At 55.8% G+C, this 54639-nt stretch overlaps 1 protein-coding gene across 3 annotated transcripts; it reads left to right on the top strand.

Annotated features, from left to right (window-relative positions):
- Positions 1-3518: 3518 nt before the first annotated feature.
- On the top strand, positions 3519-46202 carry TOM1 (target of myb1 membrane trafficking protein). Of its 3 annotated transcripts, none has more exons than XM_044229310.1 (16): positions 3519-3665; positions 23936-24020; positions 26972-27050; positions 27932-28081; positions 28380-28514; positions 28611-28757; positions 31372-31488; positions 33549-33682; positions 35303-35336; positions 35657-35750; positions 36619-36739; positions 40000-40075; positions 42652-42690; positions 44123-44182; positions 45163-45202; positions 45294-46202. In XM_044229310.1, exons 1-16 carry the CDS (start codon positions 3614-3616, stop codon positions 45449-45451), a joined length of 1521 nt encoding a protein of 506 aa, XP_044085245.1. In that variant the 5' UTR covers positions 3519-3613; the 3' UTR covers positions 45452-46202. The 3 variants fall into 3 exon arrangements, with proteins under 3 accessions (XP_044085245.1, XP_044085243.1, XP_044085246.1); XM_044229308.1 differs by having other exon boundaries at positions 42652-42705; XM_044229311.1 differs by lacking the exon at positions 42652-42690 and having other exon boundaries at positions 3520-3665.
- The last annotated feature ends 8437 nt before the right edge of the window (positions 46203-54639 follow it).

Raw genomic sequence — 54639 nt, 5'->3', positions numbered from 1 at the left:
TCTCTCTTGCAAGCTAAAAACCAGTGCCTCTGTTAAGAGAAGCTCTAATCACTGATAAATGAAATTGTGTGTACACCATATGTTGGCCTAACACAAGAAAGTAGCAGTTGTGTATTAAGGGTCACATGTGAACTGTGTGCTTAGATGTGATATATTTCATGCTGTTTCAGCCCTCTCCTGACTTAATGAGTGATGTTGGATAAGTCACTTAGTCCTTAATGGTGTCTGAAGTCCCACCAGTAAAATAGTGTTAAGGTCACTCCCACCCCCAAGCCTGTGGCCGGCCAGCCTGACATAAGTGTCTAGTAACTCTGTGAACATTTAATATATGGATATCTGACCTCTCCAGGTAAAAATTTCAATGCAAACCCAAGGTGTTACTAGTCACGAATAGTGGAATATTCAATCCATGGGAAGGCTGACCTATGGAGAGGCTACAAGAAAGAGACCAAGACTGCTGAGTGACTAGGAAAGAGTGATTTGCATGTTTTCTCTCCCTTAATCCTCCCACGAGCCTTATGAGGGTTACCACCCTTTACAAATGAGAGAGGTGCAGAAAAGTGCACTTCCTCAGGTCACACCGCTAGTAAATGGCAAAGCCAGAAGCAGCACACTGGCACTGCTGACCCAGGGCCTAGGCTCTCTTCTGCCCCAGACCACTTTCACAGTTGATTCATGTACAGAATCCATCAGAATCCTCTTTCATCCACAGTCCTGAGCAAATGCAATGGTAGGAAGACTAAGCAAGACATTTCCATTGTTCAAATGTCTGCCTGTCCTGGCTGGCTTTCTTTCACTAGACAGGCCTCACTTTCCTTATGCTATTGTCTGTCAACTTTGGAGGCAGAGGATCTTGACTTTTGGACTTGAAAGGGGGTGCCTGGTTGGCTCAGTGGGTTAAAGCCTCTGCCTTTGGCTCAGGTCATGATCTCAGGGTCCTGGGATCGAGCCCTGTATCTCGGGCTCCCTGCTCAGCAGGAGTCTGCCCTACCCCCCAACCCTGCTCATGCTCTGTGTCAAATAAATAAAATATACTTTTTAAAAATGGGCTTTATTGCCCAACATGGAGCTTGAATTCAGGACCTTGAGAACAAGAGTCGCATGCTCTACCAACTGAGCCAGCTAGGTGCCCCTTAGCAATCACTTTTTTTTTAAAAAAGATTTTATTTATTTATTTGACAGAGACACGGTGAGAGAGGGAACACAAGCAGAGGGAGTGGGAGAGGGAGAAGCAGGCTTCCCGCCAAGCTGGGAGCCCGATTCGGGGCTCGATCCCAGGATTCTGGGATCAGGCCCCAAGCCGAAGGCAGACGCTTAATGACTGAGCCACCCAGGCGCCCCAGCAATCACTTTTAAAACATAGTGGGTTTTTTTGTTTTGTTTTTTTTTTTTAAAGATTTTATTTATTTATTTGACAGAGAGAGATCACAAGTAGGCAGAGAGGCAGGCAGAGAGAGAGGAGGAAGCAGGCTCCCTGCTGAGCAGAGAGCCCGATGTGAGACTCGATCCCAGGATCCTGAGATCATGACCTGAGCCGAAGGCAGCGGCTTAACCCACTGAGCCACCCAGGCGCCCTAAAACATAGTTTTAATCAGTTTTGTACTCCACTTAATGTTTGCCATTTACATTCCTATCTGTTGTGTTGACAAATCCCCATATTTCTAACTTAAGAGCTATATAGTATTCTGTTTTCATGGAGGTAATAGGATTCCGCTGCCTGTTTGGGAGTATGTGGATTGTTTCTGCTTTTTCACCATGAAGGATACAACTTGTGGCTGTTTTATTCTAGTCAATAAAGCCAAGATCTGTCCATAATCATTTGAAACCAGAGTGGTGCAAGGAGGCAGGCACCTCATTCAGGTAAATCACCACCAACATGAGCATGTTAAAGGTTGCTAATGGAAGAATCCAAAAGAAGTTTATGCTAAAATAATCTTACAACTGAGCAATATGTTTAATGAAGAAATACATGGAAGGTCCCTGACGTGGAAGTCATCTTAATGCACATTCCCCCCTTTATAATCCAAATACCATGATTTGGTAGATTGATTTAAGCACCTGGGTGGCTCAGTCAGTGAAGCATCTGACTTCGGCTTGGGTTATGATGTCAGGGTCCTAGGATCTAGCCCTGCCCAGCAGGGAGTTCTGCTTGTCCCTCTCCCTCTGCTCCCCCCACTCATGTTCTGTCTCTCAGATAAATAAAATCTTTAAAAATAAATTTCCATGTATTAGTCACCGTGCTAGACAACAGTGGTGAGCAAAGTAGACAGTATCCCAGCCCTCACGGGGTAGCCAGACTAGTGGGGAGAAGGGCATTTATGAATAGGTCTCATCAGCCTTATTAAAACACTTCCCAGCGCAGGGGTACATGACTTCCATAAAGTTCTTATATTGCACAGTAAAGCTACCAGCCCCTGTGGCTGCTCAAACAAGTTAACATAAGGAAGTGATTAAGTTGTAATTTAGGTTCTCCATCATCCTAAATTTGTACAATCTACTAGCCTTTCCAATTAAAAAGTCACAATTACCTGATCAATTAAATACTCCGCAGGAGCCCAGACTACCAAAGCAGCGGTTATTGTATCTTTTGGACAACATATGACCAAAAGAAAAAAAAAACATAATAGGTGAGATCTGATCTAATATCTGGTACATAGGAAGGTTGAAGAAGATCTTAGAATCCTAAAACTAGGAAAGGCCTTTGAGATTCTTGAAATTTTTAACTTGGGGTCTACTGCTGTACTTCGGGGACCCCAGAAAGTCCCCGAAGTTTAATTGTATCTCTTGTCCTTTTTTCTTCAGAAAGGTTGGTGGTTTTCTTCAAGTTCTCAAAGGAGCCTCTGACCTAAAAAATAAGAAAAGTTATACAGTCCTTGATCTAATTCCAGCATCTGGAGAAAATGGAAGCTCGCGGACCGAATCACCCAGTAAATGGTAGCGATGGGACCCAGGCCCCATTTGGAGCTACATCTAGGTGCTTTCTGCCACTCTGGACTCTAGCCCATTCCTCGCTGCAGATCACTGGGTTGGTTCTGTGTCAAGGGCTAGCAATCCCCTGGTGCTCACCTCCAATTTTAGATAAGTGAATATGGGGGGCAAGCAACTTGCACTTGCCGCAGGGAGGCGTGGACATCAGATAGGAAGAGCTGTATCAGAGCAGGGAGACAACAGGCCAGACGATGCTGTCAGCCCCATTGTAGTCTGGTGAGGTCACTGGAAGGAGAACTGGTCTCAGCTTGCTACGTAACCTTATCCGAGTCATTTCCCTGCTCTGATACCCTGCTGAACAGAAGCGCTCGAGTGGTAGGTCACGCCCTTAAAAAAAACACCGGGGCGTGGCATCTCTAAGCCACGCCCCCAGATCCGCCCCAGGCCTACGCGGTGCGTGGAGACCACAAACGCCGAATGAGTGGCAGTGAGGTCATCGCCCTCCGCCTCCGGGCGCCCTACCCTCCACGTTAGGGGTGGGGCCTGTGGCCAGGCTCGACTCCCTCACGCCCCGCCTCCACGAACGCCTCCTCGCGGACCCTCCGGCACGTCACGTGACAGATCGGCGGCGCTGGCGGTTGCTGTCAGCTGATTCCCCGGGTTGGTGGCTGTGGCAGCCGCGGCGATGGACTTTCTCCTGGGGAACCCGTTCAGCTCTCCGGTGGGACAGCGCATCGGTGAGTCACCGGAGGCCCGTCTAGCCCCGCCGCAGGGCCCCGCACCCGGCCTCGGTCCCTCGGGGCGCCTCCAGGTCTCAAGCCACCGTCCCGAGGGAGGTTGGAGGGGAACGAGGCTAGCGTGTCTCTCCCCGACCTGGCCCCGCCCATCCTCCCGCCTACCTTGATTGACAAAAGCCGTAGTCCATTAAGAAGCCTCGACTTGTGATGGATGCCCATTCCAACCAATACCTAAAGAGGGAGGGCGGGTCCGGGCGGCCGCGGCTCAGCCAATGAGTGGCTGCTGGGGTCGTGAATCCAGGGAGAAAGTTTTGGGGGTGGAAGGGGCTGCTTGGTTTTACCGTTTGGGGGCTCTTGGCCTGTGTCCCTCGTCGCCTTCCCAGCCCGGGTCGTGGCGCCTGGGCTCTTGCCCACTCCCTCCTGGCTCGCCGGGCTCTCGGGACACGGATACCGGAGAAGGGCTCTAAGTCCGTTCTCTCAGGACCAGGAGACCAGGGCTTGGCGTCTGGACTGGCGACTTGCGGGGACCCGGCCAGGCCACCCTGCTGCGCCCGGGGCCCGGCCAGACGCTGGCGAACCTGCCAGACCAGCAGCAGGTCGGCCGCACGGTCGCAGACTCCCCGAGCTGAAAGCGACCTCAAGAACCACCTGATTCCGCCTCTCTCTTTCTCTGTGGCCGGGTGGGCCAAGCAGCCTGGCCCGAGGCACAGGCTCACTTAGCGCCCAGATCCTGACTCGCCTGCCCTCTGCGGACGGGAGACTTACTAGCTCTGTGACGTTGCTTCTTTGCTTCCTCACCTGTAATTAAGGGTATATTAATGGTCCCTGCTTTTGTGGGGTTGTTGTGAAGGTTCAACGTGTTAATAATTGTGAGGTACTTAGAACCCTGCCTGGCACAAGGCCTTGCTATATAAAATAAAGTGGTAGTACTCATCCTCTGTTACTGAGGTACCAAGTGAGGGTGGGGAATCTGGAAATAGCTGAGCGGTGGATGTCACAGGTCCTCCTTGCTGTGCACCAACAGGGGGAAGAACTACAGGCCCTGGCCCAAACAGCTGACACTTCCCCAAGGGCAGGCTGAACAGGCTGCTCGAATTAGGAAACTGTGGCTAGTACTGTGAAATTCTTCCTTCATCCTCTTGATGGCCGTTAGTGTTCAGTCCAGACTAGGAAAATTGGAACTTTTAGACATTCTTTCCATTCTTACTATCTTGGAAGCCAAACCCACTTCACTGTCAACCCAGCTCTGCCACTTAATTGGCACCACGGCTGTCTGTGGCTCTTCTGAGGTTTTGTAATCAAATTTATCCAAGAGAGGGGTGGAAGTCCAGGATTTCTTTACAGGCCAGAAAGCTCCTGGACCAGAGAGGGGAAGCTGCCCTCTGAGGAACACCCTGCCGCTCCCGGCCACACACACCCAGCAATGAGTCATTGTTTTGGAGCTGAAAAGAGAACGCGGCTCTCCCCTCATCTTTATTTCTCCAAAAACAGATACCACTGCTTTCATCACATGCCAACTTTGAGACTTCTTACTTTAAAAAAAAAAAAAAAAGAAAAGAAATCTGATCTTCAAAGTCAGCCACATTGTCCGAACCTTTCTAGAGAAGCTCACCTGGGCTCTGGGCCTGAGCTTGTCAAAGAAAAGAGTTTCTCTTCTTATCCTAAGGGTTGCCTGCCTGACACAAGAAACAGTGTGCCCAGAGAAAATACTACTGTTATGGTAGCTTAGAGCCCAAACCAAATTTTACTACTGGAAGGGTTCTTACCCTGGGGGTCTTCTAACTCAGGGTTCTCCTCAGAATACCCTGGAAGATTTGTTAAAGACAGAGTTTCTGACTCTGTAGGTCTGGAGTGAGCCTTACAATATGCATTACTAACAAATTTCCAGGAGATGCTAATGCCACTGGATTGGAAACCACATGTTGGAAAGCTCCATTCTAGCCCATCCCCTTTATTTTCCACAGGAGGAGACTGTGACTCGCCCAGGCCCCCAGTGAATTGGTAGTAAAGCTGTGATGAATCTCCTAGAACCCATGAGATTTGAACCAAAGCTGAAGAGGCTCTAAAGTAGAATTAAATGAAGAATTGCTGCCATTTGAGTAAATGCCTTTGGTATTCCATATGTTTCTTTTAGAGAAAGAGAGGGAAGGACTGCTGATGGACGGTGATGGTTGGTGACCTAGTAGTTCTGTAAACCGGAGGAGGAAAAGAACCTCCAGACTGCCACCTCCATCCCCTTATTGTGAGTAGGGCCTTGTAGAGGTGACATCCCCGAGCACAGCGAGTGCCGGTGATGCTTATCAGGGGTGAGTGTCACTCAACTCACAAAGCCCTCATCCTCCTATGCACCCAAGCACCTTGGTGTTTGTCGCTCCCTCTGCCCAGGGGCCTGCTCCAGTGTGCCTCCTTCAATGCTCAGGCATTGTCACCTCCTCCTTTCCTGACCGCTTCAGATCCAGCCATTGCTTTCGTGCCCTTGCATCTCCCCCGCTCCTTGGGCTTCCTCACTCTCTGCCTTTGGGCTCTGAGGCTCCACTGCTGCCTCTCCGGGTGGTGGTGAGAATGAAGCAGGCCACTCCCTCTCCCCCCAAGAGTGCCTGGCACATTGTGAGTGTGCGGGAAACATTAGATCTTGCTGTTCCTCATCGTTGTGTTTATCATTTTCACCATCGCACGCTGACAGAGCAGTGGCCCATGCTGTAGTACTTGTGTGTCGGTGTGTCCCCAGCTAGACTAAATTTCCTGAGAGCAGGGACTGGACCTCACTGGTCAGGACCTATGCCACCTGGCATGGCCCCTGGCCCCATAGTAGGAGGGAAGAAAGGAAGGAGAAAAAGAATAACATCTTGGGAGCAAATACCATGCACCAGGGACCATGTCTGGTTATTAACATGGTTATTAACAATTGGTCAAGCAACTGCCTTCTGTTCGGGTCATGATCCTGGGGTCCTGGGTTCGAGTCCCACATCGGGCTCCCCCTGTTCTGTGGGGAGCCTGCTTCTTCTCCCTCTGCCAGCCACTCCGCCTGCTTGGGGTCGCGCTCTCTCTCTCTCTCTCTCTCTTTGGATCAAATAAATAAATAAAATCTTTAAAAAAAAAAAAAACATTCACAGTGATACTGTAGGTTTTGCTATTTTTTCCATTTCACAAAAGTGAGCGTGAGGGAACATAGCATTTCACAGTTGCTTGGGGTCGGGATCCAGAGCCCCCATCCTCTCCTACCCCTTGCCAGGCTGTATCTGGCTGATCAGTGCATATTCAGAATTTATATTAGTCCAGCCCTCCAAGTGCCACAGTTACTGCTCTACCCACAGATTAGCTTTGCTGATTAGGATGTACGTGAGTCTGTGTGCATTGCTGGGTCACTCGGCCTTATCATTTGGTAGGAGAGCTTCCGGAGCAGCAGCCTGTGGCTGAGAGGATTCCCAGATCATTAGTGTGAAGTGGTGTTGACACAGCTCTCTCCTTGCAAGGATTTCAAAACCCTTTCCGGTATCCCCGAAGGACAGATCCTATGGATTGTTTTATAGACAGATGTCAGAAGGCAACCCAAGAAGCCCATTGCCCATTTCTGAACGTCAGCTCCTCCCTGGCACTTTGAGTCAGAGACCCAGCTGACTCAGAAAGCATGCCACATGCACCAGACGCTGTCAACATTGGTTGTCCCCGAGGACCAGCCCCCAGTGCTTGGGCTGGACGTGGTGGTTGCTGCACATGCCAGGGAGCTCCGAGCCTAAGCCGAGCCCCGGGATGGACGGGAGAGGGGAAAAAGGCAGGCAGAACTGCCCTTGGATCCACAAAGGCCAAGCCAGGGGAGCTACAGGGAGGAATCTTAGAGGGGGGACCCCAGGTGTTAGTAGAGAGAGCACCTGCGGCCTTCTGGAGGGCAATTTTGGGAGAGATGGCCTAGAAGCCAGACTCGCTGCTCAAGCAGTATCGAGGGAACCAGCAAACTGGGAGGCAGAAGACCTGGGCCCAGCTCCAGTTCCACTCCTAACTGTGGCATGTCCCCTCACCATTGCCCATAGCCTGTCTGCAACGTGCACCACCGTTCTCCCTCTACTTCAGAGCACCAAGGAGGAACAGCCAAGGGGACGGATGAGGGCAGGGAAGGGCAGGCACTGGAGGGAAGAAGGGAACTAACGACCTGGAAAGGAGTGGTAGAACGGCTCCGTAGACTTGGAGGGCAGAGAACGAAGTCAGCGGAGTGGAACTGGGGGTCTGCACATGCAGCCCTCGCCCCTTGCATTGCTGCTCTTCCCTCCCCACTGCCGGAGGGTGAAGGTAGAGGCTGGAGGGAGGGAGGCTGTCAGGAGGATTCCCACAGTGGCTGCCAGGAGCAACTAGCCCATTATTCACAAACTTTCTGGAAGGGGCTGGAAAGTAAATGTCTACAGTTCTGTGGGCCTGTGGAGTCTGTTGTGACCACTGAGCTCTGCCATTGTAACAGAAAAGCAGCATAGCCCATGTGCAGGCGAATAGGCATGGCTGTGTTCCAGTCAGATTGTGGGCACTAAAATGTGAATTTCATATCGTTTTCATATGTCATGAAGTAATACTCTTTGGATTTGTTTTCAGCCATTTAAAAATGTGAAAACCATTGTTAACTTGTGGGCCATACAAAAGTAGACTTAACTGGCCCGTGCGTTCATGGTTCGCTGACCTGGATCAGACCAGCTGGCCAGATGTAGAATGATGGAAGGCATATTCCCCAGAGTAGGGTCCCGGAGAACCCCACGTCATGGATGCCTAAGGTTGTTCCTGTCCTGGGCCTCTCAATTCTGAATCCCTCCTACTTCCCACAGTGTGCCCAGCTGGTGGGGGGGCTCAGGTCTTAAAGCTCTGAGTCCCTGATCTCTAAGTGCTGGAGCCAACTTAGTCCACGTCTCTGTCCGGACGACAATAGGGAACAATGTCTAGAAAGGGCCTTGGGTCAACTGGCTGTGTGGTGCGCGTGGTTAGGCATCCAAGATGAGCCCTTGAGTGCCACCGAATGGTCTGAGTCCTGGCTCAGCCTCCACCAGCTTTGTTACCTGGGGCGAGTTACAGAACCTCCATGGCCTTCAGTGTCACATCTGTAAAATAAGAATGTTTTACACAATATTCCTCGGGATTGCCATTTGGCCGTGTTGGGCGGCACGCAGCCCCATGCCTGCCAGACTGTAAGAGTCCGTAGCTGTTAGCTGCTGTGATTTCTTTACTGGCGTTACCATCATTGCTGGGGCATAGTGTAAATTCGTGGCAGAGCCAAGGTATCAACCCAAGGCTGTGGCTCTAGTGCAGCTCCTCTGTTGGCCGTGCTGTCCCTGGGCAATGAGCAGTCACTGGCTGATGGCAGCCACCTTCCTAGGTCGGGTTTCAGGCTGTGGGGTGGATCCCATTCTTCCTTGGGAATTAAGGCCTCTGCCTGACCCTGGGGATAGAACTGGTGAATAGGTTTTATTCCCTCACTGAGCTCAAAGAAGTAAGAGTCAAGTGCCGGATTTCCGCCCTTCTGGTTTTAGAAAAAAAACCCAAACAAACAAAACCTTCAGTGTCTTCTAATTAGCATGGGGCCACCCCCCCTTCCCTCTCAGGAGAAACGGGGATGCAGGACAAGTTAACTCTTTACCGCCTTACCAAGGTGGTCTGTGTCTAGGCCAGCACTCCGCAGGCTTCTGTCCCTCATGCACCACCTTTGTGATTTGTCTGCCCTGTGTCACCTTCCATTTTATTTTCATAGCGTTTTCCTTTTATTGGCTCGCCACTTTTAAGATTTTTTTTTTTTTTATTTGATAGGGGGAGAGATCACAAGTAGGCAGAGCAGCAGGCGGAGGTGGGGGGGGGTCGGGGAAGCAGGCTCCCCGCTGAGCAGAGAGAGCCCGATGTGGGGCTCGATCCCAGGACCCTGAGACCACGACCTGAGCCAAAGGCAGAGGCTTCAACGCACTGAGCCACGCAGGCGCCCCAGGCTCGCCACTTTTAATATGACCTCATCTTGTGTAATTCTATCCGTGAAATCATAAGGAATTCATATTTATTTTTCTCTTCCACATTAAAGTAACTGTGCACCTCTAAAAATGTCCACGTTTTCCCCTGAGCCCACTTAATGTATACTGTGTGGCACTATTGGTCACTCTGATGACAGCAGTCTGAACAAAGTCAGAACTTGGATCCTGCCTCAGAAGATCTGGTGTCAGTACCAGCTCTGCCTTTTCCCCGCCCTTTCTGTGCGTCCCCCAGGCAAATCACAAAAGCTTTGAGAGACTCCTGCCTCCGCAAACATGGGGAAGCACACTGAAAAGCACTAGGGAGAGCCAAACTGCCTTGTAAGATCCATGGCGAGGAGCTGGGCTTTGCTCCTGATGGAGGAGGTGGAGGAGGTGGAGGAGGGAAGGGAAGGGAAGAGCCAGGGACGAGGGTGAGAGGAGGAGAGAACAAAATCCTCCAGACTACATGAGGCTCAGACCCACAGAATCTAAGAAGTGACAGAGGTGGCCCCTGCTCAATGGCAACTTGTTTGCATTGATGTGGTATAAACTCTGGGGTGGTTAACTCTATATGTCAACTTGGCTGGGCCATGGTATCAACAGATACTTGGTCAAACATTATTCTAGATGTTTCTGTGAAGGTATTTTTCGAATGAGGTCAGTAGACTTTGAGTAAAGCAGATTCTTCTCCATAGTGTGGGTGGGCCTCGTCTAACAAAGTGACGGTTTTAATAGAAGAAAGGCTGGCCTCCCCAGATGAGAGAATTCCACCAGCAGACAGCCTTTGGACTCGAGCTGCCTTTGTTCCCTGGGTGTTCAGCCTGCTGGCCTGCCCTGCAGACTTTGAACTTGCCAAGCCTCCACACTCAACTGGAGCCAATCCAGTAAAATAAATTTCTCTCAGTAGGTAAAAAGAGATGAGAGGAAGGACTGAGGGAGGGGAGAGGGTGTCGTCAGTAATGTCTTTTACACTCACAGAAGAAGGGAAAAGAATGTCACAGGCACCTTGGCCAGCCATGTCAAACTTCCACTTTCACGGCCTTGCTCCTTCTTACGGGACAGTTTTACCAAACCATCTTCCTCGTAACTGAAGCTGTTCTTCAGTTAGCTGCTATAGTTAGCTACGTGAACTTCAAAATTGCGGGTTGCAGAAGTAATGCCCTCAGTAAGGTATTTTAGAGTTCCTCTTGTGGCCTGTGGTTACAGAATGGCAGGAGAGAGGGAGCCAGCGTTTTGAGGAAGGATGGCTCAGCAGCTTAGGAAACTGGTAGAACTTTCCATACTGGGTCTGGAGAGACTTGTTCATTTGGGGTGTAGGCCTCGAGACAGTTTGCTGGCCGAGAAGAAATGGCTTCTCTATATATGTGATTTAAAAATCTCATTTGTTTGGGGCGCCTGGGTGGCTTAGTCTGTTAAGCATTCATCTCTTGATCTCAGCGCAGGTCTTGCTCTCAGGGTCATGAGTTCAAGCCCCATGTTGGGCTCCATGCTGGATGTGGAAGCTTTAAAAAAAAAAAAAAATCTATTTTGTGGAGTGCTTGAAATTTTCAAACTTTTTTTATTGGTATTTTGGTAGTCGATAACATTTGTTTTCATGATCAGTGTGCGTGAGGCAAGATACTCAGCACTTGAAATGCATTCTCTTATTTCCTCCTCACACGGCCCTGGAAGGCGACTGTTTACTTTATCCCCATTCTGCAGGGGACAAACTGAGGTACAGAGAGTTTAAGGAATTCAGTCAGGATGGGGGTGCCTGGCTGGCTCAGTCGGTAGTACAGGCAACACTTGATCTTGGGGTCATGAGTTCAAGCCCACGTCAGGGGTAGAGTTTACTAATTAGTAAATAAATGAATAAATACTCTTTTAAAGAAAGGGGAATTCATTCAGGGTCCCACAGCCAGTGAGTCACAACTTAAAGTGGGATTCGTCTTTGTCCAGATCCCACTCTTTTTTCGCCTCATTGCTTCCCCTTAGAATTAAAAGGAGGGTGCTGGGTTTCCTTTTGAGTGAAAATGTCTGGATCCATCTAGAATGATTTTGTTTGTAATGGCTCTTTCTGTAGTTCCCCCACCCCACCCCCATTAGCATATTGGTTTCGTCCTCATGCTTGTCACTTGTCCCTGTGTGGCAGGAGGCTCAGGTGAAAGGGCCAGCCGCCCTGCCCCTCTTACCGGGGGAGCAGAACCTTGCCCGGAAGCTGGCTAGACCTGCGTCAGCTGGCCACTTCTAGCTGCGGGGGAGACTAGAAAAGCTGTAGCCGGTGGAGAGTGAGTACCTTCCACAAGGACAAATCCTGTAGGAGTCAGCTCCACAAGGTGGAATTAATAAATATCTAACAAAGTCATAGGACGTGTTAATACAAATACAGTATCCAGTGTGGGCAGCTGAGTGACTTCGCTTGCTGCATTTCCAAAAGGACTGCTGAGCTGGCCTGCACCCCAGTGGGATCGGTCAGAACGGCAGGGCTCTAGAGATCTCATCTAGGATGGCACAGACACAGGAACTGAAGACGTTAGTGTAGAGGACAGATTAAGGGGGGACATGGTACTTTTTAAAAATATTCAAAGGAGAGGCGCTTGGCTGGCTCAGTGGGTTAAGCCTCCGGCTGTTGATTTTGGCTCAGGTCATGATCTCAGGGTCATGAGATCGAGCCCTGTGTTGGGATCCTCAGAGTTCGCTGGAGAGTCTCCCTCTCCTTCCCTCTGCCCCTCCCCCTGCTCAGGCACCGAGCTCACTCTCTAAAACAAATTCTTTTTTTTTTTTAAGATTTTATTTATATATTTGACAGAGAGAGCGCACAAACAGGCAGAGAAGCATGCAGAGGGAGAGGGAGAAGCAGCCAGCCTGACACGGGACCCGATCCCAGGATTCTGGGATCATGACTTGAGCCGAAGGCAGTCGCCTAACCAACTGAGCCACCCAGGCCCCCACAGATCTTTCCAAAAAGTAGTCAAAAGGGCACCTGGGTGGCTCAGTGGGTTAAAGCCTCTGCCTTCAGCTCAGGTCATGATCTCAGGGTCCTGGGATGGAGCCCCGCATCGGGCTCTCTGCTCAGCAGGAAGCCTGCTTCCCCCTCTCTCTCTCTGCCTGCCTCTCTGCCTACTTGTGATCTCTGTCTGTCAAATAAATAAATAAATAAAATCTTTAAAAAAAAAAAAAAGTAGTCAAAGGACTGCCAATTGGGAGAAAGATTAGATTCTACACAATAGCTTCTAAGGGATCAATGGAGGCGGAAGCAGGGAGTATTACATTTAAATTAAAGTGTGACAAAGGTTTATTATCCCGGTGTGTGTGACCTCATCCTTCATTCAGTTAGTTATTCAGAAACATGAACCACAGGTTTATCAGGGGCCGGGTCCCGTCTGATGTACGGAATTCCTGAGTGGTGATAATCCCCACCCTTGAGCTCACATGCCTAATGGGAGAGACAGAAACAAAGAAATCAATTCTGCAGTTCTTTCAACAGCCCCACCAAGCAGAATTGAACAGTTGGGGCCTGTGAAAATGCTGTTGGCCCCAGGAGGGAAGGAGCCCGCCCTCCAGTGGGTCCGGGCAGGCCCCACATGGTGAGCTGACCTTGAGCTGGACTTAGAAGCATGATTGAAGGTGGGGAGACAGACAGGAGCACATTCCTGGAAGGTGGGCCCGCTCACAGCACAGAGCCCCGAAGGAGCAGGACCTCAGGGTGTGGACAGAAGGCCTGGGTTGGGTCTCCACCCTGAGTCCTGCCTGCCAAGCCCTGGGGCGGCCCAGCTTAGCTCAGGTCCCACAGCCGAGTTTGGTTTGAAGTTGCAGGGTTGGGGTGTTCACAACAGTGTCTTTAAACATCCAAGGTGTTTGTCCTGAGTTTATCACCACCTGGGCTCAAGCTACAGACACCACGTTCCCTTTCTAGCCTCCCAGAAGAGAGGAAAGAAGGAGAAGGGGGAGAAAAGGCTTTCTCCTCCCTGAGTTGTGCCTCTGTGTTCCCGAAGGGATGCATCTCCCCACCACAGTCTAGAAGACAGCCCTCTTCCCCCCAGGGACCAGAACAGGGTGGCTCGCCCACTTCTGGAGCAGGTGCTGCAAAGGGGAACAGTACTGGCGTCCAGAGCGCGGAAGGGAGGACGGCTGCTGGGTAGACTGCACAGTCTCTGCCACCGTGGGTCTTGGCACAGGTCCGTGCCTGCTTTGGGGATGGGCCATCCTGGGCCGCTGGCTTACTTCCCTCTGTCTCAGCAGCCTCGCCTTTCTCCTCCGGCTGCCTCACTCCCCCTGGGATTTTCTCCCTCCCTCGGGTCACTTGTCTCCAGTGCCTGAGACTGGCCTGCAAGCCCCTCTTTCTCCTCTTCTTCCCGACATCCTCCGTGACTTGTCATCAATTCACTCATTCAGCAAGTGCCTTTGCTCTCCCGAGAACCTCCTTTCCCCCCTGCCCAGCCCGGCACCTTGTGCTCTATGCTCAGCTCAGACCTTCCTTATTCCCTCTACGGGTGTTCAGCGTGTCTCCTGGCTCTCCAGCACCCCAAGCTGGCCTCCGTCATGTCACTAAGCTCTGAAAGCGTTTGTCCAGCTGTCATCCGTGACCACTGTAGGACCAGGGTTGTGTTCATCTTTGCCTCTCTAGCACCTGCCACAGAGGGACAGATAATATGGCTCCAAGAATGTCATGGGAGGGCAAAAAGGTGGATGTGAGGGAGATGGGCTGGAGGAAGGTGAAGAGAAAGCAAGTCAAAGGGAGGGGGAGTGGGCTAAGGGGCGCTAGGCAGGGGATGGAGGCAGATGCGGATGGGTCGGGAGTAGGGAAGCGAACAGAGGGCGGGTATTACTGACCACAAATTACAAACATCAGATCTTTCACTCATAAATATTTCAGTATATCTCTATAAGGTAAGGAATAGGATTCTTATTTAAAAACAAACAAACAGGGGCACCTGGGTGGCTCAGTGGGTTAAGCCTCTGCCTTTGGCTGGGGTCATGATCTCAGGGTCCTGGGATGGAGCCCCGCATCGGGCTCCCTGCTCCGTGGGGAGCCTGCTTCCCCCCTCACCCCCTGCCTGCTGCTCTGCCTGCCTGATCTCTCTCTGTCAAATAAATAAACAAAATCTTAAAAAAAATAAAAATTAAAAATTAAATATAGGAACAAACAAGCCGTAGTCACAGTACCAGTATATAAAAGTATATATATGTGTGTGTGTGTGTGTTTTAACAGTAAAGCCTGGAAGGAAGTCCGCAGAGGGATCGCTGGCTCCTTCGGGAGGCGTGAGCGGGTGGTGTTTCCAGTAGAAAGATGGTCGGACACGCGAGCCGACCCGCCACGTCATTGTTTTTTCACAGGCAGCTGACTCCGACTGCGTCTCTCCCCACCAGGTCTGGAGCCTGCCCCAGGCTGGGTCATAGCCTAGGGTGAGGGCAGGTCTGCGGTTGTCATTGGCCTTTAAGGCCATCCCCCACTGCTTACAAGCCACATTTCATTGAACCTAAGACACCACGGAGAATGAAAAGAAAAAAAACTGCCCCAACTGAGCTGTCAGGCCATCATTTGTAAGAGCCACGCCATATGAGAGGGGTTCAAAGTGGAAAGGGGGAAGGGAGCTTACAGACGCAGAAATACAGTGTGTGATATCTGGGCAGGTGGGGCAGGGAGGGAGGGGGCAGAGACTCAGAGCCAAACCCCGCAGCAAGGCGGTCTGAGGGCCCTTAGCCTTCCACAAACACTGAAGGGAGCCGCTAGTCTTGGCCCAGCAGAGGTAAGGCCTTGAAGGGCCCGAGCAGAGTGAGAGGCGCAGGGGTTCAGAGCCACATGCTCCTCCCCTTCCGGGCAGGGGACCTCAGCTGCCCTCTCCGTGATAGGGACTGTGGGGAGGTGACCCGAGAGGAGGCCTCCTGAGCAGCTTACACAAGCTGACGTTCAGTGAATGCCAGTCATTTTGTCACTATTACTCCTGCTGTTACTGTCACCCTATGGGATGACGGTCCAGGTCACAGTGACACAGTCCACCCCGTTGGCAGATACACTGAGGAGCTGGCACTGGGGTTTGGGCCTTAAAAGATGAGCCGGGATTAGCCGGCTCATCTCCTTTCTGTCGGCATGTGAGATGTCACACCTTGTCTTAGCTCAGCGCGCCCTGTCTTTTCTGTCACATCCCTTGCACCTTTGCGATGGCGATTGTGACCTCCCACTGGACCGTGAATGTGCTGAGGGCAGGAGCTGCTTGGTTTTGCTCAGCAGAATCTCCCGGGTGCCTGGATGACAGCAAGCACTGAGTATGTTCTAGAGGCACAGAAGGTAGTGGTGAAGAGTATGGATTCGGTAACCAGACCTCGCTGAGTCTGAATCTCTGCTCTGCAGTGTATAAGCTGTGTGACCATGGGCAAATCATTGACCTCTCTGTGCTCCTTAGTTTACTCATCCTCTTAAGGGCATGGTGAGGGGTTTGTGCCAAGTGCTGAGTCCCATACATGGTGTCCGTTACTGGTGGTGATGGTTGTCATCGTCACCCGTGACACAGGTGCCTGACCAAATGGAAGAAAGGCATGCCGGGCACAAGCCCAGAGGCACGCAAGAACAAGGCCCCAAAGGGAGGAGAAGACAGCCAGCTGTGGCAGAGGTCAGTTCCACATGTCCCTCTCTGCCCTGAACAGTTCAGGTTTTTGACCCCCAGGCAGTTGAGGGCGTGAGGGAATCCTGGACAGTTTTTAGATGGGAGAAAGTACTAGCTGGGTTTATATTTGAAGAAAAGAGTGTGGCGGTGAAGTCCAGGCCTGGGGGAGGTGACAGGTCCTGACTGAAAGCTTTCACAGTGATGACAGAACTGGGGACGACTCAGAGATGCCTTGAGCAGCTGGAATTCCCAGACTTGGTGACGGTGATTGTTGGAACATGCAGGGTGGTGGGGAGAAGACTCTAGGCTGCTCCCCTCAAGGCTGACGTGGGAGCAAAGGTCAGCAGGCTTTGAGTGCATGGCACAAAGCCGCCGCAGACGCGGACTTCTCCAAAGCAGTTGAAGAAGCCACGGAGGCCACTGTCTTCAGCTGTTTGGAGCCCTGCCGGGAGTGAGCAGGCTGGGACCAGGGGCCCATAGCTGGCGTGTCCCTGGGGCCACTCTTGCCTGCTCTCAGCCCAGCTCATAGCCACGGTGCTTAGCAGTACTTGGGGTTGCTCTTTGCCTGACGTTGTGCATGCATTGTGTGGCTGAAAAGTCGCAGCACCTATAAGGCAGGCCGTGGGTCTCCGAGGGGAGAAAACAGAGACTACACTGGCTCCAGACGGCAGCTCCGCAGCCTGAACCCCGGCAGGGGTTTGCAGGGCCTGGTGTCCTCAGGAGCTGGGGACAGGAGCCCCACAGCTGCCCGGGACGTGGACGGTCACCACCCACCGCCCTGAGGGCGGGAAGCCGGTTACCATTCTCCTGGAACTGGTCACCACTGCCAGTATTTTTCTTCCTTCTTTCCAAAATAGCGAGCTGGGTTACTTTTGTGGTTGAAAACAAAAACAAAACGGATATCCCCAGATTCCTGTGGGTTTAAATTTCTGCTTTTGATGGAGTATGCCGACCCCGTGGAAATGTTCATTAAGGAAGTCTGAAAAGTCTCCCACACCTGCAGGGAGTTGGCTGCTCTGGACACACTGTTCTTCTGCTGAGATGGCCCGGGTGGGTCTTGTGTCCCCTCTGCCACTTCCTCCTCTTCCTTTCCCTGTTTAGGGTGACAGACAGCACACCCCCACCGCCCCACCCCCTAGCAGACTGTTCTGGGCACAGCTCTGCCCACTGCTGGCAGTCGGGCCTAGAGAATTGTCAGCCCCATCAGGCCTGGCTCAGACCTGGTGCTCTGGGTCCGCCCACCCCTGCCTGACTCCCTGCCTCGGCCTTCCTCTGCCTCCTACATACCCCAGCTGCCCCTCACCAGCATGCCTATGGTTCCAGAATGACCCGAATCCCTTCTAAAACCATGCTGATCCTCCCCCCAGGAGAAGAGAGGTGCCCCTCATTTTCAGAGGTCGCCAGGAGGGTCTAGTTGAGGAAAGAGGCCTGCTGGTAAAGCCAGGGATCCAGGAGGAGGGGGCAGGAGGATGCCTGCCCTCCTGGTGTGGCAGAGCTCCCTTCCCCCGAGGACCACCGTGGGACCTCGCTGCATCTTTGTTCCCTCGTCAGCTAGATGAGGGCCGTGATGCACACCACGTGGCGTTGGGAGGATTCACCTATGTTCGTATGTCAGCAGCCAGCCGGGCATTTAAAGCACGGTTGCCAAGGAAGGGCGTGTGGGCCGGTCCTGGGGTTCAGGAGCCTTCGGAGGACTGGGGGCATGGGAGGAACAGGATCACTTCCAGGTTTCAGAAAGGTCAGTCCTGGGTAGCAGGGGGCATGGAGGGGAAGGAGCAAGGCAGGAGGGGCGGAGGCAGTGGCCTCTGGGGAAGAGGCCAAGGAGACCGGTGGCTGGCCAGGCAGAGACAGATGGCAAGGCGAGAAGGGATCAGGTAGGATAGAGTCAGGAGCCGGAGTGGGCAGAGCATTGTGGCCGGAGGCCAGGGATGACCGTCCTCTGGCCCACATGACTAGGGGTCGCGGAGCTGTGGTTTCTGAAGGAGCAGCACATTCCACATACTTGATAAGCCACTCTCCCCCAGACTCTCCAGAATGGAGCTTGGCTCCCTCTGCCCAGAGAGGCACTTGTCCCGCTCTCTTCAGTTCTTCCCACATGGCTCAGTAAGTGTGTGAGTCCCCAAGGGTGGGGAGTGAGACACAAAGAAGCCACACTCAGGACATCATAGTGGCATGGAGGCGCCCACCTTTCGGCCCTTTTAAAGGAATCCTTCTTCATCCCCTCCCCCAGCCATAGTCTAGGGAGAAGAATACCCCGCCCTGCCACTGGGTCCCTCCCTGGGTGCCCCAGCGGCCTGGCTTGTGCCCTGAGCGCCCCCCCCACCCAGCACCCATCTGTCTGCAGGACCTAAGGTGGAACCGAGGTCAGGCCAGTTTCAAAACTGACATCACAGAAGCCACAGCTTTAAGGAGCTGACTGCCAGCCCAGCCCCGGCGTGGTCCTGCGGGATAGGCCTACCTGCCTGGTCACGGGGCCTGGGCTCAGAGGACGCCTCGGCCCCTCGGGTCACCATAGGGAGGGGACCGCATGTGTCTGGTCCACCATTGCCTCCATCCCCGGTGCCTAGAGCCGGCCTGATGCAGGAGGAGCTGTACAGCAAGTGAGGGGTCCCTTCGCCCCCCTCCCCAGAACCTCAGCTCTCGGTGTGAACAGAGCCAGAGGGCCTCCCGTGCAGGACAGCAAGCCGCACGTGCCTGCTCCCTCGGGTGCTGTTGGTAGTTGGGTGACGGCACCGTGCCGGCGGGGCACTGCCTGCAGGGCCAGGTGTGGGAGCCAGAGGAGAGGGCTGTGACGGAGGGGGACTTGGAGAGCACCCAGCGTCAGGACACCCAGGGTCTTACTCCCTGAATCTTAAAACATTCACCTGGGATCCTGGTGGGGCTTCTCCCTCTGCCTCTGCCTCTGCCTCTGCTCCCCCTGCTTGTACGTACTCACTCTCTCTCTCTCTGTGTCAAATAAAAAATCTTTTTTTTTTTTTAAAGATTTTATTTATTTGAGAGAGAGAGACAGTGAGAGAGAGAATGAGCGAGGAGAAGGTCAGAGAGCGAAGCAGACTCCCCATGGAGCTGGGAGCCTGATGTGGGACTCGATCCCGGGACTCCAGGATCACGCCCTGAGCCGGAGGCAGTCGTTTAACCAACTGCGCCACCCAGGCGTCCCTCAAATAAAAAATCTTAACACACACACACACACACCCCACCCCACCCCCCGCCCTGTCTTGTTCCAGAGTTCTAACTAGGGTACAGTTGTGCCAGTCAGGGGTGATTTCTGTGATAGAATATTGGCCCCAAAAAGCAGGGGACCAGACTGACTGTGCTGTGGTGGAGCTTATTTAATGGGGCGCCTGGGGGGCTCAGTCAGTCAAGCCTCCCGACTCCTGATCTCAGCTCAGGTCTGATCTCGGGGTCGTGAGTTCAGGCCCATGTTGCGCTCCACACTGGGTGTGAAACCTACTTCAAAAAAAACAGGGCTGCCTGAGGATGGATTCTAGAAGAGCTCCGAGGGGAGTGACCCTGGTCTTGAGAGCTCAAGAATGTTGGAGCTGACTGGCCCGGACATCTTTATTTTTTTTTTTTAATATAAAAGAATTTTTTAAAAAATTCGTATTAATATACAATGTATTATTTGCCCCAGGGGTACAGGTCTGTGAATCGTCAAGCTTACACATTTCACAGCACTCACCATAGCACATCCCCTCCCCAATGTCCACCATCCGGCCACCCTCTCCCTGCCTACCCAGCCCCCAGCAACCCTCAGTTTGTTTCGTGAGATTAAGAGTCTCCTACGGTTTGTCTCCCTCCCCATCCCACCTTGTTTCATTTTTTCCCTCCCTGCCTCCCCCAACCACCCCCCTCCCCGGCCCTGCCATAAAAGAATTTTAAATGCTCTTGTGTAACTCCTTTCTTTGTCACTTATCTTAGAAGCAGAAAAAGCTCCTGAGGTATAAAGAAAAGCTTAGAGAGTTTTCTGATTACCACCATAATTTAGAACAGAAGCTTCCAAAATGGGCTGATTTCATCATAGAAAAGACAAAAAGACCCATTAGGGGACAGAAAGGAAATGTTGAACCGAGAAAGAAAAAAAGAAAAATGAAGGTTTATAACTACACATAACATTCGTTTTAGGTGTACCACATAGCAGTTAAATATTTGTGTCTATTGTGAAATGATCACCACAGTAGGTCTACTTAACATCCATTGTCATATATAATTATGAAATTTTTTTGCTATGATGAAAACTTTTAAAATTTATTCTCTTAGAAACTTTCAAATATGCAGTACAGTATTTTTTTATTGACATATAATGTATTATTAGTCCCAGGGTACAGGTCTGTCAATCGCCAGGTTTACACACTTCATAGCACTCACCATAGCACACACCTTCCCCAGTATCCATAACCCAACCACCACCCCCCGCCCCCACCCCCACTGCAACCCTCAGTTTGTTTTGTGAGATTAAGAGTCTCTTACGGTTTGTCTTCCTCCCGATCCCATCTTGTTTCCTTTATTCCTTTCCTAACCCCCAAACCCCCAACGTTGCCTCTCAACTTCCTCATATCAGGGAGATCGTATGATAATCGTCTTTTTCTGATTGACTTATTTTGCTAAGCATAATACTCTCTAGTCCCATGCACATTGTCACAAATGGCAAGATTTCATTTCTTTTGATGGCTGCGTAGTATTCCATTGTATATATATACCAATTCTTCTTTATCCATTCATCTGTTGATTGACAGCTAAGTTCTTTACACAGTTTGGCTATCGTGGGCATTGCTGCTGTAAACATTCAGGTGCACGTGCCCCTTCAGATCACTATGTTTGTATCTTTAGGGTAAATACCCAGTAGTGTTTGCTGGGTCGTAGGGTAGCTCAATTTTCAACTTTTTAAGGAAACTCCATGCTGTTTTCCAGAGTGGCTATACCAGCTTGCATTCCCACCAACAGTGTAGGAGGGTTCCCCTTTCTCCGCATCCTCGCCAGCATCTGTCATTTCCTGTGAAAGGTGGTATCTCATTGTGGTTTTGATTGATATTTCCCTGATGCTGAGTGATGTGGAACATTTTTTCATGTGTCTGTTGGCCATCTGGATGTCTTCTTTGCAGGAATGTCTGTTCATGTCCTCTGCCCATTTCTTGATTGGGTTGTTTGTTCTTTGGGTGTTGAGTTTGGTAAGTTCTTTTTTTTTTTTTTTTAAGATTTTATTTATTTATTTGACAGACAGAGGTCACAAGTAGGCAAGAGAGGCAGGCAGGGAGAGAGAGGAGGAAGCAGGCTCTCCACAGAGCAGAGAGCTCAATGCAGGGCTTGATCCCAGGATCCTGGGATCATGACCTGAGCCAAAAGCAGAGGCTTTAACCCACTGGGCCACCCAGGCGCCTCTGGTAAGTTCTTTTTAGATTTTAGATACTAGCCCTTTATCTGATACGTGGTTTGCAAATATCTTCTCCCATTCTGTCAGTTGTCTTTTGGTTTTGTTAACTGTTTCCTTTGCTGTGCAAAAGCTTTTGATCTTGATGAAGCCCCAGTAGTTCATTTTTGCCCTTGCTTCCCTTGTCTTTGGCAGTGTTTCTAGGAAGAAGTTGCTGTGGCTGAGGTCGAAGAGGTTGCTGCCTGTGTTCTCCTCAGATTTTGATGGATTCCTTTCTCACATTGAGGTCCTTCATCCATTTTGAGTCTCTTTTCATGTGTGGTGTAAGGAAATGGCCCAGTTTCATTCTTCTGCATGTGGCTTGTCCAATTTTTCCAACACCATTTGTTGAAGAGACTGTCATTTTTCCATTGGACATTCTTTCCTGCTTTGTCGAAGATTAGTTGACCATAGAGTTGAGGGTCTATTTCTGGGTTCTCTATTCTGTTCCATTGATCTATGTGTCTGTTTTTGTGCCAGTACCATACTCTCTTGATGATGACAGCTTTGTAATAGAGCTTGAAGTCTGGAATTGTGATGCCACCAACTTTGGCTGTCTTTTTCAATATTCCTTTGGCTATTCGAGGTCTTTTCTGGTTCCATATAAATTTTAGGATTATTTGTTCCATTTCTTTGAAAAAGATGGATAAGATTTTGATAGGGATTGCATTAAATGTGTAGATTGCTTTAGGTAGCATAGACATTTTCACAATATTTGTTCTTCCAACCCATAAGCATGGAACATTTTTCCATTTCTTTGTGTCTTCCTCAGTTTCTTTCATGAGTACTTTGTCGTTTTCTGAGTACAGATTCTTTGCCTCTTTGGTTAGGTGTATTCCTAGGTATCTTATTGTTTTGGTGCAATTGTAAATGGGATTGACTCCTTAATTTCTCTTTCTTCTGTATTACTGTTGGTGTACAGAAATGCAACTGATGTCTGTGCGTTGATTTTATATCCTGACACTTTACTGAATTCCTGTACAAGTTCTAGCAGATTTGGAGTGGAGTCTTTTGTGGCCCGGACATCTTACCCTCAGCTTTGGCCCAGTCTGAAGTAGGCAGAGGTCGTGGCTGCACAGCAGCGTGAGAGCACTAAGTGCCGCCGGATTGTACACTTTAAAATGGCCAATTTTATCGGATGCGACCTTCACCTGAATGTAAAAAGAGCCGCCGCACTTACTGCACACCTGTTTTGTGGCAAGAGCCACACAGACATCTCACTGGCATTATTGCACTCCCTGGGGGCAGCTCTGTGGAGCAGTGGGTGTCTACACTGGGCCCTTCGCTTCATAGGTAATGTCTTGGGAGGCTCGAGAGTAAACTGGTCCTGTTGGGCCCCTAGGAGGTGGGCCTGGGGCAGGGGAGGCCGATGGATTTAGTCTCCATTATGTGCCACTTTGGAACCTTTTACATTTTGAACCATGTGAGTGGTTGCCAAAAGTTGATAGAGAATCAAGAAGGAACGTTTGATTTACAAAAATGGAACAAAACACCATCTCCACATGTCTGGTCATGTCAGAAACCGGCACCCTAAGGCTGGACCTGCTGGACTCCTGGCCCCACTTATTGGATGGGTGAACTGAACCGAACTGAGGCCGCCTCAGTGGTCAGTGGCTCTCCCGGCCCCATGAGAATTAAGTGACAGGTACTGTATGAGTCCATGTAATGAGGTATCTGGGGAGTCAGAATTGCAGACAGTGTAGTGGAGCGATGCCTGTGTGGCTTAGTCATTAAGCGTCTCCTTCGGCTCAGGTCGTGATCCCAGGGTGCTGGGATTGAGCCCCACATCGGGCTCTCCGCTCAGCGAGGATCCTGCTTCTCCCTCTCCCTCTTCCCCTCCCTGGTGCTCGTGCTCACTCGCTCTCTCTAATAAATAAATAAAATCTTAAAAAAAAAAAAAAAAAAAGACGGTGGTGCGGTGGTACCAGGGCTGCGGGAGGGGAGAATGGGGCATTAGAGCTGCAGATTTAGAAGATGAAATTGGCAGCGGGGATGATATTCTGACACTTGAGTGTATTCAATGCCACTGAACTATACACTAAAAGTTGGTTAAGATGGCAAATACCTGGTGCATTTTCACATAATTTAAAAAGTAAAAATAACACAGAGATAAAGTACAGCCGGAAAACACATTAAATGACAAAACGGGACAGGGTAGGTAGCCGTTTGCATCCTCGCGGCCCTTCTTGGGTGCCCAGAAACCATCCGTCATCCTCCTCCTCCCTGGCTCTTCCCGCCCTGGCCCTGCACACAGCTAAGTTCGTCTGTCTGGGTGTCCACACACCGTGACTTATGGTTTCTTCTCCACAGAGAAGGCGACAGATGGCTCCCTGCAGAGTGAGGACTGGGCCCTCAACATGGAGATCTGCGACATCATCAACGAGACGGAGGAAGGGTGAGGCCCGCACACGGGAGGCCAGGGTGGGGCACGGGCTCGGCCGGCCGCAGCCCAGCCTGCCCTCCGCCTTGGAGCAGTCCCATCCACCCCTGCTGTGGCACACAAGTAGACCCCGCTGGTGGCCCTTGGTCCCAGGAGGGCGACAGATGTCATCTGAGTCCCACCCTAGGCAGCAGTGTGGCGTCCTAGGCATTTGGAAACCAAGATCCGCCCCCAACCCGCCCCCAACCCTATCATGAGTTAGATGAGAGAGAGAGAGATGCCCCCGGGGGCTTCCAGCCCACGCGTGTGTCTCAGTGGCAGCTGACCAACTGGACCTCTTAGAATGTCACCTGAGCCACATCCTCCTGGGACAAGGCCAGCTGGCAGCCTGGGCACTGGGACATGGCCCCAAGCACCTTTCTGCATTCTGTGGCCTGGAAAGGGCAGGGGAAATCCCAGCTTTCTCTGTGAGCAAGAACAGACTTTCATTTCCTTAAGCTTTGGGTCAGGGCACACTGAGAAGGCAGTGACAGTAAAGCAGAATTGAGAGCCCGTCGGCGTTAGCCTTTGCTGAACATATCCGGTACGCAGGTCACCCGGGGCATATGCCATGGAGGAGGCTTCGTGGCCCTGGGCACTTGGTCTCTGATTAGCTGTCACTGACCAGCTGTGTGACCTTGGGCAAATCGCTGTACCTCCCTAGGTCTTTACTGTCAGAGGTAAAGCTCTTTCAGATTCTTCCAGCAATAAGCCCAGGGTCCTAGGGGGAGCAGAGAAGGAAAGCAGGGTCACTGTGCTTCTTAGGAAAACCCAGGAAGGGCAGGATGTGGTGTGAAGACCACAGTGATCAGGAAGGACTGCCTGACAAGGCCTTTGTTCAGGAAAATCAGAATCAACGCCCGGAGTAGACCTCTCACTTACATCTGCATTTCTCATGGGATCCATTCGGCCTGCGAGGTCCCTCTCAGCCCGGCAGTGCTCTGTGGGGAGAGAGGTTGGCTGGAGGCAGGCAGCTTCCAGCGTCCACTGTGGAGCTCGGTGGGCTTGCCAAGCTGCTGGTGGGGGACACTAGGACCACTCCTGGCCTCCTGCAAGTAAGCTGGAGAGTGGTGGGCAGACGATGGTGGCAGGACCACCACAATGAAAGTAGGAGGGCAGAAATGCCCACAGATCCACAGAGAAGGCCTCAGGGCTTCATGGGCATCCTCAGGGAAGCAAGTCCCTGTTCTCTTGTAAATGTTGGAAGAACTGGGGGGCTCGTGCATGTCTGGGTTCAAGTGCCTGCTGTTGACTTGAGCAGTTCCTGTGTTCCAGGCACTGCATGAGGCACTAGGGACCCAGCAGTGAGCAAAGTAGATGTGACCCTCGGCCCCCCCAAGCTTGTCATCTAAACTTGAGTCTCTGGTCTACCCTCCCCCCATTGGGCTGTGGCCTCCTTGTCGTCTGCTTTGTGATTCTAGCCGGCTACTAAACACAAGGGGCCCACAGCAATGGCACCTAAGCCGGGACCTCTGATTCCGGAAGCCGTGCCTTTTCTCTGGGCCACTCTGTGAGGAGCGGTGACAAGTCCCTTTAGAGAACTGAAGTGGCCACAGGTGAGAAGTCCTGAGGGTGAGGAGGGGCCGCAGGGCATCGGGTTGAAAACTGCCCTTATACACTTCCTTACAGGAGCCCACCGTGTCAGGGACCATGGTCCATGTCCCCTTGGTCACAGCCTTGATAGGCCTCCGTGGCACCTCCCCACCTTGCCTGCAGCCTTCACTCATGCAGGGGGACTCATGTCAGGGTTCCTGCCTTCCCTGACCTGCCCTTGACGGACTCACCACTGAACAGGCAGATGCCTGACAGACAGCAGGACAGGCCCCCAAGGGCCACTCAGCGGCCTAGGAAATGTTGCTCATGTCCTGTAGCGAGCTGGGCTCTGGGGAGGCAGAGTGTCAAAAGGGGACCCCATTCCCACCCCGCCCCCGCCAGAGGCGGCCTCTTTAGCCTGGCAGCCCCGGGTGGGTGCCGTGTGATAGTGCACACGGAGATGGGGGATTAGGAAAGAGTCGAGGTCAAGGCGGATTTTAGCTGTGCCTTCACCAGGTGGACGTGGAAGTTGGGGGCCACAAGGCTTTTAGGCCAGAGCAGTCAGGGCAACGTGGATTTCACCTGTATAGGGCCCAAGGGCGGGTTGCAGGGGTGAGGCGGTATGGGCAACAGATGGGACAAGGGGAGCAGGCAGCCGCCAAGGGTTTCCGGGCTCCCCCTGCACTTAGGTGTATCCACCCTCCAAGCCTCTCCCTCTCCCTCCCCACAAGGCCTCCATTCTGTCCCTCCCTCCCTCTGCTTGAACCATTTCCCTCCCCTGCCCTCCTGCAGCTGGCTCCATCTCAGCTGTGATGCCACCTCCTCAGAGAGGACTCCTCTGAGCCCCCCTCCCCAACACCCACCCACGCAGACTGCAGGCTCTTCTTCTCTCCCACGTTGGCATGGGTCTCCCTGGAGCGCGTGGCCCAGCACGGTGCCGGCATGTGTGACTGCTTAGTCGAGGAGAAGGGTGTGTGGAGAGAGGAAGTGGCCAGGATGGGGCACTGGGACTCTGTGCCAGCAGCTGACTGGTTCTTAGACCTCAGTGTATACGGGGGCCCCTGGAGGCCTCCCTGAGAGCTTGGTCCAGGCAGGAGTCAGGGGTGGGAGCCCAGGGTTTTGCATTTTTTACATATCCTCACACCTTCCGGCCAGGGGATTCGGTGCTGTGGGTCCAGGGTCGACACACAGAATCTCTGCCAAGTATTTATGATCTACGGAGGACTTTGGTGGGACAGGCAGTTTCTGTTGTGATTAGAACCCCTGTGTTCAACAGGAAGCAGGACCCAGGGAAGACAGATAAATAAAAACCATCCCCGTGTCCCAGTGCCTTCTGATCTTAGGTGGGCAGCCCCGTGAGTTTGATACATCCTTCCTTTTGTCCCTCTGCCCAGTCCCAAAGATGCCTTCCGAGCAGTGAAGAAGAGAATTGTAGGGAATAAGAACTTCCACGAGGTGATGCTGGCTCTCACGGTGAGTGCCCCGTCCGTCCGTCTGTCTGTCTGTGGTAGAACCACACGTCCCCCAGGCCCAAGAGGACTCCAGCCACCCTGCGGCTCCTCTCCCAAGGGCTGGGAAGGAAAGGTCTGTGGGCAGAGCGAGCACTGTACTGTCTATAGTGCCAGCGGATGCGGAGTGGCGAGAGGGGCAGTTTGGAAAAGTTCCCTCCAGCCTGTGGGCACGGGGAGCAGACGCACTGGGGCCCACATCCCTCTAGAACCAGACATGGAGAGCTTGCACCAGACCTGCCAGGTGACACAGAAGTTTAGTGAAGCCAGACGTTGGCAGGCAGAAAGTCTGGCAGGTCACCGGGTGCTGCTGACTGGCACTTGGGACCTTGAAAAATGAACATAAAGCAAATGCCAGTGGCTGAGGACAAACCAGGTGGGAGTGGGCATCCTGGCTGTTGGAGGGGTTGGGCTGGGCTGGAAACGAGAGCAGGGCTTACAACAGCCAGGAATCCAGCTCCCCGGAAGAACAAGGCCCCTCCTGCCGGTGAGAGGGAGCAGGAACAGGGAGGGAAGCCTGGTTCCTTTCTTTCTGGGGCTGCAGGGTCACCGTAGGATTACAAAGTTTGCTTTGGTTTCCACTTGGAGAGCTACCTTCCCTCTGGGCCGTGGTCCTCTTGGAAATAGCATCAGGGCAGGCTAGGCACTGAGGCCACTCCGCAGGGGGCCACTAGCCAGCACCCCAGCCCCCGAATCAGGGCACTGTTCCCTTGTCTCCGTGTTCCAGGGTCTCCCTTAAGGGAGCCCCGCCCGAACTCAGCCTATGGAGGCAGAGTGCAAGGGTGGGGGTCCTGGACAACCCCCTGGTGCTTGGATGAGTGCTCACGGGCATCTCCCGGCCTCCAGGTCTTAGAAACCTGTGTCAAGAACTGCGGGCATCGCTTCCACCTGCTGGTGGCCAGCCAGGACTTCGTGGAGGGCGTGCTGGTGAAGACCATCCTGCCCAAGAACAACCCGCCCACTATCGTGCACGACAAGGTTCTCAACCTCATCCAGGTGAGTGCGGCCAGGCACACTGGGCCAAGCTCCAGGCCCTGCCCAGGGAGAAAGGTGCCCCTGCCATTGCTGCTCTGTGTCCCCTTGCTTCTGTGTGCTTGTCCTGCGGGGTGTCTTGGTCATCCGCTGACTGGAGGTTCTGAGTGTGGGGAGGCCTGGCTTGGTGGGGGCTGTCCGGGCACCGAAGTCCAAGGACCAGCAAGTCAGCGAGGGAATTTCTGCTCTGCAGGCGGGTGGGCAGGCCCGCAGGGGAGATGGTGAGCAGAGGTTACTGGCCGTGTCCCTTGTCCCCTCTCAGTCCTGGGCTGACGCGTTCCGCAGCTCGCCCGACTTGACAGGTGTGGTGGCCGTCTACGAGGACCTGCGAAGGAAGGGTCTGGAGTTCCCGATGACCGACTTGGACATGCTGTCACCCATCCACACGCCTCAGAGGGTGAGGAGACACAGCTGGTGGGAGCGGTGGGAAGGGGAGTCGGGGAAGCTCCCTCCTCCCTTACTGGCCTCACTGATCCCCTTTTCTACCTTCTAGACCGTGTTCAGCTCAGAGGCACCATCAGGGCAGAACTCTGTGGCCACAGACGCCAGCCACGGAGGGGACCCCACCCAGCACACCACCCTTCTGCCCATCCAAGCCGTACTCCCCAGCGACACCCCCATCACTCCAACCCCTGAGCAGGTAAACAAGCCTGCGTCAGAGCCACGTGGGTCAAGGAGGGTCCCTCTCAGTCTGAAAATTACTGTCCGCAGGGCAGTCCCATGAGGTAGATATCATTCTTCCTGTTTCACAGAGGAGGCTTAGATAAGCTCACTTGCCCAGAGCCACACACGGCTCATCAGAGATGTTGGTGGGACACAAGCTCGGGTGTGCCTGACTCCCAGCAGGCTCCGTCCTGCACCTTGGCCAACCGTTCTCCAAACTGGTCCACGGAGCCCTTCAGGCAGCACCTCGGAAGGGGTGGAGGTGGGGAGTCCCCAGCAGGCAGCCTCTTCAACCACAGCATCTCCATTTACCTTGTGGGGTTCCTTTATGGGCTTAAGTAGGATTCCATCTGAACAGAGGCTCTGGCTAAAAACAGTTTTAAACCATGTGCACATAAAACAATTTTTTAAACCCTTTCCACCACAATATTTCCCACCAAGCCCCAAGAAGAAGGTTTGAGGTATAGCGTGAGATTCCAGGGGCCGGGGTATGGAGCAGGTTTTCCCAGGCTTTCTGAGGAGCTTTGCAGGCTCACCCACCAGAGACTCGTGGCCACTGACTTAGCCTCGGTCTCTCAGTTTCTTCTGCCAGGAACCGGGGGGGGGGGCAAGGCCCCCTGCTGAGACTGCACACCCCAACAAGGGGTGTCCAACGCCATGGCCAGTGTCCGCTGGGTGCGGGCTTGTTTTATTTGTTTGTTTAAGTAATCTCTACTACCCAACGTGGGGCTTGAACTCAACAACCCCAAGATCAAGAGTTGCACGCTCTTCCAAATGAGCCCGCCAGGCACCCCAGCGTGCTCTCATTTTAGCCCCCAGGCTGTTGGATGCGGGTTGAGGCCTTGCATGGGTGGGGTGCCCACTTCTGAGGCGTGTAAGAACTTCAGAGCTATGCTTACAGCTGAGTCAAAAAGCCTAGCTGCTGCAGGGACTGGCGAGAGGGACACACGTGTGTGATGGAAACAAAGTGAAACTTGACCTTCCAAAGCGCACCTGCTGATTTCCTGTACAGTCCCGTTTGGATTTGTGAACAAACCTGCCAGCAGCCCTCCCCACCCCAGCCTATCTGAAGAGAGGCTTCTGTATTTGATACCTTAAAGCAAGTTATAAAATCACCTCCCAGACTTACAGGTATTAGTAGAAAAATTTTCCTGACTGGACAGATAATTAAAGGTATATGCAAACTGTAAACTCACCCTGTGATCCAGATTTTATGTAACCAGGTTATGATTTTAACCAGTTTATCTGAAGTCTAGCATCTGCATGGATTAAGACTGATTACATCTAGTGCCAGAAGACTCTTGCAAAACCAAACTCAGTAGGAGTTAATTTCCAGCTCCCCTCTTGTCTCCTGGGGCGTGTTAAAGCTTTCAGGCATGCAGTGACGTCACTCCCAGACTCCACTGTAATTAGGTCCCATCTGACCCGGATGCACAGGGCCTGTGGTCAGTAGCTTTTCCACTCATTTATACCAGGAGCGTTCCTTAGACAGGCCGAAGACAGCAGACATTTTGCAGGGTTCGGAAGGTGTCCATGAGCTGCAGGGGATGTGTACCACCTGTGTCTGTATCCCTGTTTCTTCTCCTCTAGAGGCTGTGATAACGATATATGCCTCGTAAGACTGGTAGTTTAATGAGCAATAAAAGTGAAATGCTTGGCACTTAGTAGGTGGTCAGTAAGTGGCAGCTACTCTCATAGGCATGGGGAATTTACATGGTGACACTCCTGAAATCAGCGAGGTCACGTGCATTTCTCGGAACGTAGGCCGCCTAGTCCTAGACCCATGCAGTACTCCATGGCCAAGGGCTCTCTGTCCAGATTAATTTGAGAACCACCATACTGATGGCTTTCTGGACATCAGAGTCCGCAGTACTCCTGAGGGAACCAAGCACCCCACAGAGCCCCACACCGTAAGACCCTTCACCCCCTCCCCTGCGTGGGAACTCTGCTGCTTCCTCTACACCAATTCCCCAAGCTAAGACCTTGGAACCCTTTGATCACTGAACACCAGCTACCATCTTTTGAACCAGTGCTAAATCTCCCTGTCATCTTCAAGGTGGGAGGCCGGGGGGAGGGACTCATGCTTGGAAGAGCCCAGGAGAAGCAGGCCAGGAACAAGACAATCCCGTCCTCACAGGACAGGATGGGGGAGTAAACTCCTGCTGTCCTAGGAGACAGTGAGATCCTATCGCCCCAGGGAGGGAAGAGGGCCTGCTAACTTACCCCCTCTCTGTGATGGGGAGCTGCCCTCCAGGGCCTTGTTAGCTGCTGCCTGGGACCCAGGAGATGCTGGCACACTCCAGCCCTACTCTGTGGTGCATTGACTCTCACTCTGCTGCTTTGGGCCTTCCCTGAACCAGGCTTCCCAGTTTGGAGATGGTAACGGTCGGTAGCACCTCTTTAGGGCTGGGGGGTTGGGGGAGGGTAGCCCACCACAGGCCTTTTAGTGCAGGGCTGTGGCTAAGGAGCCTGGAGTGTGCTGGCAGGTCGGCTCCTCTAGGTGCCCCGGCTCACGGTGCCGGCTTCTTCTGTATAGCAACGGTGGCACTGGACCCCTGGTTCAGCTCACCAGGGCCGCCGGTGTGTTTCAGATCGCCAAGCTGCGCAGCGAGCTCGAGATGGTGAGCGGGAACGTGAGGGTGATGTCGGAGATGCTGACGGAGCTGGTGCCCACCCAGGCAGAGCCGGCAGACCTGGAGCTGCTGCAGGTGAGCCGGCAGCTGGCCGCCCCCGGGTTTTCCTGGGGGAAACCAGGAAACCCGCCCGCGAGCATTTCTCCCCCAGCTCCACTGCAGTTTCACAGCTTATGGGAACTCCGTGGTCACAGTGCGAGAGGTTGAAACCAGGGACTTTGGACTCCCTCCCACTGGAACTCAGGGCTCTAGCATTTTCTGGTTTGAACAGAATAGCTCCTCTTGCCTCAGTTTCCTCATCCGTAGGATTGTTCTCATTTCCCCCTTTCAGAGTACAGAGCTTAGCAGGCCGGCGGGGGAGCAGCTCCGGCTTTGGGAGGAGAAGGCAGCTGGTCTCAGGCCCCGGGGCCGGTGGGAGCTGTGGGTTTTCACTCCATGTGTCCCACGATATTCCCACAGCCCCATCCCCAGCTGGGGACCACCAAAGGCCCTACCCTACCTGTGGAGGTCAGTTCCTAGAGGTACCAAGAAAGGTTTGGGACCCCAAGGCCCTGGAGTCACCAGGTGGGAGTGATTTGGTTTTCATGGTGACAGCGCACAAGTAGTGAGCCCTTGGGTATGCTGGGCTCTGATGTGGACACTTGCTGTACATCCCCACACCCCACAAGAGGCAGGTACTGTCGTTACCCCTTTTTCTAGATCAGCAGACTGAGGCAAAAAGAGAGCATGTAATGTGCCCAGAGTCACTGGCTGGTAAGCAGCAGAGCTGGAATTTGAATCTAGGAGCCTGGGTCTAGCTGCTGCTGCTCATCCGCTCTTCCGGCGGGAAGGGGGGAGGGGGGGTGTTGTGGGGGTGGGTAAGGAAGTAGGAACAAAGCCACAAGCGTGCTCAGTGACAGGAGGAAGAGAAGGGAGACCCACAGGGTGTTGAAAGTCACTCGGGCCTGCCCTGCGCCATGATAAAGGCAGATGAGGAAATTCTAGGAGGGGGTGGGTAGCAGGGTCCAGAAGAGAACCAGAGTCAGTGTGGGGCCGTGTCTGGTGTTCAGGGTGCCCGCAGGAGAAAAGTCACAACTTTTTGCCCCTGGAGACCATGACTCAGACACCTGCCCGCCTAGTGACTGGTACCTGAAGAAAGAGTCCATCTTACAAATGAAAAACTTACACTGCTGTGGCTTTTAGTATTTTTCTCTTTTCCAAAGGAGTTTAAATACATAATTTACTGACTAAAAGTCAGTCAGTGACATGGCAACTAAGTGCAGTGTGAGATCCTGGAGCAGAAGGACATTAGCAGGAGAACAGCGAGCCTGAAGAAAGTCTGGAGTTTAGTTCATAGCTTGGGTCTGTGTTAACGTCTTCGTCTTGACAGATGCCACACGGAGGAGAAGCTGAGTGAGGGGTTTACCAGAATTCTACCGTCTCGGCAACTTGCCTGCAAATCTAAAACTATTCCAAAGTAAAAAAGTATTTGAAAAGAAATTAGGGAAGGAGCTCAGTCAGTTAAGCGTCTGCCTTCGGCTCGGGTTGTGATCTCAGGATCCTGCGATCGAGCCCCATTTAGGGCTCCAAGCCTCTCGGGGAACCTGCTTCTCCCTCTTCCCTCGGCCCCTCCCCGTAGCTCATGCTCTGACACTGGCTCGCTCGTACTTGCATGTTCTCGCTCTCTCTAGCTCTGTCTCCAATAAATAAAATCTTTTTTAAAAATGAAGGAAAAATACCAAATCAGGGTTTGCAGTTAACAGCTGGAGAGACCTGGTTCGATTTCTTTTATGTTTTGGTTACGAAAAGATCCCAGTCACCCGGAGACGTTGCGGCGTGTTCCGCAGACCACTGGCGCTGTTGGCTTTCACCTGAGCAGAGGCAGCGTGGGAAGGCCTGCGCGCAGCCAAGCTAAAGCAGCTGCATGGTCTCTTCCGTGGCTGGTCTCCCACGCGCTCAGTGTTGGCCTAGGACCTTGAAGGTAGGATCCAGAGGGTGTCTGTGGAACCCCGACGGCCGTCCATCCTGCGGAGCTTGGAGTCCGGTTTGGAAGCCCCTCCGTCACCTGAGATGGCACAGAGGCTGGAGCCTGGCCCCCAGTGACTGCCTCCCTCTGGGCCCGGGGGCCGTGGCCATCTTTCCTCCTCCCTCCGCAGGAGCTCAACCGCACATGCCGGGCCATGCAGCAGCGGGTCCTGGAGCTCATCCCCCGAATCGCTAACGAGCAGCTCACCGAGGAGCTGCTCATTGTCAACGACAACCTCAACAACGTGTTCCTGCGCCACGAACGGTAGCCTGCCACCTCCCCTGCCTCTGACCAGCTGCCCCAGCCCACTCCCTCCCCTGGCTTCCCGTCCACATGGTCTGACCTCCCCTCTTCCCTGGTGGGCCTGAGAGTCACGCAGCCTGCCGGCCACCTGTCCTCTCCTCACCACAGCGTGCCCTGCCACCACGTCCCTGCACGGGGGCTGCTCTGTCCCAGCTCGCTCAGCCGCTGCCTGGCTCTGGGGCCATGGGCCGGTGACTTAACTATGGCTCTTGGACTCTTTGCGCACCACACAAACGTACTTAAGCAGGAGGAGAGTTTAGGAGGACGATATCCTTTATGGACAGGAGAGCTTGCAGAATCCGGAGAAGAGTCAGACAGCGAGTCCTGCCCTCAGAGCAGGAAAGATCCCAGGGTGGCTTGGTGGTCTCGGGGCAGAAACTCCCAGACCATGTCCCCAGGGTGTGGCCATCAGGAAATGGGCCCCAGACGCTTGCCCACTTTCTGTCATTCTGTTCAAGAGTCAGCTCTCCAGGAGAAACGGATTTGCTTCACTTTGTTGTACCTGACAGTTGGTGAAAGAAAGAGGGCCCCTCGCGGGCGGTAGCACTCGGACCCCAGGAAATGGAAGAAAAACAGCTCCCCAGAGGGCACTCGGGTGCTCTTACCAAAGAAGGGAGAAGGGATGCCAGGCTGTCTGTATCTGCCCTGTGGGGTGACTAAGAGTCCGCATGGTGATACCTGTAAGCACTTAGCAAACAGGGGTGTCTGTCTGGGTCAAGACAGTGATCCAGCCATCTCCAGCCTTTGTTTTTTTTTCCCATCTTTCTGCAGTAGCAGACCCGAGTGATTCTGAGTCAGATGAGAGTAGGGGAAGAGGGGCTGACTGCTCTGGGCCACATCTGCCTGGCCTTCCTGCTCCCTGGCCCAGTGGAATAGAAGAGTCACTTTCTGCCATTTTGGGGTATAGGGCCCAATCTGAGGATGACTAGGACCCCTGACAGCCACAGGCCTGACACCTGCCTGCTGCCTCCTAGTTCACTGTCCTACTCATAGTCAGGGTCTTTGTGGGTCCTCCCATCTGGAGGCTGGTTCCGCTGTCACCCCCTGGTAATCGACAAGGAGGCTGAGGTTCAGAAGTGACTCAGTAAGTGACATGGCCAGGCCTTCGCCGACCACAGCCTTTTCCAGCTCCTCAGCAGCCCAGGGGCTAGTCGAAGGCCAGTCCCAGTGGCTCCAGGAAGCCACATACAAAGTGCATGCCTTCTGACAGCACTTCGGAGAGCCGCTGACAGGTGCACACAAGTGTGTAAGCAAATCACCCAACACAACTGATAAAACAGCACTTAGCTTTGCCTCGTGCTGTGCGTCCCCGTTTTCCACTCTGTTCTAGCCTATTCCTATCCGTTCTTTTACTGCTGGTCATGACAAGTGGCCAGATAATTGATCATTCAAGTTGGGACAGCCTGGCAAGTGAACAAGGGGCACTGTTAACAGTTCCCCAGAGACAGCAGGCATAAATTAGATCTGTCGCCCTAATCGTGGCTCACTGCCATGGCTTTGGAAGCCGGCAGCGTGAAGAGCTCTGCCTGGGCTATGCCAAGGGGCCCGTCTCCCTGACCTGGCTTGTTTCTGTCTCTGTAGGTTTGAACGGTTCCGAACAGGCCAGACCAGCAAGGTAAAGGCGCTTTTCTGGGACCGGGTCACACCCGTGTTCATGGGAAGGAGGAGGAGGGCTGTGCTCACCTCCATCCCCAGACATCCTGCATGGGCTGTGCCTTCTTAGCCAGGCCCCGAGAGAAGTCCCCTTCTCCCTTTTTGTGTCACTGTTCCTTTAAGGTAGCTAAGGCTCTGCTGATGCCCTAGAGTCTTCCCAACCTCCCAGGGGCTGCAGCCTGGCTTGAGGCAGAGTGGGGCTGACTCCCTGAGTCCCAGTCGTAGCTGCTGGGGCCCTCATGGCACATCCTCGAGCAACGGTGGCCCTTCCCTTCTCCCCAGGCCCCGCGAGAGGCCGAGGCGGCGGCTGACCTGATCGACATGGGCCCTGACCAGGCGGCCACCGGCAGCCTCTCATCCCAGCTGGCGGGAATGAGTAAGTGCCATGTGGGGGTGCAGGCTGAGGGCACGTTATGGTGCTGGGGGCACCCCTGTAGTTTGGGGGTGTCTTCCTGTTAGACTGTTGGAGCTGGAGTGCCAGCAGCAAAACGTCAGCCCAGACCTCACCTCGCTGGGCTGAACCCCACTGCGAGGTTGGGTACGCAGGAACGATCACGTGGGGCTCTCACAGCCCCCAGTTCCTAATCGCCCACGGACTACAGAAGTCCAGTGCTCCATGGTCGCCCCTCAACACCTGAATTTTCTGTGACTGGAGCCATCTGGGCGAGCTTAAGCTAGTTGCCTGAACATCCCATCCCCCCTTCGCTCCTGTGTAACGGGCAGGAGTGGGCCCCTCCTCGCAGGTCGCCGTGAGGACTGGGTAATAAGCACATGCATGAAGGGGACCCAGACCAGTGCCAGGCCCGGGGTGCCCACCCCCGAGACACCAGCTGCGTCTCCCTGCTGCTGGCTGCCTGCTTGTGCCAGGCCCGAGGAAGGGATCAAGAGCCCCCTCTGACCCACTGCTGCTAGGCTGTGTGAGAACTCGGCCCCACTTGTCTGATCGCTCGCCCCCTGCTCAGCCACGTTCTATGCCAGACGCGCCAGGCAGCATTTGCCTGCTCTCCGCACAGCCACCCTGGACGGGTGCCTGTGTCTCCACCTGCGGGAGAGGAAGTCACGTGCCCACAGTCCTTCAGCCAACAGCTGGCCTGCCTCCTCCTCCTCCCACACTGTCCCCACTGCCCTCCCACCTCCCGACCCCCACTGCTTCTCCAGAGTCGTCCCTGGGCCTGGCAGCTCGGCCACTGCTCAGTGCGCGGGAACAGGTGGCAGGCCCTTCATGTGCCTTTCTGTCCCTGCAGACCTGGGCTCCAGCAGCGTGAGGGCCGGCCTGCAGTCTCTGGAAGCATCTGGCCAACTGGAAGGCGAGTTCGACATGTTTGCGCTGACCCGGGGCAGCTCTCTGGCTGACCAACGGAAAGAGTGAGTGGCCCAGCCCTACCCTGTCCCCCGCAGTTTGGGCTGCCCCCTCTCTGGGCCCCTGAACCCTGTTGTTTGGCATGCCACATGGAAGGGCACACAGCCCCCTGCCTATACGCCCTCAGGATGGCAGAGTTTCTCTCCCCTGGATCAGTCCCTCGTGGGCCCAGACAGCCTAGTGCCCGACTTCATGCCCCACAGGCAGGCCTGGGTGGGGGAAGGGCCCCCTGTGGTTTGATGAAGAGCTGTGGGCCAGAATCTTACCTAATCTGATCAGAGGAGAAAGCCAAAGCACTAAGGGGCTGGGTCATTTGCCCCAAGTCAGCCTGTTGATATGCGACAACCTCCTGTGAACCCAGGGTCTCTGGTTCCCAAACCATCTCCAGCCCAACCTCCCTCCCCACTACACTGTAGGCCACACCCCAAGCCCTCCAGAGCAAGCAGGGAGGATCCCCAGTAAAACCTCAGGGCCTTGTCTCCTCCTTTCTCATGATCCCTAGCTACCCTTGACTTTGCCCCAGAGTCCCTGTTGCTCCACTGGGGTCGGACCCCTCTGCACCAGAGCTGGAGTTCTGTCCTTTCCTGGCGACAGTGTTTGCAGGGAGGTGCTTTCAGCAGCCAAGGCCAGCCGCTTGCCTCCACTGCACCAGCCTGGCCCCATACAGTCTCGTCAGGGGAAGCCGTTTGTTGGGTGTTCTCAGTCCTTGGCTCAGGACCCATGACTGAGCTGTGGATTTACAGCCAGGATTTACAACCAAGAAAAGTTCTGGATTAAGGGATCCCCTCAGCAGTTGCCCCTGGCTCCCCAGTGGTCATCCCAGTCATTTGAATGGCCTCTGGCCTCCCCACTGTGCCCTGTCTTTGGGAACTGTCAGTGAGCCTCCCAGGGCCCAGGGATGCCCGACCCACCCCCCCGTCCAGGTCCCATCTGATAGGCTGCAGCCAGCCTGGCAACATGGGGTGGCTCAGCCCGGCCCGCTGACCGGAGGCAGCCCGAGCTCTAAGCCGCGTCTTGAGTCTAGACGGTCTGCACACCCAGGCTCCAGTGCTCAGGGACTAGCGGCTCATGGTTGCCATGGAGCTTAGGGCACCGCGAGGCCGCTGTGCGTGTGGAAGCTAATGAGTCCAGTGGGACTTGCACCCAGGAGGGTGGCCCCGCCCACCAGGCCCCAACGGGCAGCACACGGGCCGTGCCGGAGAGCCCCTGGCACTTGGCCTGGCTGAGGCTTGCTGTTGCACCATCGCTCCTTTGAGGAGCAGAGCCATGGGGGGCAGAGGAAAGCACACCCGGCCGGCGCCTGCTGCCCAGAACCCACCGTCTCGCGGGGAGTAAGGTGCACAGAGCACTGCCATTCGGTGCTAACCACTATCCTGTAGGGGTGTGCCAGGGGCTGTGGACGCACGCGTGGTGTCTGGTGGCTCTACGGAGGGTGCTCAGGGCTGGACCTCAGGGATGAGAGGCTGGAAGGCCGTTTCAGGCTATAGGAACAGCGTGTGCGAAGGCTCTGAGGTGGGGAGAGCATAAGATGCTGGGCGGAGGGCATATCCAGTACCTTCTCGGTCATGGTCTGGGGACTGGTTTCCATCACAGCAGAATGCAGCACAGGGGGAGGAGAGTGCACTAGCATCGGGTTCCTCTTTCTTTCGTTTTGCTTGGGAGGCCCTACCTTCGGCCCCTGCTGGACCTTCTAGCCCTGACTGGCATCTGGACTCTGCTTCTCACCCTGTCACCCGGGGCTCTTGAATCCTCTAAGGCTTTTTCTGCCCACCTGGTATCTGGCCCACACCTCTGCCTACCTGGCTCCTCTTGCCTTTTTTTTTTTTTTTTTTTTTAAGATTCTATTTATTTACTTGACAGAGAGAACACAAACAGGGGGAGGGGCAGAGTGAGAAGCAGGCTCCTGGCTGAGCAGGGAGCCCAATGCAGGGCTTGATCCCAGGACCCTGAGATCATGACCTGAGCTGAAGGCAGACGCTTAACCAGCTGAGCCACGCAGGCGCCCCTAGCTCCTCCTTCCCTCTAACCTGTGCCTGGCCCCAGGGATAGCCAGGCTTCATCCGCAGGGCCAGGTAGGTTGGAGAGACACAGAAACACAGAGGTAGGGGACATAATTAGGAAAGAACATCTAGTTCTTTTGTGTGAAGAAAAGGATCGGTTTCTGTATGTTCCTAGGGCTGGACCTGCCTCATTCTGGCTTTTTTCAGTGTGGCACCAGCTGTGTCTTAGAGGGAAAGAGACAGGGCTACTTGGACACACAACCCCGTCTCAGCCATCACTTCCTCCTCACCAGCTCTCACTGCCCAGGTTTAGCCCAAGAAGGGCCTGAGCGCACCACCCTCCACCCCGACTTTCTGGTCGGCTCCCGCTCAGCCCTGCAGATCACCCCCAGCCCCCCGGGGGACGGGAGCCACGTCACTGGGGGACGCGCCGGCTAACGATGGCACTCTCCTGGCTAACTCCACATCCTGCAGGAGGGAGTGGATGGCAGTGCCGTCAAATGGCTGCCTGGGAACTGGAGGGTCTTATTCAAGAGGCCCTGTGGCATGCCTGTCACCCCCCGGTCCCAGGAAGGCCATTTGACATTGCAAGGGTTTCATTCGATGGGGTCCCGGTTCCTGAAGCCTCAGCCTGGCCCACCCCTAAATGCAGGGCTTTCCCCCTGTGACAGTGATTGTGCTGGGCACTTCTTTTCTCCAAACCGGACCGGGCCGGTGCTGAGGCCTCCCATCCTTTGGCGGATGCTTCAGAGGGAGAACCGCTCTTCCCCAGAGTCGGGGCTGAGTCCCCCTCTGGCTCCGCCTAAGACAGACACAGCAGACAGCTGCTGGGTGCCTTCTGTGCCCACTTGGCTGGCTGGCGTCCCCCAGGCAGGGCCAGGCCAGGAAGCCATGAGGGCTGTCGCCCCACCCAGCCGTCTACACAGCTGTTTCAGCAGCAGAAGGGAACTCCCCATCCAAGGCGGCCTTATACAGAACCACAATTTATTACACTACAAAGTAGAAGCTGCTCCAAGAAGGGTCTGGAGGTAGGAATTCTCCATGGGCATGGGGGCACAGGCAATTTCTATCTGAGCCCAGGTCTGCCCTGCCTAGGCGGGCCTGCAGAGTCCGAGCCCTCCCTGGGGCCTGAGCCGCTCTCTACTCGACCGTGACCCAGGTCCACCCAGGATGTGAGTCCAGCTCATCCCCACCCACCCCTGCGTCCCATCTTGCCTGGTGCAGCAAGGGCCGCATTCATGGCGATGGTGACCTCTGTGTTTCAGGGTGAAATACGAAGCCCCCCAAGCAACAGATGGCCTGGCCGGAGCCCTGGATGCCCGGCAGCAGAACACTGGAGCGGTAAGCAGAGTGTCCTGTTGCTACCTTGTCCGGAAGGAAGACCAGGGAATGCTTGCCCATCAGTCCCCGCCGTGTGCTGGGCTGTTTGCCACTCAGGTGGTAATTCCCGTCTCAGCTGAGGCAGCGCTCCCGAGAGATCAAGTCATCTGCCCAAGTTCACCCAGCATGGAAGGCTTAGAGCAAGGACTCGAACAGACCTGAGTCTGAGCCGGGGAGCTGGACTCCCCCAGCCTGGGTTCCCATGCAAGCGCCACGGCTTCCCAGCTGTGCGTCCCAAGGCACACAGCTAACCTGCACAGCGGGAGATGTGTGACCGGGAGCATGTAAGGTGCTTGGCAGCGTCGTAGCTCTGTCAGCATCCTGCCTCGCCGCCTCTCTAGAGAGAACAGAACCTAAAACTGCAGGTGGGGGGGGGCACCCAGGGGCGCCATTTTCGTTCCAGCACAGGGCTTGGCCGTGCACAGAGCAACAGCCACGTGCCGGGGATGGAGGGCGCTCTGGGTGACCTCGCATGCTAGGCAGGAACTCAAAGGCCAGTTCTCATCCCTTTGAATTTGTCTCTGGATGCCTTTGGGATGGCAAGAGTTCCTCTTCCAATTAGCGGACAGAGTAGCTCCTTGGGAGGCAGCTAGAAACAGCAGGGCCCAGGGGTCGGAGGGGCAGGGGCAGCGAAGGGTTGGCGGAGGAGAGGGCCTGGGATGGCACAGGCCTCTGAGTCCAGGGTGGGACTGGGATCCGGCAGACCGAGCCGGAGGGGCAGCGGGAACGGGAGGGCCTCGGGCAGCCAGGAGCACTGTGTGAGGTGGAGGCCGTGGTCAGTCTTGAGCAGAGGGGAAGGTGTATCTGTCCATTTTAGAAGGACCCAGCATGGAAGCTGGGAGAGCAGCTAGGAGGCAGAAGCTGCCCCGTATGCCAGTGGATGGGGTGTCGCAGAGACTCCCCAGAGACGTCCCCAGCATCCCAGGGGCCCTTCCCAGGTCAGAGCAGAGCGAGGCGCGGCACGCTGTGGAGGCGGGAGCAGCTAGAGCGTCACATGCCTCCCGTGCCCACTGTGCGGCCAGGCGCCAAGCAGAGCACGTTCACACCCATGTCTCAGAGCCTCCCATGATTTTCCTTTGTGAGCAGTCGTCTGTCGGATCTGTGCCCTGTGCCAGAGCCTCTGGGTCCCCCTTTCTGAGTCCTCACACAGACACGTCGGGCATATTGTTATCCCCTTTGACAGATGAGGAAACGGATATCCAGAGACAGCCAAGGGAGGCAGCAGGTGTAACATTTCTAGCGTGGCACCTGGCACATAGGTGTTTGGTCTTGCCAGCACTGCTACGTGGTTACCTCCACCTACAGATGAGAAAACCAAGGCTTAGCAGGGCAAGATCTCACAGCCGTTGGTCTTTCTGGCTCCATAGCCGGTGCTGGTAGTCAGGGCCCCAGATGGCCTGCAGAGTCCCAAGGAACAGAGGTGAGCACTCCAGCAGATCTGGCTCCCGGCATCCAGATGCATCCAAACACTCGGGAGGCCTCCTGCAGGAAGCTCTTCCCTCTCGGGCCACCTGGCCACTCACACACAGAGGCGAGCTCCGTAGCCAGCTCCTTCCTTTTGCAGCGGAAGGAGCTGCTGCCCAGAGACAGGTGTCACTCGCCCAGAGGCACACGTGTCAGGGGCACGACGAGGACTAGAGCCCGGATCTCCCGGCTCCTGTGCCGCCCGCGGTTAGCCACAAGGAGGAAACCTACACCCACCTCTACTTGCAGGAGAGCAGAAGCTGCTAAATGATTGCTTATTCCTCTCTTATTGCTCGAGAGATTTGAGCAGCTTCTATCAGATCAGGGTGCAATGTTGCTGAAAGTGTCCGTAGACTCCTGCTCCCGAGCCGGGTGCGTCTGGCTGGGTGGGGGTGGGCCTTCTCCCACTGAACTGTCTGGCCGTTACTCCAAGCAGCAGAGCACAGAAGGGAGCCCAGTGCCAGCTGTGGGGGGCGGGGGGGCAGCCAGGGTTTGCTGCTGGGCTTCACCAGTCCCACCACTAGGGGTGCTGGGCCGGTCCGTCCCGTCCCGGCTCCGAGAGGCAGGACTCCAGCCTCTCTCTGCTGCCAGTCCCCTCTGGGGTCCTCAGGAGTCCTGTTGGCCCATCGATAAACACAAGGGCACTGGGTAAGCCAGCGTTCTGATCTGGCGCACCCATTGGCATCTCTGCCCAGCCAGCAGACTGGCTGACAGTGCCCACTCCGCCATTCTGGGCTTGCTCGCCCTCACCTCCAGGATCATTATGGAAAGGAAGGAACTTTGTCCAGCATATTCAAGACTCTGGGGTCCCAGGGCCGCTGTGGTTCATCCCATGGTGAGACACCCTCTGCTGCTTCCTGTCCCCTCTCCCACCCGGCGCCACGGCACCAGTACCTGCACAAGGGTGCATACACGTGTGTGTGCGCACACCCGTACGCACACACACAGCCTCCGAAGGCAGTCACCGGCCTGCCGACCTGAGAGAGGCCTCCACGCTGGAGAGGGCTGCCGGCACACCAGGGGCCCTGGCCCTGCCCTTCCCTCCACCCTCAGCCTGACCTTTTCTCACCCAGATGGGAGGCAGCGGTGAGAAGAGCCTCAGTGATTGGATGGTGAGACAAGGCATGGTGAGGAGAGGCCAGGCCGGCGACACAGAGCGCGGAGGCTGCCACTGGCAGGGGTCCCACCTAGTGGTGCTGTCGGAGGGGGTGGCGCCGTTAGACACAGAGAAGAACAAGGGGAGCTGTGGGTGTCCCCCACCCAGCATCAGCACGGTCCCGCCCCCTCTGGTCCTGCTTCCACGGCCCCTCGGTGCCCACTTCCGGCTCCTGACTCGGAAGCCAGGCCCAGGTGGCCCATCTGGCACCTGGGAGGTGACGGGGGCTTGCTGGTTGTGGGCCATGTGCCTGCAGAGGGCTGAGTGGGCGAGGGAGCTGGTGTGGGCAGCCCAGAGCACGTGCCACTGCCGCCGCTGGGAAGTGGGCTCCTGCTCCGTGCTGGGCTCTCCTGCTGCCCCTGGGGTCCTCGGGTGCTGGGGACAGAGCTTGGGGACAGAACTGGCTTGGCTGGGGAAAGACTGTCACTCCCTGTCTTCGCTAAAGTAGCTAAATAGTAACTAGCGCTTCTCGAGCACCTTGTCTATGCCAGAGTCCTCCTCTCCATCCCCTCGTTTCCGTTCCCACAGCAGTCTGGACGGTAGGTACCGCGTCGCCTTCTCTACTGAGTGGGGAGGCCAGGTCAGGGAAGTAACCCGGCCAAGCCACCCCATAGTAAGAGCCGAGCCAGACTGCGGTCTCGGACTCTGTCCCCAGACCTCCCACCGGGTCATCACACCGTAGAAGGAAGCCGCAGCCCCTGTGCAGGAGCCTTTGTGGCAGAACCCGTGTGTTTGCGGCACAGAGCGACCGGTCCTGTGGGTAGCCTGTGAGCCCCTGAGTGCACCGGCCTAGCTGCCTCAGCACCCAGCTGTGCCTTGGCACTTCCACGCCCTGGCCAGCATGAGCTCTGAGTCTGCACAGAGGGCCTGGGAGCCGGAGGCTGGCTGCCCCTGGCCCGCAAACATTCCCTACCCCAGCCCTGACGGCCGGCCTCTCCCCGGGCTTCAAATACCCTTCCGTCGGACGCTCCTGAACAGCTCAGGCCCTGCTCTGACGGCAGCCCGCCCTCCAGCCCAGCACCTCCGCAGCACCCTTGGCATGTGGCCGCAGGGTGATCTGTTCCCTGCTCACGCCTGGGCGCCGGCTGTTCAAAGCCCCCACTCCCCACCTAGCCTAGTGTGCCTGTGTCCCCCTTGCCCGCAGCCCGGCACCGCGGGCAGAACTGTGGGTCCCGGGAAGCTGGGCAGGAGCCACGTTGGAGGGGAGACGAGGCTCTCGGCCTTCCCAGAAGGGTGTGGGCCGTGTGTGGCCCACCTCGTGAGGAGGCCTGAGGGTGGGGGTGACCGCTCTAGACCGGCCAGCCAGGGGGTCCCAAGCTGCCAGGGCCTTCCATCATGGCACCCAGGTCTCTGCTCCTCACTGCCTTACCCTGTCCCCTTCCTTCCAGATCCCCGTCACCCAGGCCTGCCTCATGGAGGACATCGAGCAGTGGCTGTCCACTGACGTGGTAAGCAGGGGCCCACCCAGCCCAGAAACAAAGGTCAGGCGCCTTCCTCGCACACCTGACAGCGGGCTCCCTTTTTTTCTTGTGAGGAGGTGACTGTCACGGGTGCGGGGTGAGCAGCTCATGAGGAGGGAGCACCAGTGTGGGACGCTTCCCACCACCCTCTCGTGGGCTCTCCCTTCAGAGGAGGGCTTGGGCCCTGCACCTCGCGGCTGCTGGAGCAGACCCTCTCAGGAGCTTGTCGCCACAGTGGGTCCCTGGGAACTTCAGCCAGCTGGAGGGCAGGCGGGACGGGCCATGGGTGACCGTGACCACACTAAGCCCTGCGCCTGCCCCAGCCCGGGGAGCCCCCAGCACCTGTCCGAGAGAAACCACCGGCTGCTCCGCCTTCCAGATGTGGGGACTGAAGAGCAGCCATGAGGGGTGCTGAGCCCAGGAAGTAGCGGGGGCCCAGGCTGTCTGCAGAGCCCTACAGCCCCCAGAGATCGGAAGGGGCAGCCAGCCTTGGCTCTCCCATCCAGGGCTCCTTCCCCCACCTCTGCCACCCCACCTTTGGGCACCGGAGACTGAGGGCCTGAGCACTCCCAGGCCCAGAGGCTGCCTTCTGCCAGCGACTCAGACCGTATTTCTGCCTGAGGTCAGGCAAGAGTCCCTGTCAGTTGGTGGCAGAAGGCACCCCCACCCCCAGCTTTAGCCTGCGTGGTCTCCGTCTCTGGGTCCCTTCCCACCACAAGGGCAAGTCTGTCCACTCTCTACACACTGGAAGGAAAGGACCCGCTTCTTATCTAGGACCTCTGGGTCCCCGCACCCTGGGTTCAGCATTCCGTGCAACATTCCACGGCAGCTCAGGAGGGGGTGGGACTGCGGTTCCGGTCCTGGGCCCAGCTGAAGCCTGAGTCTGGCCCACTCGGGTTCAGCAGCCTGTGCCTGCCCAGCCCCACCAGGACACTGTGGCTAACCTCTGCCTCCTTCTGCTTTCTCAGGGGAATGATGCAGAGGAGCCCAAGGGCGTCACCAGCGAAGGTAGTAGGCTCCGTCCCCCGCCCTGCCCCTTCTCCCGTCCCCCACCCCTACCCTGCAGTACCCACCCCCAGCCCCTCTCTTGTTCCTCTAGAATTTGACAAGTTCCTGGAAGAACGGGCCAAAGCAGCTGATCGGTTGCCCAACCTCTCCAGTCCCTCGGCCGAGGGGCCCCCGGGGCTCCCTCGTGGCACTGCCCCCCGAAAGAAGACCCAGGAGAAGAAAGACGAGGACACGCTGTTTGCCTTATGAGCGTGGGGCCTGGTGCCTGCAGCTCGAGCCCCTGCCGCCCCCACACCCCTCGGCTGGGGCTTCTTTTCCTTCCTTCGGTGTTAAGGCTGCTTTGAGGCCGGCTTGTTACCCCTCTACTCTCCTCGAGGCCGGGCTGACTCAGCTGTGGCTGGGCCTCGCTACCTGGGCTATGGAGAGGCAGCTGGATGAATCAGGGTAACAGGTCACGCTGCGATCTCGGCCGTTTTCTGCCTCCTTCCCTTCCCAGACCGACCACTACTTGGCTGAGAATCGGGGGGCCCTGTGACAGGCCAGCAGTTCAGTCGCCCTGCTGTGACTCCTTGCCCTGGGTGATCCCCTCCCTGAACCCATCCCCATAGGCGCCCACACTGCCATTTGAGGCCTTGGCTGGGGCTAGAGACAGCAGAAGCTTCTGTCACAGCCCCTGGGCCATTTCCTGGCACCTACCTTATGGAGCCCAAAGGCTCTGGCTAGCTGCTGAGGGGGTGCCGAGCCGCGCCGGCCAGGTACAAAGCTGCACGTGGTAGGGGTGAGACAGCTCCTCAGGCCGCAAAGGGGAGGCTTCCAGGGCCGCCTGGAGCACCCGTGACCCCCACAACTCTACTGCCTTTTCCTCCGTCCTTCTGCTGTTCCTCCCGGGTGGGGCTCCACCGGGCCCGGGGCCCGCCCACCTGTGGATCTGTCTTCTTGTACTGGGAGAGGTGCCTTTTGTATCCCCAATTAAAGGTAGGAAAACACCTGCTAACGATGATGTTTGGTCTCCAGCAGGGAAGTGGCTTACGGGGAGTGTTTTGGCTGGGCTGGGGGCCATCCAGAAGACAGACACCTGCAGATGGTATGGGAGGAGCAGCAGGACCCAGTGCTACCACTGGGCACCCAGTGCCACCCTCAGCAGGGACGGCAGGTGGAGCACTGCTGTCTGGCATCCCTCCACCCGAAGGGCACCTCCACCCTGCCGTCCCGCCTCAGGCTAGCTCCTGCCCAGCAGCAGGAAGCGCACGGGAGTGGGTGTAGACAGCGTGGGCGTCCTGTCTGAGGCCCAGGTGCCAGGCACACGGCGTTGTCCCAAGACGCTGGCGGAAGTTAGCATCTCCTCTTACAGAAGCCAAATCTGATTCAGAGGGTCATGTGAGCTGCCTCCGCCCAGAGAACATGGCATAGATGCATTCGTTGCTCACATGCTGGGCATTTCCTTGTGTGTCAGTGCATTGTCCCCATTTTTCAGATGGCAGCACTGAGGCCCAGTTGGGGTGACTTAGCACACAGCCTGGGGAGCTGAGCCACAGGCTGGGCGTAGGGTGTCCGTTCTTGGAGAACCTCCTTTTCCAGTCTGGAATCTACACACCAGGCTCCCCGAGAGTCCCTGCTTTTAAGGCATGCTAGAACGTCATGGCCCAGACCTCAGTGGCGGAAGGGACGGGGGCTGCTGTGAGGTGGGAGCAAGTGGCCAGCCTGGAAGGTCAGCCTGCGGAAAAGAACAGAAGTCAGGATGCCTGGGTCCAGGGGCACCTGGAGTGTGGCCCGGGTCCGTCTCTGAGCAGCCACGGCTTCCGTCAGTGACAAGCAGACAGCACCTGTGACGGGAGGGGTGGCCTGGAGCTGAGCACGCAGGAGAGGGGCCCTGCCAGCCCTCCAGGTGGACATGGGACAGGAAACTCCGGGGACACCTCTAGGCCCGTCCATTCCCCCAGCGGGGCGGGGGGACGGGGGTCTGCTTGCCTGGGCCAGGCTTCCAAGCTTACAGAGGAGCCAAGCCTGGAGGCACGTGGCAGCAACACCTTCGTCTGAGCTCTTCAACCTAAACCACCTCTTCTGGGGACAAGGAGGGAGGGGCCATGCCACCGTCCTGAGCATAGAGCCGTCAGCCTGGTCTGATGGCGTCGGGGAGCTGGAGGCTGCCTGGGCCCTTGCCGTCCGCGCCTCCCGGGCTTGGTCCAGACTTGAGCTTGCCTCCTGCCTCCTGCGTATCTGAGCTGTGCATGAGCCCAGGCAACGGGAAGGCTCTGGTTTCAACAAGGTGTTAAGTGGCTCCTGGACATAGGCTAGTCCTCGGGCAGGTAACCCCCATGCCAAGGGGCGGAGCCCTGCCAGCCCTGCCCCTGCTGCTCTGAAAGCCTGGAGGGAGCCCGAGTTCATGCACCACACTGTGGCGCCGCCTCTTCAGCTCCCTGCGCCCCCCTCAGGCATGAGCACCCCGTCCATCCTAGCCCTGTGTGTGGCCGACGGTTTTGATCGCTGCTTACAGGTGGGGAAACTGAGGCTCAGGGAAGCAAGGCTTTACCTAGTCACCCACAAAGTCATGGGAGAGTGGGACCCGGTCCTCTACCCCGCTGCCTTTCCTTCCCCACTCGACACCTTCCTGCCTCGCTCATCTGTCCCCCAGGAGAGTGACAGCACTGTTTCAGGGGTCCCCTGTGGGGAATTGTGATTTTATGAAGTTCCGAGCCCCCGAAGCCCAGGGAACCTTCTGTGGCTGGCTCCAGGGGCTTGTGGCCCTGTCGGTGGCTAGACGGCCAAGTCATTGATGCTTCCCTGTTTGTGGGGTCCCCTGAGCCCCAGCTGCACATTCTAAGCGCTGAGTGTACGAGGCGAATGTGGCCCTGTGCCAGTCCGGTGACTTGCTCGGCAGGGAAGGGGCAACAAAGAGAGAAATATGAAAAGCTCGGGATGAAGGAAGGAGGCTGATGGGGGACAGTGACGGGGCTGGGAGGTCGAGGAGGGCCTCTGACTGGTCCGAGACCCCGAGACTAAGGAGTTTAGCTGGGGTGGGTGGCAGGGCCGGCAGGAAGGTCTCGGGGCTTCCCCTGCTGGGGGGTGGGGGTACAGCACTGGGGACCCTCCCTCCCCCTCCGAAGGACTCCTCCTCCCAAGAGACAGCTACTGCCACTGTGTGTGTGTGTGTGTGTCTGAGGCCCGAGGCCCAGGCTCCAGGCCGTCACTGTCCCTCGGCAGCAGCAGGAAGTCATGCCGCCCCACGTGAAAGCGGGCCAGCTGCTGGTGGGGGCGGCTGGGGCGGTGGGGGTGGTGGGCCAGGATTCATGAGGCACCAGCTGGGCCCAGCTGCCTTGGAAGGTGGCATCAGGCCAGGGACACAGGGAAGTTGAATGGAGCCCAGCCCACAAGCAGGGGAAGGGGCTCCTAGGAGGCAGCCCCTGGGGGCTGAGGGAAGCACACACCAGAGCCGCCATGCAGAACCTCCACCCCCCGCCCTCCCTCCCAGCTTCCCTGAGCCTCCAGATCTCCACCCTGAGCTTAGACCCTGACCTCCTGACCTACCCCTTGCCCCAGGGTCAGCATCCAATCTCTCTAACTGTCCTAACAGCAAATCCAGGCCTGGCCACTTCAGAGCTCTGTAACCTTAGGCAAATTGCTAACTTCTCTGTGCCTCCGTTTTTTCACTTGTAAACTGGCCTATAGCAGTTGCCCCCTTTTGCAGTTGTGGTAAGGACTAATGGAAATGGCAAGTTGCACAGCACCTGTCAGGAAAGTACTCCCTGCTATTGCCATGGATGGTACCCCTTCCATGCAGAGCAGCCTCTGCTCCAGGCAGCCCGCCAGGGGCACCACCCCTCAGACTCCTGAGTAGTTTCAGGGACCCCAGCCCTCCAGGGTGCTTGCTGCCTCCAGGACAAGCCCAGTTCCTGCGACAGTGCCTTTGTGCCACTCTGCCAGGCCTGGGCTGCTGCCCCAAGAGGTCGTGCAGGCTCAGCTGACCAAGGATGGTTTGTAGAGCCCTCCCCTGGTACCCCCCACCTCAGTAGTGGCAAGGACTCAGGGCAATGTCCCAGGATGACCACAAGATGGCAGCAGCGCTGCATGCACTGGGCCTGCAGTGGCAAGTAGGGCTGGGGTCCAAAACTGCTGAGGTGGACCCTCTCCCCGGGTGCTGACCCCAGGAGGGGCGAGGTGGCTGCCAGGAGGGCAGGGGCCCCACCACCAAGGTTCCTTGTCTCCACATCCAAATCACAGACTCCCTTTCCATCTGCCTCCTGCCCCAACTGGTGCAGGGCTGGGAGTGGGGGGCGGAGGCAGCAAATCAGAAGCTGCCAGCGCATCCTACAAAGCACAGGGCGCTCTGACCCTGCTCTTCCCAGTGGACAGGCTTGCAAATCAGATCGCCTGTACCTGGTTCTGCCTATGCAAGCAGCAAAACACACGTTCACACCGGCCTCTCCGATTACAATCCAGCCCGCTGGGATGCCTCCTGGTGTTCCCTATCTGTTGCTCCCTTCGGCAGAGCAGAACCCAGCCCCACCCCTGCTGCCCCCACGGCCCTGCCCTTCAGATGTGCTCCTCACCATGCATGGCCCCCCAGAGCCCCTGCTCAGACCCCTCTCACCCCTCAGTCTCCAGCACCCCACTCCGGGCCGCGGCAGCCCACCCTGCACCCCTAGGCGGCTGCCTGCCTTGCCGGGCCCTGCTCCCAGCTACTGGCTTTCAAGCCACTGTTGGGTCAGGAGCAGAAGGAGCATGAGGAGGTTTGCTTCTAAGCAGGTTGGTCTGAGTATGCCTCTTGAGTGACGTCCATGTCCCCACTGTCCCCACAAACCATCCGAACGTTTGTGCGGCTCTGAAATTTACACCCACACACAGCAGCTGCCTGCCTCCTGCATCAGAAAGCACCTAGAAGCCCTGTATTGTCGGTGTGCTGAGGGGGGCCGCCACCACCAAGGACCACAGACCAAGGGGCTTCAACCACAGGAAGGTAAGGGTGTCCACCCGGGGGCCCGTCTTCTCCCTGCGATGTCACACCGTTTCCGGGTATTGTGTGTTGCACTGTCCTAAGGCCCAGCCAGGTCAGATCAGGGCCCAGCCTAATGACCTCAGTTAACTGTAATCCCCTCCCTCAAGGCCCTTCTCCAAATACAGTCCCATTCTGAGGTCCTGGGGGGCTAGGACTTCAGATTAAATCAGGGGAGGGGCACACTCAGCCCAGCACTGTCAGATACACGGAAGCCCTCTGAGCCCCCTGCCCATTTGGCCAGGCCTACCTGTTTGGGTGTAGGGACACGGGCTCTGCAGAACGGTGACCCCGTAGAACACCCACCTCCAATCCCCTGCCCCCTGCCCCTAGGAGAGGTATGAGGGTAGTTAGAAGATCCATCCTTGGGCCAAACTGGCCTTGAGGGCCCGGAAAGGAGCAGCCACTGGGGCCAAGGGCAAACAGGGTTGGGAGAGTAGAGGAAAGGTCACAGTGGCCTGGATAGAGCCTGGGCTATGGGCTGTCCTGGTCCCCACACCACCTGGTGTGTCTTAGAGCAGACCCAAGCCCGAGAGTTTGTGGGGTTTGCTTCTGCCTACCCTGGGGCAGGGCCACACTTGGCGAAGCATCCTGTCCCCTCTGACTCAGGGAAGTGGCCCCGCCCTGCCCCTGCCCTAAGCCACTCCCCACTCCTCTCTCCCCTACTGTCCAGTCTGGCTCCATGCTGAGGCTGCACCCCTAGACTTGGCCGACACAGGGGAGAAGTCCACACCTACCCAGGCCGAGAATCCCCAATGATAAATGTCACAGTCAAGAGGACCACTGAAATATCGCAGACAGGGAAACGGGGAGGGGCCTCCCTCAACACGGGGCCACTTCCCCACCCAGTGCAAGGTGGCTGGAGGCTTCCTTGTTCCAGCCTGACCTGGGGCTCCTGGGTCCGGCTGGGGAGCTTGGCCCTGCTCTCTTTGAGGCAGGAGGGAAGTGAAACCCAAGCTGGGAACACCCTTGCACGCAGCCCGTGGCCCCACCCCAAGCTAGCCCCCAGAAAGGGGAAGCAGCTGATCCACTGGGGAGGAGGGCTAGGGGGCTGTCCATGCTCCTTGCCCTTGGGATGACCTTGAGGTGGTGGGACCCTGCCCTTGCCGCTCCTGAGATGGATAGAGAAGGACTCTTCATTTTAAAGAGGAGAAAAGTGAGGCTCAGGAGGGTCAGGGGACTAGTCCAAGGTCACACAGTTCAGAAGCCGACAGGCCTTGTTGAGTGCTCTTTTCTGGGGAGAAAGGGTCCTTGTGGGAGGAGAGGTAAGGCTGGGGCTGCTCAGGAGCCAGCAAAGTTACAGTGTGTGTGAGTGCCTGTGTGTGCCCACCTGTGCCCCGGGTAAATGCAGGCGGGGGTCCTCAGCTGGTGGGTGGACCATGACACGGAGTCTGGAGAAGCTTCCTGACCACCTGCAGGGAAGGGGCCTGCCCCCGGAGGGGGGACTACAACTGTGGACCTTCCCTTGGACCACCCTAGCAAGGAACAGTGCAAGGGGGATAAGGGCCCTGGAAGTCACTGTCCAGAAACCCTTCCGGGCACCCTCCCTCTGCTCCAAGCTCCCCAAGAATGTTACACCCCAGAGACCATCCGGCCGGGCGGGGTGTAAAGTTCTCCACCAAGGACCCTGGATTTAGGTTTTCTGGTCTGTGTTTGTTGTCTGTAAAACATTTTCCAGTGCATGGAAGAATTAATATATTTTTTTTCCTGTATGCACTGTCCTCGGACTGTGTGTCCCACGAGGCTCACGGGGCAGTTTCTCCTTCCAGCAGCAGCCCTCCAGGCAGCCTTGTCCCTGAGAACTTACCACCTGCCTGTTTGTCCATCTACTGGGCGGCGGGGGGGGGGGGGCAGAACCCCGACCTGCACTGACAGGAGCTGAGGATAGCGGGGCTCACCCTGGCCCGGGGGCCACACTGCCACCCGCCTTGGCCACACGCGTCATCACCACCTGTCCGGACCAGCCTGACCTCGGCACTGGTCCCGCACGCTGCACATGCGGCCCTAGGGTGGGCGCCTTGACTCTCCGAGAAGCTACTGGTTCTCTCTTCGTGGCCTCGCCCTCCTTGGCACTTGGGGATCTTGGCTTTTAGCCTCCCAACTTCCAGCAAGAAGCCTCCTCCTGCTCTCCTCCCCAGTTATTGTCACCAGCTGCTCCACCTATGGCCGTGGCCGTGGCTGACCAGCTGAGGGTCAAGAGCAGACACTGTTGGGCTTTCTCTCGATGCTGCAGCAGAGCTCAGAGCTCGTGGGCCAGGAGAGGGCAGTCGACCCCCTAGGCTGAGCTGGCCGAAGCCCCGGCTCCCTCCCTCCTTCATTCTCGCCCTGCCCTCCATTCACCCCTGGTCCAGGTGCCTGCCTGCCTTCCATTCAGCGAGCACGGATGTAGATCAAGCCATCCCTTCTTCAACACACCCCTACCCCCCACCCCTGTACATCCAGAGCCTGCATAGACACCTGCCATATGGAGGACATCAAGCCCCCACAGGAGAGAGCAGTGTCACGCAGCAAAAACCGCTGGATGCCGGCTGACAGGAGGGCCCTCCGGCTCCGGGAGGCCCCTCCGGCTCCCTCCTCCCTGTCACAGCCCACCAGACAAGAATGGGACCCGAAGGACAGAGCCAAGGGGGGCAAAGGAGCAGGCACTCTACCCTCCGCCCTGTCCCTCCAGCAAGGCCTGAAATACGGAGGGGCAGGCGATGTCAAATCACAGGAGGACAAGCTTGGGATGAGACTTAGTCACTTGTGAAAGTGACCAGAAAGTTCCACAAAACTCCCTGAGGCGTCACAAAGGCTGCGGATGGGAGGCTGGGCCTGGTTGAAGGCTGCGGTTGGAGAAAATGAATCGACGTCACCTTCAGGTTTGTGAACGATGACTTCCGATGTGTAAGCTTGGTGGTGGGGGGCTGGGGAGACTGGAACCACTCTGTGTGGGACAGGAAATCCCCGGTTTCCTGAGGCCTCCTGCAAGAGGGCAGGGGAGCCCCTGGACAGCCAGGGGAGGGTGCAGGGAAGACCGGGGGAGACTGGGAAAAGGTGTGGAAGAACAGACTTACTGCTGTTGCCACACGGACATGTCTTCGTGACTGCAGGGTCTTTAGTAAACCCCCCGCTCACAAGTATTTGGCAAGAGTAGGATTTTGTAAATGGAGAAGGGGTGAAGTTTCACATCTGAGTCAGCAGGGGGGCAGCAGAGTCGCTGAGGAAGAAGCAAGAGCCATGGAGACAGTGGAAGTGGCAAAACCATCAGCATCCAGGATCTGAGAGAGCTTCAGAGGGCTTTGGACTTGGACTTGGCGGGAAGAGTCCAAGTCCCTCCCTGCAGCACCTTCCTCACACGCAGCCAGAATAAATGTCAAAAGACTGATCTGACTGGGTTTCACAACACCCCCACAAGCCAACCCCCAATACACACGCCTGAAACCCTTCACTTGAGACCCACTTCCTGGCCTGGCCTCTCAGGCCCTGGGGTGGGAGTGGGGCAGTGTCTATGCCCTGCCACATTCCGGATCTCTGCACTCTACACACACACAGGCTGGCTTTCCCACCACCAATGTTTCACACCCTGACCACAGGCCCCTTGCACATACTGTTCCCTCTAGAACTGCCCTACCTATTCCAGGGAACTAACTTACCCTTCAGGATTCGGCTCAGGACAAGTCACTTCAAACCTCCTGACCATGTTCTTCCTCCATCTCGGAATTCACCTCCCTGACTGTACTGGCAAAGAGGAATGACATAACTGCAAAATACACAGCGTCCACACCTTAGACCAGTCCTGACTCATGCCCTGGCCCTGGGCCTGCCTTCCTTGAGCACGTTTTTATCTGAATCCTGAACAACTTGGGTGTCTGTCTTCAAAGGGCAGGCGGGAGGCGACGACTACATTACCCCCCAGATTACCGTACACTACATACCCTCCTACCTGTTGCAGAAGTGGAGGGGGCTGTTCGACATTTCTGGAAGACAAGGCATGGGCAGAAGCGTGAATGAACTTGCCACGTCTGGGGGCTGGACCCAGACTGGCCTGACGAGACTGGGAGATGTGTGAGATGTAATGGAGCCTCATTATTGGGCAGCGTGTTTTTAGCACAGGTAAACTGGAGGTCAAATCACGTCCCCTGGGACACACACACACACACACACACACACACACAAAACCCCACATGGCAAAACTTCTCACCCCAGCAACAAGTAAGCCTTTCTGTCTCACTGTCTAGGAGAAACCTGGTAAGGACGAGTGCACCATTCTAGACCGGTGGTGCCATCCTGCTAGTCAAGTCAGTCTTGGCTTGCATGCTTCCAATGACAGGACACTCACCACCTCTCACGGGAACCCGTTTCACCAACGCCAACCCACGAATTAAGCCATTGACTCTAACTTGGTTCCGTTTGTCCTGGGTCTCCATTTGGGATGATGGAAAAAGTACAGGAGCCTGATCGTGGT

This window comes from Neovison vison, chromosome 12, assembly GCF_020171115.1.
Source record: "Neovison vison isolate M4711 chromosome 12, ASM_NN_V1, whole genome shotgun sequence".
Taxonomy (NCBI): Eukaryota; Metazoa; Chordata; class Mammalia; order Carnivora; family Mustelidae; genus Neogale; species Neogale vison.
This window is presented reverse-complemented; position numbering and strand designations above follow the sequence as displayed.

Coding starts and splice junctions, on each gene's coding strand:
- TOM1 (XM_044229308.1), top strand. CDS start 3,614: ATGGACTTTCTCCTGGGGAACCCGTTCAGCTCTCCGGTGGGACAGCGC. Junction 31,489..33,548: donor CAGACCTGGAGCTGCTGCAG/GTGAGCCGGCAG, acceptor CTCCCTCCGCAG/GAGCTCAACCGCACATGCCG. Junction 40,076..42,651: donor GGCAGCAGAACACTGGAGCG/GTAAGCAGAGTG, acceptor TTTCTCACCCAG/ATGGGAGGCAGCGGTGAGAA.